The following is a 72,089-nucleotide window of genomic DNA, read 5'->3' on the forward strand; positions in this document are numbered from 1 at the left end:
ACCTTTATTCCTCATACAAGAGCACCTTCCTAAAATATGTACTTGAAGTTTATTTTGGTTTATAGACATAAGACTATATAATTTTAGATTAATTTATTGTAGAAAGATTCAATCTTCTAAATATTGGTTGGCTTAGTAGGTTTGACTAAATTATTACTGGTAGGTTGCGCAGTATGCATCTCTTCACCAATCTGGAGATTTATGAAACATCTAGGAAACTCTTCTGTACCGTATCAGCATGTTTTGCTCAATAAACCTGACAGGAATGAAGGGCTTACTTTATTTCACAGTTTCAAAGGTTCAGTTTTTAATGCATGGCTCCGTCTATACTAGGCCTTTGGTGAGGTCAACATTGTGGCAGGACCAGTGACTACTTACTTAAGGTGGATAAGTAGCAGAGACGTGGGAAAGGAATAGGTAAGACTTTAACAGTTCACCACCATTTGAATACTTCCTCTTTAAAGACCTCTATCTTCAATGTTCCATCACTTCTCAATCCCACCCACTGGAGATGAAGGAAATATTCAGCACACTGAGATGGAACAGACACTTTTATATTTAAATCATAGTAAAAAGCTAAGCCTGACCATATCCCCTTTCAAGAAATATTTTTAAATGAAAATAGTATTCAAAGATGCCTAAGGAAGACTCTTATTGTATCTGAATTAATAGTTCCAAGAAGAGAATTCCTTAGTGGTTAAAAAAAAAAAGATTTGATTACTTTAGTATATCTATACAAGTAAAGATCACAAAAAATATAAAATAGTATAGTAATAATATCAATATATTGTTAAAGCAGAAGAAATAACTGAGAATAGTATCATTCCTTTATAACATGCTTTTCAAGTGGAGGTTAATTCCTAAGTCTTTTAATGGTGTTTATTTCTGTTTAGTAAAATTTAAAAAAATCAATAGTTTGTTATTTTATGTTCTTTAATCTTTTCATATCTTACTTCATACATAAATACAAGAATACTAAAAGGTTAATTTAAATAATAGTAATAAAGTCTGCAGAAAATAAATGCTGCAGAAAATCACTTTTTATTTTTAAAAATCCACATCCCTCTCCCCTCATCCTCCCATCCCCATATTCTTCCCTTCCTCTTTACCTTGTTTTAATTTTTTGGTTTAAATAGGGTCTTGTATATGTCCTAGTCTATCCTAAGACTTGTAATATTTTACCTTCTGTCTTTGAAATGCTGTGGTTACAGGTTTGTGTTGGCATGACTAACCTGCTTGACTTATTTAGAGGCACAATTAAACATTTTCTATCTTATCTTTCCTAACCTTTTATGTATTTTTTATATTTGTAGTTGACAAAAATAAATTAAATTTAACCCTGTGAAACTGGCTTCCCTTTTAAAACATTCATTATGTTTATAATTCTGTCAGCATGACTCTGTATATGGGCTTGCCTGTGCAGGTGCTTACATGGCCTGGACATTGGATCATCTGCGGCTGGAGTGAGAGTCTGTCATGAGCCACTTTATGAAGTTTGGTCTTGTTCCCAAGAGCCATTTCTCCAGGCCTTAAATTGCTTGCTTTTAGGCCAGGAGAAAATAGTGTCTTTGTCCTGCCGAATCTGAAAGTTCTACTGATTGTACATTATTGCTAATTACTATGAAACTCTTGTGAGTCTTTCTTCAGAAGTCAAAAGTTGCAATTACCAGTCTTAAATGTGGCATGTCCATTACTATATCATCAGGAATGGTTATGACTGCACCTGTGTGTTCACACTCTCTCTCTCAAATAAAATCAGATGTTGTAAAGCAGAAACTCACAGATACGGATGGGGACAGGCAAACACATGCTAATTTTTAGAATGTCACTGTCGGTTTACTCAAAATATGTTAGCTGAAGGAAAGTTCTGAGTTACGGTTACATTATTCTCTAGGGTACTTTCATTAAGTTTGTAACATTCTTAGCATAAGGTATATAGTTTCAGTTCTAAAAATGGCCCCGGACAATTTTGAGTAACATCATTGATAATCACATCTATTTAATTCACTTTATTTTATACATGTGAGAACAAAAATTAAATATATCAGAAATATATGAAGTAAAAATGAATGAGAATTCTTTTCTTCATCTTTGTCTACAAAAGATAAGCCATTTCAGTTTTTTTTTGGATGAAATTACAGTATCATGTCAAGTATTTCATGTGGAAGTATTATATTTCACTTTTAAAAAGATTCTCTAGTTAATGTAAATAAAGTATAAAAATGTATTGAAAATATTTTTCAATTCATTTAACTTCAGTTATTGATTAAATAATTATAAATTAGAGATTTTGAAACATTACTAATCGGTATAGTTAAGTAATTTGCCATCAATCATTTGTCTCAAATATTACTTACTTTTATTTCATATTTTTCTTTGTATTTGGTATTTTGATTTTTAAAAGTAAAACGTGGAAACTTAACAGGTAGTCTTTTTTTTTATCTATTTTTTTTCTCCAGATTTTATTCCTCTCCTGGTCCACCATCTGAATCTTCCCCAACACATACCTAGTACCCAACCCCTGTCTTCATGATGATGATTCCCCCCTGTGCCTCCCACCACCCCACCAGACCTCTAAACTTCCTGGGGCCTCCAGTTTCTTGAAGGTTAGGTTCATCTTCTCTGACTGAACCCAAACCCATCAGTCCTCGACTGTATGTGTGTTGGGGGCCTCATATCAGCTGATTTATGCTGCCTGGTTGGTGGTCCAGTGTCTGAAAGATCTTGCGGGTCCAGGTTAATTGAGACTGCTGATCCTCCTCCAAGGTTGCTCTCCTCCTCAGCTTCTTGCAGCTTTTTGGTAATTCAACCATAGGGGTCAGCAGCTTCTGTCCCTTGGTTAGGTGTAAATGTTTGCAAGTGACTCTTTCAGCTGCTTGTTAGGTCTTACAGAGGGCAGTCATGATAGGTCCCTTTTCGTGAGCACGTCTCAGTAATAAATAGTGTCAGACTTTGGGGTCTCTACCCTTGAGCTGGATCCCACTTTGGGACTGTTGCTAGACCTCCTTTTCCTCAGATTCTTCTCCATTTGCATTCCTGGAATTCTTTCAGAGAGGAATAATTATTACGGGTCAGAGTTTTGACTGAGGGATGGCAAGCCCATCCATTGCTTGGTGCCCTGTCTTTCTGCTTGAGGTGCTTTCTACAAGTTCCCTCTCCCCACTATAGGCATTTCAACTAAGGACCCTCCCTTTACCTAACAGGTAGTTTTAAAGAAAATTTAAGACATATTTATAAAGTACAATGACAGAAAAAAAAACTGGCCAAATCTGTTTGTACTATCTAGAAAGGTGTTGACAGAAGAGTAAGGAGTTTCCTTGACAAGAGGCAAATAAGTAGAGATAGGTCACTTTTAGAATAGTGTCGGAACAGCCAGCCATTTTAAGATACACAAAGCTATACATTCCAGTGAGGAGCAACCTATAGCTCAATGTGGCTTTAGGGAAAAGAGAAACAGCTCATAAGAAACTATTCACATCATTTTATAAGCACTATGTGTAATCAATAGTAATATTATTCAAGAAAAAGAGCCAGGAATATTTCTTTCCACAATGAATTTATGTATATAGTAAAAAACAAAAATACCATTTCAAAACTGAATCAATCTCATACACTTTAAGCATTTTTCAGTTTTCTGTACTTCTTTGTGTACATTAGAGGACCCAGGCAAGGTCTATCTGTTTTCATGCGTTAGCTGTTGTGGCCTTGCTCAGCTATGTTTATGCAGCCATGATGGTGGGAATTTATGGGTGTACCTTCTGATATTTCTCAGAGATACTGTCTCACACCAAACTCTCTGATCCTTTGACTCTTAAAATCGTTCTGTCCCCTCTATTACAAAGATTTTTTTAAGTCTTGGGTGCAATGGTTGTTTTATACGTAAACAAATACATTGAGAGTGGGATCTACAGATTTGCATTCTGATTGATTGTGCTTCTTTGTAAAGGTCTCCTTCTGTTGCAAAGAGAAGTCTCTTTGAGGAGGGGTATTTAATATTTGCTTTTATTTCCTCACCCTTCCATGGGAGTAAATATATTAGCAGGTACTGGTTACAGACACTTGTACAGTACGAACAAGTACGGACACTTGTTCAGTGCAGTGGGCACTGACAAGTTGCTCATAGTCCAGTAAATAACAAAGTGTAGAAGTTCATCCAGTCTACTCGAATTATATTCAGTGGGAAATATACTCAAACACAAAAAAGGGGATGGAGAATGTCAGTTCTTTGGGATGAAGATATTTACCATCTTCTTCATGACGAGGCGTAATGGAGGAAAATGAATGAATGCAAGTGATTGAAATTAATTAAATACATATATGTGTGTGTAGAAAAATATTAAAGGATAAAATAAATATATTTATAAATAATTTTAGTAATTAGCTAATACTGACAAATTTCCTTCAAACTCCAGTATCAGATATATCAAATTTGCCAGTTTGGTTGAAGGAATCCATTTATGTTGGCATATAATTGGAATGTTTGTCAAACTACATAAACGATTTACCAGTCTTCATTTCTCCTTATACCTACAATCAATTTTAAATCCAGAGAACAAGAGGTAGTTTTGTATTTTCATGAACATCCAAATTGTCCTGCAATGTGCATGACTCTCTAGAGAGCGTGAAATAGGTCAAAGGTGTTGAGAGCCTCTGCTCACCTGTTTCTTTTCTTCATTTGTTGTTCCTTTGTTTGCCCAAGCTGCTATACTTTTGAGCAGCTGCAATATTGACTCTTTGTGATAGTTGATTTTGGCAAATGCATCAGGGGAAAATGGTTGACAGTTAGAGAATTCTGTGTTAGGATAATTCAAGAAAACCCTTTCCTTTGAATTATAATAATAATAAAATAACAAAAAAGAAAAAATAGAACATTAGAGAGGAGGTTTAACAGTGGCATTTCTCTGAGTGTGGGACTTTCAAAAACATCACATCAAATTCATTCTGTGTCTGTTAAGGATTCCTAGAGTGGTGATTTTATGTCTATGGTATTCAAAATTTTTCATCCATAATTGAGTTTTAGTACTATGAGAAAGGAATAAAAGCTTGCTAACTTAAAATGATATGAGCAGAAGTGACAGTTCTGAGTAAAAGCTTCCAATTATTTGGAAGCCTTTAATTTTATAATGTGACCTAAATTTCTGGAATTCTTTGAAATTTGGTTTGTTGTTCAGTTTTTGTTTGGATTTGTTGTTGTTGGTTTTTTTGTTGTTGTTGTTGTTTTGTTTTGTTTTTCATTCTTTTAGTATACTTGTGGTTTTTAATGCTGTAAAAAAAAATGTTTTTACATCCATGACCAGGGGTAGTATGCTGGGTTTACAGTGTCAAGTATCAATTATTGCTTGATGAGAAGAACTTATGTCCAATTCCACAACTGTTGATTATTCCCAAGATATAAGTGCCATTATTACACCATTGGGAAGATCTCACTGGGTTGATTATTGTGGTTTATATATTTCGTATCTTGGTAAGTCTATTGATTGCTTTCACCTTGAGTAGCCTTCATCACACATTTAGATACGATGAGAGCTATTTTTCATGGAGGTGACTTCCAGGTTAATCTGACCTTAATTCCTAAAAAGCCTGATCTGAGGTATGTAGTGTCTTCAGAAATGAGGCCTAATTAATTTCAATATTTTTGGCAGCAACAAAGGACAATGGCAATATCATATATTATTTGGGGACTATCGTGGACCCCATGATGAAGATCCAGAAGGAGATGGTCCATGCTTCCAACTGTGGTTCTTGTTTGATAGCCTATTTCTTGGAAGGAGAATTTTAATCATTAGTAACATAACTTCTCCTAAAAATCATACATATATGTAACCAAAAGGTATATTTTCTTAATTTTTGATTTTTTTAATATTTTGAAACCTATGAGGATGTGAGGAATATTTTAAATTCTAAGCCTATGGTTGTCCCTCTTGTCTCCACTGGCCTATGATCATCTCATAATGCCAAACCTAGCCATTTCAATTTTAATTATTACCATCTCACTAGTCCAAAATTCTTTTTAAAAAATCCAAAGATTCATCCTAGTCTCATTGCAATCTTCTACTTGAGGGTAATCATTAAAAATAGAAAAATAAAGTCTCTTATCTCTAATGCACAATTAGTTGGCACAGCACAGATACATACAAAAGAAGAAGAAGAGGAAAATTGGAAGGAATGTTTGGAACAAATCAAGAATTAAATATAGCAAGGAACCACAAAACACTACAGATCAGTGTTCATCATGCTCATTATTGGTGGAACCAAAGAGGTTCTAATGTAGACTTTCTCCTTTGGTCAGCAACCTGACCATGTAGGTATGCTCCCTTGAGTCAGCTGTTCTTAAACCCTTCAACATCATTTAGCAAGTTTCCTGACAGCTCCACACCTGAGGACTGTATTCCCAGTTTCATGAACATTGAACTCAGGAGCTCCATTCATGAAATCCAGGCCTGCTATATCCTGTCTAGCTTCAGGTATTTCTGGATTATGGTACAAATGTCCATGATCTTTAAACTAACACTAACACTAGCGGATAATGCCAAGTAATACTGTAAGGTCAAAGTTAGTTGAGTGACAGCTGCAGTGTACCTTTTGAATTATGGTGACTGAGCTGGGACCTTTTTTCTGTTGACCTTTTTTTTTTTTTTTTCTTAAGGAAGCCTTGAGGCAATCCTCTGTTGTTTAGTCTTCTTTTCAGTGAATTTAGCTTTTTATTTCCCAGAGCCTTTGATGATGGTAAATTGCCTTCAAGGCACATTTCTTATTATCTCAGTTCATAGAGGGAGGTTTCTATTTAATTATTCAAAAACTCTTTAGCAGTCACCTCTGTTTGTGCAGAGATTTTATATGCAGGCTCAAAGTTATTCATGTTCTTTTCCTTGCCAACCAACCCTCCCTCTTATTGCATCTTATTGTACCACATTTCACTCACTCACTATATATCTGACCATGAGCACTGAGAAAGAAGTATACCTAGCTGAGAATTTAGGCTAGCTGCAATTTTCTTCTAGTAAAATATATGGTCCATAACTTTTTAATTTAGCCTTCTCAAGTCTTTAGGACATGAGCACATTATAGAAAAATATGTTGCTATAACATAATATAAGTGATCTGTATTACAATTCGGGATAAGTTCTTTATTCCCTTCTGAAACTTCATGAGCATGGTCCTCATTGTCTGTATTTCTGTTCACATTCCTTTTGCCCTTTCTCCTGTTTGCATGCACACAAAATAGTGGTACAAGTTTCTAAGGGTTCTCTAGACCCAAATTCCAATCTCTGATCCTGGTTTGCTCAAACTCATTCTTTAAGACTCAAAACCAGAGGATCATATGTGTACAAGAACAAAAAGGACCCACTTCTTAGAACTCATTATATATATATATATATATATATATATATATATATATATATATACACACACACACACACAAAATGCTCTCCTCTTGCCATTCTGAAAAAAGTGTAACAAAGTAACAACAGAGATGTATCTTTTGTGTCATGGTTTGAGAAGTTGAGCAAGGCAGAACTGGTGGCTCTGCTTGCTACAACTTGTGAATGAGCAAGCAACAGAACATTCCCAATGACAGCACCAAGTTGTAACACGAGGCATCCTCCCAGAAATTAATATCATCTAGCTATGCTTGCCTTCTAACTATACCTTCCATGGCCTTCCAAACAACAGAACAAGCTGGGCACAATGTGGGGAACATTTTACATTTAAACTGTAATAAGAATATATAGATTTGATTAATGATAATTTGTAGATATGGCGCTAGAGTTTAATTACGGTTCAGAATGTTCTTATCAATTATTTTTGACATTTATGTATCAGGACAATCACCATGTTTGAAGGTGAAAGTGAATTGTTTCTTGTTTCCTTGTTCTTTGTTGGTTTGTTTGTTTTTATCAATAACTTGTGGTTCCACTAATCATAGCTTCAGACAAGCAAAAGAGAAAACATCTCAAATTTGAAAGTATTTTTATAGAGAAGATGAAGAATATGGTTTTATAACCCTATTCAAAGTATTTAAATATTCTATGTATCTTTTAGAAGTGAAGATTTTTTTGTTGTTGTTCTTTTTTTGAGACAGGGTTCTCTGTAAAGCCCTAGCTCTCCTGGAACTCCCTTTGTAGCCCAGGCTGGCCTTGAACTCAGAAATCCGCCTGCCTGTGCCTCCCAAGTGCTGGGATTAAAGGCATGCACCACCACGCCATGCTGTAGAGCTATAAGATTTACCAGAAATAGGAGGAAAATAATTATCATTACTAAAGTACATGGTAGGGAAAAAGATTTAATTTTAAAAACAAATTTATGACAATAGTGTCAATATGAATGTAACATACAAGGAAATTTACAGAAGAATGTTGTACTGTTGATTCTAAAGTTCAACTAAATTTTATTAACTATTTATCATGCTATTGATCATGTGGATGAAACTTTTGTATGTAAATGGACCCAGAAGATATAGTCCCTGTTATTAAGAAGTTAAAAATGCTATTTTTTTCTTAATGCACCAACAACATTCCATATTTTGTAAGATACATGAATTACAGTATTTTAATGAATAGTACCACATATATTGAGAAAATATGATCAAATCTTTTACTATGATATCTGGAATTGGAATGATTAGCAATAAGTATAAAAATTTTCTCTACTGCCACCCACTGGGACTACCTATTGACTTTCTCTAGTCCTACTTTAGGAATCTTTGCTTGCTTTTAAAACTTGCTCCGTGGCTGGAGAGATAGATGTCTCACCACTTGAATTATTGGCTCCTCTTCCACAGGTCCTGAACTTAATTCTCAGCCTTCATGTGGCAGTTCATAACTCTCTTTAATGAGATACAATGCACATAAAATGTCTTCTGGTGTGCAGACATACATGCAAACAAAACACCAATACAGATAAAATACATTAGTATATATTTAAAATCATCTTCATCATAATACCCCATGATATGTTTAGTTATTATTTTATAATTAGTGTCTTTACTAATGCATTCTGGAAGTTATCCATAAAGTTATATTTAAATTCAGTTGTGAATCCAGTCCTAGGAAACAGAAATCATTGTGTATATTTGTGTGAGTGTGTAAGTGTGTGTGTGTGTGTGTGTGTGTGTGTGTGTGTGTGTTTTAGGTCAACAGTTGATATAAGCTTAGGTTCACTCAATTTCCTTATAAAGATATCATATTAACATGTCCCAAGCCTTAGTATTTATATGAGAAAATATATCTTTTTATTGGTGTAAAGTAAAGGAATTTAGGAAATAATAGAAATGTGAAAGTTTGCAGTTCTTGTTTACTATGAATAAGCCATGTAAATCTTGGTATGTATGTCTCATTCAGTAAGATGCACAGAGACAAGATTTTTAGAAATAACAACTTTCCAATGTTAGAAATGGCCCTATATAAATTGAATTTTACTTTGTTTTCCTTTTGCCGTTAATGGTTCTGTTAATAGTGTAAAACACTGCTTGGAATTGTTAAGAAAACAGTGCAGAAGACACTTTGTTTTACATCAATATTTTGCTATATATGATTAAGTCATCTACTAATTATGATAGAACTAGCAAACACTCAAATTTACTTACAGATAAACCTATTTAAATATTTTTTTTCTAAAAAAGTTCAAAAGTGAAATTTTAAAGCATTAATGTTAAATTGCATCTTTGAACCAAGTTCCAGAATTATTTAAGAATTTCATATGATTTGGAGTATTAAGAAAAAATTGGGAAAACTTAAATAGTAATGAATAATATTTATTAATTGGTAGGAGTTTAGAGTAGTTATTAAAATATTTAATGAAAAATTATACTGTGGAGGTAGCGTTTAGGTTATATTAACATGCTTATAAGAATAGTTGAGGATTGGAATCTGTTAGTTATGGATTGGTGATATTTAATTAACCCCAATTGAGGGACTTAAAAATAAAATTAGCTGATTCTCAGTACTGACTCTGGACTTTATTTGCTTCTTCATTACCTGATTTGATGGAGGAAGTAAAGAATAAAAGTGTCTCCATTAGGAATATTATTTTTCAGCAATGCTCAAGGAAGGCTGGAGGGAAGCTAGAGGCAAGGATACAATTAGAGGCTCTCCATTACCTTAAAACTAGTGATGAATCTTAAATTAGAAAAATTTTTATGAAAATTGAAATCATGTATTTCTAATATTTTATATTACTTGGCAAAAATATTTTTTATTAGGCTGAAAACTGTTCAATTGGTTGTCTAGTGAAATGTAATAATTTACAATAGCTGTAAAACAAAATTTTGGTCAATGGGGATCATGTTGGTTCCAGTTTAATTCTGGTGAAGATTAAGGGTGCACTGGGTAATATTCAAACATGTTATCATACGAACTTGTATGTGTGGTACTAGAACATGTCTGTAGCACCTAGGTGTCTAAGAAGAGATGGACTACAAACAGTGGCATGACACTATTTGAACAGAACCAATTATGTAGTTATTCATTTAATACCAAAATGGTAAGGTGAATTTCATATATGTATACACCATTCATTTATATATGAAATACATATGTGTATACATATTATACATATATATATATAAGTCTTCATTTTTATCTGTCTCAGTATATCCAAACAAGAAAACAAGACAAACAAACAAACAAGTGAAAGACAAAGTTAAATATAATGAGCCATATTTTTTTCCTAAGGAATCCTAATCTCATCCTATTTTTGACAATTTGAATGTCATTTGACAGACCCCATTGCTATTAACATCACACATAGGGGTTCCTCAGACTAAAGTTTGTAGTAAATGAACATTTTGACATTTCATATCCTATCAAAAATAAGAATGAGTCACCAGTAGTATTTAAAAAAAAAAGCATGTCAAACTATTGCTGGAATAAAGCCTATCCACTGTCCTTTATCATGTATTTATCATGTACTATCATGTCCTTTATCATGTACTGCTATTACCAGTGGTGAGGATCCAAGTATTCACAGATTCTTGACCACTTACTAAAAGTATAAAATAAAGTTTTCTGAGTGTTGCATGGTAGAAATTTCAAAGCAAAGTGATTGCACGCATTAGAAAGACATGTACTGTGGATATTGACAGTGCACATTAATGAAATTACTCAAGAGCCCAAATTATTGTTTGCAGTTTCTTTTTCTAGGGCTCAGTGGAATAGTTTGTTCATTGAGAGTACAGTTTCTGTGGTTTTCTATATTGATTAAGCAAATTAAGCTATCTAGCCATTTGTCTACTGCAGATTTGCATTTTCAAAATCCATTTGATTTAAATCACATACATATACAATTCTGCATAGGCATGAAATAGTCAAAAGTGAACTCTCCCTAAAATGTCTACTTTGATGACATTTTATCCTATTGAAAATGCACCCAAAACTAGTTTAGAAAGGATTGGCCTTCCTACTTCCCTACTAAGACATAAGCAGAACACAGTTCAATGGAATGTGTCTAAGTTTAATGTTCATTATACAGAAGAGAAACACTATTCTATTGTTTAGTGTGAAGTGTACATGATGTTTCAGGGAGGTGGTAGTTCTTTGATCGTAACTTGCAGCACAGTGAATTGATCAGAGATGAGTTTGCTTGTACAATACATATAGGCAATGATCTCAGAATGTCAAGTACATTATTAGAAGAGGGAGTGTGCAGAGCCCGAATCACATGGAGTCTCAAAGTGCTAAGCTATTCCTTATGTTTATCTTCCTTACTGTGACAAATAAAAGCAGTAGGTATTTAGGACAAACAATTTATATAATACACACAGATGACATCTTATTGACTTCAACAAAGTAAATGAGCACTGTGCTTATTCTAAAATCATGTTGTTAATGCAAAGATAAAGCATACATTACATTACTATTTTCAACAATGATATGCATCTGGGTAAATATTTGGCACTATGAAAGTAATCCTCTATTTTAGAGAAGATGATAAAATAATGCCACAGCTATGCATCACAACTTTATTATTACATGGTTATACCTTTTTACTATTACATTTCAAGTTTACAAAAATGAACTGTCAACATTATATTGAATATAATTTCCCAGGTAATTGGAATTCTCTTCAAAATTCCCGTAATTGCTACCTTTACTCAAGCGTGTTCACTGAGGTAACATTTTCTCTCAGTCATTTTCATGTGCTGTTTTGTACAATGACAACATAGCAGCGACGAAGCCACAGGGAGTCATAAGACATAGGAAGAGCAAGGGAGGATAAAAATCTCACAGGAAATACTCTTAGGTAAATGTTAGTAGGAAAGGAAGTATGCAAGAAGTCATCTAATTATTGTGGTAGTATTCACAATAGCTGAAACATGGACTGACATGAAACATTTATCCAGAGATAAATCTTGTCTTTTGAAGGAATGAACTTGTATACATCATATCAAAAAAGCAAAGCAGATGTAGAAATACAAGTAGAAATAGTTTCTCACTTATGTGGGAAGAACAATCATTAAAATGCTAAAGAATTGACCATAAAGCAAAAGAAATACACTTACAGAAATGCAGTAAGTCACAGCTAGGCAAAAAACGAGGCAGGAAAGACAGTGGTATGGAAGATCAACTTGACCCTAGAATGCTGTGGTCCTAAATAGAAAGCTAATGGTATATTTCATATTTTTAAAAAAACGAGGATAACAGTTGGGATCATTAGAATATAGCTTACTTAAAGACAACTGCATCACCCAAAAGCTTAGCCCAGCATGAAAAAGTCTCAACAAAGTATCTATCTCTCCTTTGGATACAGTGCTTGGAGTCACTCTGGGATGTCCAGCATTTGACACACAGGCGTCCACTTTCATACAACACAGATTCTAATAAAATAAGGCCCTCCTGAATGTCTGGTATGATAATTGTTTGCCTTACTATCAAGAAGCATGGGAAAACACCAAAGTCTGCACATGCATGCCCACATGGACTTTGAGAGGTAGTGCTATGCAACTTAAAGTCTTTATGAGGTAGTCTAAAAGAAAAGCAACTCCTATTATCAGGAGCTGTGTTGGCTGTGTGTGTGCTAAATGCACCTATGATGGGAGAAAGCTCGTTTTTCTTGGCAAGGAGGAGAAAAATCACTGAATTAGCCTCCTTATTTCAAATAAGAAATCTGTCCCTGAGACACTGCAAGTCAGGAAAGTCACAAACACAGAAAGGATAAGGTCTTTGGCATAGACCTCCAGACTAGGATACCTCAAGTGAGTATAACAGAAAATAGTGAAATATCTAATAACACTTATTCCAATGGCACTTTAAGAAAACAAAAACAATTCATGTCCCTGGACCAAAGTAAACATTTTTTTAAAAAAATGTAAGATGTTATTTACTAGTTCCTGGTACATAGAAACTGTTTAATACAAAGTAACATGATCTAATTTAAAGTTAATAAAATACAAATGAATTTCTTAGTTAGTAAGAAAGGTGTGACTTAGATGAAGTATTGGAGATAAAGATAAATGGGCATATTACAGTTTTGTTTTACAGTAATTGCTAAGATTGCAAACTATGAGAAAAAGAGATAATGTGAGAATTACTCACTCTGAGTAATTCTGAACGATGCTAGTAATTACAATACAAAACTAGAAACTATTGGTGGATTTGGATTCCTTGTTACATTCATAAGAAACATTCTAGATATGCATTTGGAAGATTTAAGTTTGGGACAAAGGTTTTCTTTCCATTATTCAAGGTGATTATCTTGCTTTACATTGAAAATTAATTTTTTTAAATTGTTTCTGATGTCAAAGGATAACAGTAACATACCAAATCTATAAATAACTTATTAAATCATGAATCTGGTGTAGATTAAATAGAATTACAGCAAGCAATGTCTTGATGGCTTTGTTTGAGAGCATCTACCATAGATCAGTTTTAAAGAAGGAAACAATTCAGCAAATAAAGAGAAGAACAAGATAGGTGAAGAGGGGTCAATACTGCATCTTGTTATGATGGGATATATATATATATATATATATATATATATATATATATATATATATATATATATATATATATATATATATATCAGATGAGGAACAGCTACTCCTGGAGCTCATGGCTAAAACCTGACAGGACTAAGACTTTTCATTCATTTTTGGTGACATGCAAGTCATTTTAGACAATAAATATATAAATGGAATTATGAGCACATTCTTGATTACATTGCATTTTTTCTTAAGGCAGAGAATTAGAGTTTTCTATTTAAAATAAACAGAAGAATTTAGAAGTGAAGAGCTATAGATGATATTAAAACTAAAAGATGCACTAATTTATAGACAACACTTCTGATTTCTTAACAATTATCTCAGCCCTTTAAGTAAAGCCTACCTCTAGATAGATGTGTTTATTTGCATTAGGAGGAAATTATATGATGTACAGAGAGAAATTGAGGAAAACGAATATATTTACATGCTCTGCCAAAATTTAGTAGACAGAAATTATTAATCTGTCTTCATCTCTCCTATAACAGTTTTACAATTTATATGACAAATAGATCAGGAAATCTGCAATTTAGATAATTCTTGTACTGGAAGATGATGCTTTATCTAACATGTGGCTCTTACAATGGCCCTTTCTACTACTAGGGTCATATTTCTTAAAGAAATCAGTTTCTAGGGCTCAGGTCAACAAAATGTTTTTCTTTATATGTGAATGTTTCAACCATGGGGCTAATTGTTATGGGTCAGAGATTATGATTGATATGCTACTACTTCTATGCTTTTATGTTTTATATTCTCATGTTTTATGATAGGGTATGAATACAGATTAGTATAATAATAGGTTGAGTGTTGAAGTAGGCAAGTTTAAAGAGTAAAGAATGGTGATAACCTATTTAGGCCAACTTTTGTGCCCATAAGTCTCCTGAACTGGACCATTGGAAATGCATTGTTTCCACATGCAATGACACAAATATGGACTTTTCTCAAATGCTAAAGTTTTCTCCTGAGACAAAGACAAGTTACTAGAACTGTTATGTTATGAAAAGCTAAATAGCCAAGATTTGGTCATATCTTTCAGTGTCTGAATTTGACCTATGTTAAATCACCTAATATTAGTGAACCTTGATTTTCTAATTCACGATGATAACATGTCATGAGTTCTTATTGTAAGTGGAGACATAGGGCTTAATGCATATAATCTCATAAAGTGTTCATGTATTTGTTTCCATGTCATTACTAGGCCAAGTAGAGTCAGCAGTGCAACTTTGCCTATCAGGCACAAGCAATGGATTCAGAATCCAGACACATTAATACTATTGTAATTATCTATTTTGTATATTAACAACTTAAACTCAGAGAGATAAAGAACTAATTCAAAACCTAATTTGGAGTATCAAATTTATGTTTTGATACTGGGAATAGAATAATTTTAAAATATTTTTTTAATTTCTGGAAACGTTATACGTGTATACAATAAAACACAGTAGTTTCAATGCCTCCCCTTTCCTGCCTCCAACTTCCCCTGTATTCTCCACCCAAAATATCTGTCTTTCAATTCATATCTTCTAACTTATTTATTCCTTTCCCTTCCCTTTCTTCCCAAATTCCTTCCTTCATTCTTCTTTCTTTCTTTTTCTTTTTCCTTCCTTCCTTCCTTCCTTCCTTCCTTCCTTCCTTCCTTCCTTCCTTCCCTCCTTCCTTCCTTCCATCCTTTCTCTCTCTCTCTTCCTCCTTCCCTCCCTCCCTGTCTCCCTGTCTCCCTCCCTCCCTCCCTCCCTCTCTCCCTCCCTCCCTCCCTCCCTTCTTTTTCTTTCTTTCTTTCTTTCTTTCTTTCTTTCTTTCTTTCTTTCTTTCTTTCTTTCTTTCTTTCTTTCTTCCTTTCTTCCTTTCTTCCTTTCTTCCTTTCTTCCTTTCTTCCTTTCTTCTCTCTCTTTCTTTGTTTATGTCTGTCTGACTATCTGTCTGTCTCTGATCACCCATTACGTCCAATTAGAAATATCTAATAATGCACGAGTATGAGACTTCACCGAAGCATGAGAATCTTATAAGTTGAAATATCCTCTCTCCAAAACAATGATTTTGCTCTCCCAGCCACTATAAGCTACCAATAGCTCCTTAGTAAAGATGGATCCTGAAAAGCATTTCTACCCTCTATACCACAGTTGTCTTACTTAATCTTATAGATGTTTTGCAGGCAAAGTAAGCTTCTTGTCTCACCCAGAAGACAGAATTTCACAAAGTTCATACCCAACTTTTGGCACTTATACTTTTCCAAGTCCTTTTCTGAAATATTCTCCAAGCATTGACTGGCACCGTGAGGACTAAAAAAGGTTTGTTAACATAAGTGTGCCATTGAGGCCTAAGCACTAAGTCTCTTATTCATAGTATCTTGAACAATTATTCATGTTTGCATTGACTTTTCCCACCTGCAGTGGCATTCCTGAGTATCAATGAGATTTGATTTCATCAAAAAGATGAAAAGAAAAAGTATAACATGCCACCAAAACATTCCATTTGTTTATAGCATACACCTTGCTGATAACCTTACTAAAATATAGGTCTATGTACATACACATACACAAATAGAAGGAGGAGGGAGAAGAGGGGAATAAATAGATAAGGTGCCAGGGCACTTAGACTCTGTGCATTTTATTACCTTTGTTAAAACATTTTAGACCCTTGTCTTCAGTACAGGAACTTTTGAAGCTGTCACCAAGGTGAGGCTGGTACTTTAGCCTGCACTTGTTACCCTACTTCTTACACTAGGTTGCCTCATCTAGCTATGATAAAAGGGTTTGGGCCTTGGATTACTGTAACTTGTTATGCCATATTCAGTTAATATCATTGGGAGGCCTCCACCCTTCTCTAAATGGAAATGAATCTTGGCATTAAAGGACAGAGTTAATAGGACAAAATGGTAAGCTATACCTTGGGACAATATTTTGACCAACTCCACATCTGACAGAGGCCTAATAACCAAAATATATAAAAAACTAAAGAAACTAGACATTGACAAACCAAATAATCAAATTAAAACATGGGGTACAGAGTCATATCTTAAATGTTATACCAGATGTATAATACTCTGATTTTCTTTGTGAATTAACACTCATATCTGTCCTTTAAATTATTTTGGTATTTTCTCTCCTGTGAGTTATGATTCCCAAAATATAAGCTTCAGTACTATGAAGTTGTTTATTAAAAAATAAATTTTAATTTTAAATTTAAAATGTATGGGCTATAGTGTGATGATGAATATTGATATAATAATGCTATACACCATGCCATGGTCAAATCCAAGTATGGAATATTTACATATTCTAAGCTTCTAAGAACACTATTTGGGTTTTTTGTTTGTTTGTTTGTTTTTTGTTGTTGTTGTTGTTTTAGATAGGGTTTCTCTTTGTAGCCCTGGCTGTCCTGAAACTCATTCTGCAGACCAGACTGGCCTCGAACTCAGAAATTTGCCTGCCTTTCCCTCCCAAGTGCTGGGATTAAAGGTGTGTGTCACCACGCCCGGCTCTAAGAACACTATTAGCAATAGCCTTGTGTTTAGTTCTCAATGCAGTTGATATTCTATCATTTTTGTCTATTGTTCTCTCCATCTATCCTATTCATACTATCCTGACAAAACACTCATTATAATATATAAATGAGATGACCATATTTTCTGTGTTCATTTACTTAGCACAATGTTCTTAGCTTAATTTGGAGAGAATAATTCATAATGATTCAGAAGAGATCATTCTTGTTAGGCCTGAGCCAGCAGGAGTATGTTATTACTTAATACATTGTTATTTCTTTGGTGCATGACATTTTATTCTTCACATTATTGCTTAGTAAAATTAATCAAATACCTCATAAACTGGAAATCCAGTATTTGTGCTCTCATTGCCTATGAATGAATCAAATCATATGTTGATACAATATAGACAATTAGTATAATTAAGAGATTGAAATCTTCAAATCCATATTTTATTTCATTATCTTAATATTTTTACATTAAAATGCCTGCTGTAGTTCAGAATAATAACTCCATTTTGCAACATATGACCACTGAAGATATAATAGTAAAGTTAAGCTTACATATCTATATAGTCTATATAATATTAACTTTATCTAAAAATTTAAAAAGAAAAAAACATATTCAGAATCCATTGTTACTAAACCATAAAACAGTACCCTTTAAATATGGCAAAAGTTTTGAAACTGTCATATTTAAAATTATTTAGTTTTAAGTGTAACTACATATAATTATCCATATAATAAACTCTTCTTTGTAGGGATAATCTCTGGTGCACTATGTAAAAGTGCTTGCCTGTCAATAACGAGATGAATGGCCTATGAGCTGAGAATTCTGCCCTGGGCTTGAAGGAGATGGATGCATGAAATTGAGGTGAGGTAAATAGCCATGTGGCTGAACTCAGGTTAGGATAAATGGCTTTTATAAGTTATAGGTTAGCCAGGGAATGAGCCAAAGTTTGTGGCCTAGGCATATATTCATAAATAAAATTTCAGAGTCATTATTCAGGAACAAAGTGGCCTGGGTAAAAAGGAACCTGGCTACATTAATGTACCAAATATGGGGCATAAAATTCAAGCTTATGAAAGTCTGCAGAACAAGAAAGGCTCTTAGCTCTTCCACATTAAGAGTCAGTCAGCTGTCTTCTGGGTAGATAGGGAAACAGAAGCTGAGTACATTTCACAAGTAAGGCTCTTTTAAGTAGAGGCTGACACCATTGCATACACAAGCAAGATTTTGCTGAAAGGACCCAGATATAGCTGTCTCTTGTGAGACTATGCTGGGGCCTAGCAAACACAGAAGTGGATGCTCACAGTCAGCTATTGGATGGATGGATCACAGGGCCCACAATGGAGGAGCTAGAGAAAGTACCCAAGGAACTAAAGGGGTCTGCAACCCTATAGGTGGAACAACAATATGAACTAACCAGTACCCCGGAGCTCTTGTCTCTAGCTGCCTATGTATCAGAAGATGGCCTAGTCGGCCATCAGTGGAAAGAGAGGCCCATTGGTCGTGCAAACATTATATGCCTCAGTACAGGGGAACACCAGGGCCAAAAATGGGAGTGGGTGAGTGGGGGAGTGGGTGGGGGAGCATGTGGGGGACTTTTGGGATAGCATTGGAAATGTAAATGAAATAAATATCTAATTAAAAAAAGAAATAATAATAATAATAATAATAATAATAATAATAATAATAATAAAAACAAGGCAAAAAAAAAAGAGTAGAGGCTTGTGATCTAACTCAACTATCAGCTTTGAGATCTCTCTCAGGCTAGGCTTTAGTGCACCTCCCAGATGCAGCAGAATGACTGAGCAGCCTCAGCCCAAAAGAAACCAGTTTATTCCCATGAGAGAAGCCTGCAAAGGCTTGCTACAGAGCCACCTTCCTAGAGTGTGCAGAAGTCAGAGGGTAGGCCCAGCCTGGTATGGTAGGACATATAGGCCCACATGGAAACCTAAGACTGGAGCCAAAAACCTGCTAGACTGAGGTGACAGGGCAGAAGCCAACTACAGACAGGTACTGCCCTGAGGAGCCTACTGCTTCACCAAACAACTTCCTGGATTAGAGGTGGGGAGGGGATAGACATAGGGTGGGAAGCAGAAGCGAGACACAAACTGAGAGAACACAAGAAATCTGAGCCCAGACAAACTTTAGATCAGATAAAATGTATACAATTATCCTTTAATGGTAAAGTGTTTAAGAGACTGAATATAAAATTCATAGACCTATATAAGTATTTTGTAGTTAATAAATTTAAAGAAATAAAACTTGTAAAGATGAAAAGCACAATAATATAGAGCGTCTGACATTTTAATTGGCTTAAAGATAGAAACAAAAGAGAAAGAGATAAATGACCAAGTTAATATGGATACATTACTGATTATGACTATTAATAAGCTGGTAATCCTTATCTTGGTAATCAAAATGGCTTTCTCTGCCTTCTCAAAGAAAAGAGCTTTAGAGATGCAAGCAGAAAAATATGATAAATGAAGATGGAAATTAGAAGAAAAATTTAGAAATTTTCTAAATTAAATGAGAAAAAATACTAAGATAGAGACACAGGAAAAATAGATATAGGCCTTAAAATAAAATTTGAAAAAATTATAAATAAAATGAAGAAAGATATGAAGATAGAGACAGAATAATTAAGGTCAGAACCTACAGTACCACAATATAGTAATAAAAAAATAAACAATCCAAAGGTAGTTAGAAAACCAACTTTAGCTCTTCCAGTTACTGTACAAATTTATAAAGTACATAGAATGTTCCAGAAGATGGTGTGCACCCACAAAATTATAAAGAGTTTAGATAGCATGTCATGGAAAGTCTAGAATTAAAATTATTTTAGGATGTAATTTTTATAGAAAAATATAATCTCTAATGATTTTAAGAAAAATGAAAATATATATTTTATTGTGGTAGGAAAGGCCATTTCAAAGGACTTGTACAGATGTTCTGAGAAGTTTTTTTTTTTTTTTTTCCTAGAGATAGTCTGAAAAGAAGGCGTCAGGCTTCTGGAATATCCAGAAGATGTGGCAAAGGCCAACACTGGACTAATGAATATAGACCAAGTAAAGACAGACCAGGGAACCCATTGCCTGGAAACACTCAGGAATTATCAGGCCATCCTTTCAAATGGCATGAATAAAAACTGATATTACAGCTTAGTTATACAGCCTGGGATGATTTGTATGTGCTTGACCCAGAGAGTGGCACTATTAGAAGGTGTGGCCTTACTGCAATAGGGGTGTCACTGTGGGTGTGGGCTTTAAAACCCTCATCCTAGCTTCCTGGAAGCAAGTATTCTGCTAGCATCCTTCAGATGAAGATGGAGAATTCTCAACTCCTACTGTGCCATGCCTACCTGGATGCTGCCATGCTACTGCCTTACTCTGAACCTGTAAGCCAACCCCAATTAAATGGGCTAACATTAATGGGTAAAAAGGGCCATGAATATAATTCTTGGTATGACAAATGATGTCATATTATCTCTCAAAATATTAATAACATTGTGGCATATTTAAAAATTATTTTTCTGTATTTAAGAGGATACTTAACTATACACATATTATATAATGGTTTTACTTATTGAAAATTGAGTTGCTGAATCTTACAATTTCATTTAATCATACATTATTTTATATGCTTTCATAGTATATATTACTGTGGTATAACATAATGACTAACAGCAACTTTGTGAGAAAAGGGTTTATTTCATTTTTATGTCCACAACAACTCTTCATATAACAGTCCTGGCAGGAAATCAAATAAGGCAGGCTCTTGACAATAATTCTTCTGTTTCCTTATATGAGAGACATATCAAGTTGTGCAAATACACTGCTTAAGCTGAGCCCAGGATATTCCTTTCTTTCTTCTAACTATATCTAGGGCTAGGCCTGGAAACGTATAGCCTCCATACAATCTAGTCTTCCAAGCTGAGTGATTCAATCTAGGTTATCTCAGCTTCCGACTGAATTGCTCTGTTTTGTTTCATACTAACTTTGATAATATGATGTGATTATCTCATTGCTTCTCTTTCTCTGTATCACTCTGCTTTTACCTGTATCTATTTTGTTCTCTCAGTCTCTGTAAAACTGGCCTAATAAAACTACCACACACATACCACACCACCACACACTACCTTTTTCCCCAGCTTGGTGCTCTTGTGTAGCCTTTATTTCCTGTGCTGTTCTCCTGTGTGTTGGACATATCCTATCCTTAACTCGTTCAGTCAAATGTTTCTCTGATTCATTATTTTGTCTCCCATTAAGCAGATGTTACTTTCAGTCACTGCTGCTTTTTTTCACAACAAATCTTACTTTCATTGTTAAAAATTAAAGGTGTGTACTAAGTGTATATTTGTTTTCTTGCCAGATCACATCTTTGGGTGTGATCCCTTGTCAGAGCAACCATGTTGCTGGATAAAAATTTCTCTACAGAGGTAAGAGTTAATATAGAGACCACGGCAGTTTATTACTTGCTGGCTTGCTATCCATAGATTGCACAGTTGGGTTTCTAGTAGCACTCAAGACCACCAGCCCAGAGATATACCACTAAAAATAGGCTGCGAAATCCTGCATAAATTATAAGCCAACAAAATGCTTGTAGACTTGGCTACAGGCTAATTCTATGTAAGTGTTTTCTTTATTAAAATTCCTTCTTCTTAGATAGTTCCTATCTTCTGTTGTCAAGTTGCCATGAAAACTATCCCACACATGTGAGAACAGTTCAAATAATAGAATTTGTATTTAAAGAAATCACATTCCAACATTAATCTGCGTTACAGGAAGAATTTCAAATCTTAATCATGGCAACTCTTGTTACCCCATAAGTTTTACTGTTTGGATGTATTCATGACTCATTTCTACCTTTTGGGTATGTTCACTACTTCTCAGTCTTTGTCCTGTATTCTCCATGGTGACTTATTCTTCCTGAGTTCTCACTGATCCTTGTATTTCGTTTTATGTTATACAACACACATATTTATTACTTCATTTGATCTTTATATTTAATTTAAACATAACAACTTTAGATTATAAAAGCTTGAATTTTGCCAAATAAACATTATATGAAACATTTTACATCGACTAAATGGATGCAATTCTTTTACTATGACGTCAGTATAGGCTTTCATGTGAAGAGCATATTTAATAGTGCTTGTTTGGGGTGATTGAATTGATTCAGTATATGTATTACCTTTAAAAAATCTGTATAAAAGATATTTCTGTCATATTGTGGGGATCAAAGTTAGCACAGAGAAGTTGTTCCTGTTTCTCAATTCAAGCTGTATATGCTTGAGAGATAATCTCTGACTTTATGTCTAAGTAAAATTATAATACATGTAGAAAGGAACAGTCATTGAATAAAAGTGCCTTGTTTAGTAAAATTATCCATTACTACAACACAATTTCATTAGAATGATCTTTGATATCAAAAACAAGTGTTTATTTCAGAACTCTTTTCTGAAGTATTTATTTTTCATGAATACCCTACAGGAAGAAAGGCATTTTAGCTAGTGTCAAAAAAAAAAAATCAAAACTAGAAAATCAAAAACATGTTTACAGATTTAGATAGCTTAAAAGTTTTTAATTTACCCATTATAAATTATAATTTTAACTTCATTTTAATAGGAAGGCTCTTACTTAAATACCAGAGGAAAAGGAAAAAGGACACCTTGGAGGCAAGGTTCAACTTAAGAAAAAGATTTATTAGTCAGTAAGATAATCAAGGATGTAGTTATTTTTTTAAACTATCATTTAATAATGATGGAGACTTGGGATGCCTATGGAATATAGTAATTCATGCAATTAAAAATATATTTCTAGACAGCCGGCCACCTTCCTGGTGAGAGCACGGGGGTCTGCCCGGCCTGAGAGGTTTGTGGCACAGGCGCAAGCGGGAGCCTTCTTGGCTCCGGGACTCCGCGGAGGGCAGGCTGCACGGGTGACCGGGTGGAATACAGAGTGCCAGCCATTTCTGGGACGGGCGAGAGTCGCAGAGCTTCTGGGGCGGCGACATCTTCGACTCCAGACAACTGGCCACCTTCCTGGCCAAAGCAACACAGCTTCTGGGAAAGATCCTGTTTTGGGCCTTCACCTTCAGCCAGGAGGAGGTCCAAACACCAGATAACTGTACGCCTTCCCTGAAAGAGGAGAGCTTGCCTACAGAGACTGTTCTGACCACTGAAAATCAGAGAAGAGAGCTTGTCTCCCACGCCTGCTGATAGAGGGTAACAAAATCAACAGAGGAACAATCTCTTAACAAAGACAACTATAACAACTAACTCCAGAGATTGCCAGATGACGAAAGGTAAACGTAAGAATCCTACTAACAGAAGCCAGGACCACTCACCATCATCAGAACCCAGAACGCCCACTTCGCCCAATCCAGGACACCCTAACACACCTGAAAAGGTAGACCTGGATTTAAAAGCATATCTCATGATGATGGTAGAGGACATAAAGAAGGAATTCAATAACTCACTTAAAGAAATACAGGAGAACGCTGCTAAAGAGTTACAAGTCCTTAAAGAAAAACAGGAAAACACTGCTAAAGAGTTACAAGTCCTTAAAGAAAAACAGGAAAACACAACCAAACAGGTAGAAGTCCTTATAGAAAAACAGGAAAACACATCCAAACAGGTGATGGAAATGAACAAAACCATACTAGACCTAAAAAGGGAAGTAGACACAATAAAGAAAACCCAAAGTGAGGCGACGCTGGAGATAGAAACCCTAGGAAAGAAATCTGGAACCATAGATGCCAGCATCAGCAACAGAATACAAGAGATGGAAGAGAGAATCTCAGGTGCAGAAGACTCCATAGAGAACATCGGCACAACAATCAAAGAAAATGGAAAATGCAAAAAGATCCTAACTCAAAACATCCAGGAAATCCAGGACACAATGAGAAGACCAAACCTACGGATAATAGGAGTGGATGAGAATGAAGATTTTCAACTCAAAGGACCAGCGAACATCTTCAACAAAATTATTGAAGAAAACTTCCCAAATCTAAAGAAAGAGATGCCCATGAACATACAAGAAGCCTACAGAACTCCAAATAGACTGGACCAGAAAAGAAATTCCTCCCGACACATAATAATCAGAACACCAAATGCACTAAATAAAGATAGAATACTAAAAGCAGTAAGGTAAAAAGGTCAAGTAACATATAAAGGCAAGCCTATCAGAATTACACCAGATTTTTCACCAGAGACTATGAAAGCCAGAAGAGCCTGGACAGATGTTATACAGACACTAAGAGAACACAAATGCCAGCCCAGGCTACTATACCCAGCCAAACTCTCAATTACCATAGATGGAGAAACCAAAGTATTCCACGACAAAACTAAATTCACCCATTATCTCTCCACGAATCCAGCCCTTCAAAGCATAATAACAGAAAAAAAACCAATACAAGGACGGGAACCACGCCCTAGAAAAAACAAGAAGATAATCCCTCAACAAACCTAAAAGAAGACAGCCACAAGAACAGAATGCCAACTTTAACAACAAAAATAACAGGAAGCAACAATTACCTTTCCTTAATATCTCTTAATATCAATGGACTCAATTCCCCAATAAAAAGACATAGACTAACAGACTGGCTACACAAACAGGACCCAACATTCTGCTGCTTACAGGAAACCCATCTCAGGGAAAAAGACAGACACTACCTCAGAATGAAAGGCTGGAAAACAATTTTCCAAGCAAATGGTCTGAAGAAACAGGCTGTAGTAGCCATTCTAATATCGGATAAAATCGACTTCCAACCCAAAGTTATCAAAAAAGACAAGGAGGGACACTTCATACTCATCAAAGGTAAAGTCCTCCAAGAGGAACTCTCAATTCTGAATATCTACGCTCCAAATGCAAGGGCAGCCACACTCATTAAAGACACTTTAGTAAAGCTCAAAGCACACATTGCACCTCACACAATAATAGTGGGAGACCTCAACACACCACTTTCATCAATGGACAGATCGTGGAAACAGAAACTAAACAGGGACACAATGAAACTAACAGAAGTTATGAAACAAATGGACCTGACAGATATCTACAGAATATTTAATCCTAAAACAAAAGGATATACCTTCTTCTCAGCACCTCACGGGACCTTCTCCAAAACTGACCATATAATTGGTCACAAAATAGGCCTCAACAGATACAAAAATATTGAAATTGTCCCATGTATCCTATCAGACCACCATGGCCTAAGACTGATCTTCAATAACAACATTAAGAATGGAAAGCCAACATTCACGTGGAAACTGAACAACACTCTTCTCAATGATACCTTGGTCAAGGAAGGAATAAAGAAAGAAATTAAAGACTTTTTAGAGTTTAATGAAAATGAAGCCACAACGTACCCAAACCTTTGGGACACAATGAAAGCATTTCTAAGAGGGAAACTCATAGCTCTGAGTACCTCCAAGAAGAAACGGGAGAGAGCACATACTAGCAGCTTGACAACACATCTAAAAGCTCTAGAAAAAAAGGAAGCAAATTCACCCAAGAGGAGTAGACGGCAGGAAATAATCAAACTCAGGGGTGAAATTAACCAAGTGGAAACAAGAAGAACTATTCAAAGAATTAACCAAACGAGGAGTTGGTTCTTTGAGAAAATCAACAAGATAGATAAACCCTTAGCTAGACTCACTAGAGGGCAAAGGGACAAAATCCTAATCAACAAAATCAGAAATGAAAAGGGAGACATAACAACAGATCCTGAAGAAATCCAAAACACCATCAGATCCTTCTACAAAAGCTTATACTCAACAAAACTGGAAAACCTGGACAAAATGGACAAATTTCTGGACAGATACCAGGTACCAAAGTTGAATCAGGATCAAGTTGACCGTCTAAACAGTCCCATATCCCCTAAAGAAATAGAAGCAGTTATTAATAGTCTCCCAGCCAAAAAAAGCCCAGGACCAGATGGGTTTAGTGCAGAGTTCTATCAGACCTTCAAAGAAGATCTAATTCCAGTTCTGCACAAACTATTTCACAAGATAGAAGTAGAAGGTATTCTACCCAACTCATTTTATGAAGCCACTATTACTCTGATACCTAAACCACAGAAAGATCCAACAAAGATAGAGAACTTCAGACCAATTTCTCTTATGAATATCGATGCAAAAATCCTTAATAAATTTTTCGCTAACCGAATCCAAGAACACATTAAAGAAATCATCCATCCTGACCAAGTAGGTTTTATTCCAGGGATGCAGGGATGGTTTAATATACGAAAATCCATCAATGTAATCCATTATATAAAAAAACTCAACGACAAAAACCACATGATCATCTCGTTAGATGCAGAAAAAGCATTTGACAAGATCCAACACCCATTCATGATAAATGTTTTGGAAAGATCAGGAATTCAAGGCCCATACCTAAACATAATAAAAGCAATCTACAGCAAACCAGTAGCCAACATCAAAGTAAATGGAGAGAAGCTGGAAGCAATCCCACTAAAATCAGGGACTAGACAAGGCTGCCCACTTTCTCCCTACCTTTTCAACATAGTACTTGAAGTATTAGCCAGAGCAATTCGACAACAAAAGGAGATCAAGGGGATACAAATTGGAAAAGAGGAAGTCAAAATATCACTTTTTGCAGATGATATGATAGTATATATAAGTGACCCTAAAAATTCCACCAGAGAACTCCTAAACCTGATAAACAGCTTTGGTGAAGTAGCTGGATCTAAAATTAACTCAAACAAGTCAATGGCCTTTCTCTACACAAAGAATAAACAGACTGAGAAAGAAATTAGGGAAACAACACCCTTCTCAATAGTCACAAATAATATAAAATATCTCGGTGTGACTCTAACTAAGGAAGTAAAAGATCTGTATGATAAAAACTTCAAGTCTCTGAAGAAAGAAATTAAAGAAGATCTCAGAAGATGGAAAGATCTCCCATGCTCATTGATTGGCAGGATCAACATTGTAAAAATGGCTATCTTGCCAAAAGCAATCTACAGATTCAATGCAATCCCCATCAAAATTCCAACTCAATTCTTCAACGAATTAGAAGGAGCAATTTGCAAATTCATCTGGAATAACAGAAAACCTAGGATAGCAAAAACTCTTCTCAAGGATAAAAGAACCTCTGGTGGAATCACCATGCCTGACCTACAGGGCAATTGTGATAAAAACTGCATGGTACTGGTATAGAGACAGACAAGTAGACCAATGGAATAGAATTGAAGACCCAGAAATGAACCCACACACCTATGGTCACTTGATCTTCGACAAGGGAGCTAAAACCATCCAGTGGAAGAAAGACAGCATTTTCAACAATTGGTGCTGGCACAACTGGTTGTTATCATGTAGAAGAATGCGAATCGATCCATACTTATCTCCTTGTACTAAGGTCAAATCTAAGTGGATCAAGGAACTTCACATAAAACCAGAGACACTGAAACTTATAGAGGAGAAAGTGGGGAAAAGCCTTGAAGATATGGGTACAGGGGAAAAATTCCTGAACAGAACAGCAATGGCTTGCTCTGTAAGATCGAGAATTGACAAATGGGACCTAATGAAACTCCAAAGTTTCTGCAAGGCAAAAGACACCGTCAATAAGACAAAAAGACCACCAACAGATTGGGAAAGGATCTTTACCTATCCTAAATCAGATAGGGGACTAATATCCAACATATATAAAGAACTCAAGAAGGTGGACTTCAGAAAATCAAATAACCCCATTAAAAAATGGGGCTCAGAACTGAACAAAGAATTCTCACCTGAGGAATACCGAATGGCAGAGAAGCACCTGAAAAAATGCTCAACATCCTTAATCATCAGGGAAATGCAAATCAAAACAACCCTGAGATTCCACCTCACACCAGTCAGAATGGCTAAGATCAAAAATTCAGGTGACAGCAGATGCTGGCGTGGATGTGGAGAAAGAGGAACACTCCTCCATTGTTGGTGGGATTGCAGGCTTGTACAACCACTATGGAAATCAGTCTGGCGGTTCCTCAGAAAACTGGATATAGTACTACCGGAGGTTCCAGCAATACCTCTCCTGGGCATATATCCAGAAGATGCCCCAACTGGTAAGAAGGACACATGCTCCACTATGTTCATAGCAGCCTTATTTATAATAGCCAGAAGCTGGAAGGAACCCAGATACCCCTCAACAGAGGAATGGACACAGAAAATGTGGTACATCTACACAATGGAGTACTACTCAGCTATTAAAAAGAATGAATTTATGAAATTCCTAGCCAAATGGATGGACCTGGAGGGCATCATCCTGAGTGAGGTAACACATTCACAAAGGAACTCACACAATATGTACTCACTGATAAGTGGATATTAGCCCAAAACCTAAGATACCCAAGATATAAGATACAATTTCCTAAACACATGAAACTCAAGAAAAATGAAGACTGAAGTGTGAACACTATGCCCCTCCTTAGAAGTGGGAACAAAACACCCTTGGAAGGAGTTACAGAGACAAAGTTTGGAGCTGAGATAAAAGGATGGACCATGTAGACACTACCATATCCGGGGATCCATCCCATAATCAGCTTCCAAATGCTGACACCATTGCATACACTAGCAATATTATGCTGAAAGGACCCTTATATAGCTGTCTCTTGTGAGACTATGCAGGCGCCTAGCAAACACATAAGTGGATGCTCACAGTCAGCTATTGGATGGATCACATGGCCCCCAATGAAGGAGCTAGAGAAAGTACCAAAGAAGCTAAAGGGATCTGCAACCCTATAGGTGGAACAACATTATGAACTAACCAGTACCCTGGAGCTCTTGACTCTAGCTGCATATGCATCAAAAGATGGCCTAGTCGGCCATCACTGGAAAGAGAGGCCCATTGGACACGCAAACTTTATATGCCCCAGTACAGGGGAACGCCAGGGCCATAAAAGGGGAGTGGGTGGGTAGGGGAGAGGGGGTGGGTGGCTATGGGGGACTTTTGGTATAGCATTGCAAATGTAAATGAGCGAAATACCTAATAAAAAATGGAAAAAAAATATATTTCTACTTGAAATATTATACTTTGAATATTAGTATACAATCTTCTTTTGGTAGGAACACTGTGTTTAAGCTAGGGAATTAAAATAAACTAGCTCTATCATGAATCTCTTTTAGGCTCAGAGTCAAGATTTTTGTTGTAATGTCATACATGTGAAAAAATTAACTATGTCATTGAAAAATAGAAAATTGAAAACTATTTGACTGCTTTTTACTAATAAACTTAATATTAGTGCTGATGGAGCTTTTTATTACATGAACTTTAATTAACTTTATTATATAAAACTCATAACTTGCTTTTTCCTTAATTGAATTATGCTAGTTATAGATTAATTTATCAAACTGATTTTCATAGGCAAATTAAATTAGTGAACTTTAAATTGCTTAACAATTAAATATGATATCCAAAAACTTTAAAATGGCTTAAATGGATTTTACAATTTAACTTAATTAGAATTATCTTTCCAGTGTCACAAATGTTGTATAACAATTTAATGTAAATGAACTCTATAAAATGCACATTAAGTTATTTCATTTAAGTTCATTTACTTAATGTAAAATAATTTTTAACTGATTTACCATTCACTATGTGTTTTAAGTAAAGCCTTTGGCTATTTACAACAATCATATTGAACATATTATCTATATTTATATTATTTTAACTTTATATGTAAATATATTTACAAATATACACTACATAGTTTTATATAAAGTATGTCCTAAATAAAATTAATGTAAGTATCTATTATATTGTATGAACATACAGTATAGTTTTTCAGAGAGTAGATAACAATTTTTTAAGGTTTTTGAAGTCTTGAATTATAAATTAAGTATAAAAAATAAAATTTCAGTTAGCTTTTTGAAGAGAATTCATAGTTATTTCAATTTAGATATAACCAAATCATTTTTATTAGATATTTTCTTTATTTACATTTCAAATTTTATCCCCTTTCCTAGTATCCCCTCCGAAAATCCCCTATCTCCTCCCCTCTCTCCCTGTTCCCCAACCCACCCACTCCCATTCCTGGTCCTGGCATTCCCCTATACTGGGACACAGAGCCTTCACAGGCCCAAGGGCCTCTCCTCCCATTGATGACCCGACTAGGCCATCCTCTGCTACAAATATAGCTAGAGCCACAAGTTCCACCACATGTTTTCTTTGATTGGTGGTATAGTTCCCAGGAGCTCTGTGGATATTGGCTAGTTCATATTGATGTTCCTCCTATGGGGCTTCAGACCCCTTCATTTCCCTGAGTACTTTCTCTGGCTCCTTCATTGGGGACTTTGTGCTCTGTCCAATGGATGACTGAGCATCCACTTCTGTATTTGCCAGGCACTGGCAGAGCCTAGCAGGAGACAGCTATATCAGGCTCCTGTCAGCAGGCTCTTATAACTATATCATTGATTTAGACTTTTGAAACTTTTGTTTTGCAATCTAAGGATGAAAAACTCAAAGCTACGGTATAGAAGTAGTAGAATAAATATTTGGCAAATGAAAGCAGATATCTTTGACAAAATGAAGAAAATTTAATAATTCTAATTAGTTTTCACAATTTTATGGTAATTAATTCTTTTGTTTTATTTGTTTTGAGATAAGGCCTTATTGTATACCCTTGGCTAACTATGGGAACTTTTTAAATTGGACTAAGTGCATTTTTTTCTTTATTATGTGGATACAAGCCTATTGGTACCAAGGAGTGAAACTTGATCATTTAAACAAAAATGTCCTATCCAAATACACTTAAATATTTAAAAATGTGATCCATAGAGAGTATTACTATTTGGCAAAGATTAGAACGTGTAGCCTTGTTGACATTTGTTTGGCCTTGCTGGAAGAAGTATGTCTTCTGGAGGTTATATTTGGAGTTCCAAAACCCCAAGGAAGGCCCAGTGACTTTCTTCCTGCTGCCTGTGGATCCAGATGTAGAACTCTCAACTTCCCTGGGACCATGTCTGCCAGCATGCCACCATACTGCTGACATGATGACAATGGAGTAAATCTCTGAGTTTATAAGCAAGGTTCAATTAAATGCTTTCCTGTGTAATAGTTTCCATGGTTCTCGTACCTCTTAAGAGAAATACAACACAGAAAGACACACATGAAGTTCATGGGGGCCATGCTGTAGAGCTATAAGAGGAGTTAAAAGGTTAACTGAAATGGATGTTATTACACTCAATTGTGTAAAACACGTGAAATTCTTCACAGTATAGAAAGTAAGAATTGATATTTGTTAAATATCTAAATTAATGTTAATTATTTTTATAGTCTCAGTTCATTTAGATCACCTTCATCTATATGGAAGCTTCTATTGGATTTGAATAATACCACTAAAGTGACCCTTAATATTAACTGTCTCTCCCTGTGTTCTTCCCTTGCCCTCCTCTTCCCATTTCCCCTCCTTGATGTTCTTGATCCAGTTCCTCTGATCTAACCATAACTATTTAATATTTATCTTTCTTAACAAAATGTCACTATACCCTCCACTTCCTTATTTTTTCTCTTTTTTTTCCCAGTATGATGATATATTTTATGGATTTTTTTTCATTTTTCGTTTTACACTCTAATCACAGTCCTCACTTCTGAACTCCCCACAGTCCCTTCCTGCACCCATAATCCACTTCTCCTTTGTGAGGGTTGAGACCACTCTTGCTATCCCTGACTGTGGCATAGGCCAGACAAGGCATCCCAGTTAGGGGAACAAATTCCACAGACAGACTACAGCTTTTGGGACAGCACTTGCTCCATTTGTTTATGACTCCTCGTATGAAGACCAAACTGAACATCAGATACATGTGTGCAGGAGCCTAGGTACAAAGAGTGTATATTCTTTGGTTGGTGGTTCAGTCTTCAAGAGCCTGCAAGGATTTAGGAGAGTTGACTCTGTTGGTTTTCCTATGGAGTTCCTATCCCCCTCAGGGACCTCAATCCTTCCTTTTACTCCCATAAGAATCTCTGAGCTAGAGCAGAGACTGAAGGAAAGGCCATACAGAATTGCTTCTGTATAAAGGAAATACATGGAAAAAGAGACAGAAGGAAAGGCCACCAAGAGACTGCCCCATATGGGGATCCATCCCATATGCAGCTTCCAAACCCAGTCACTATTGCTAATGCAAAGAAGAACTTGCTGACAAGAGCTTGATATATCTGTCTCCTAAAGTCTCTGACAGAGCCTGACCAGTACAGATGTGGATACTTGCAGCTACCCATTGGTCTGAGCATCGAGACTCAAATGGAGGGGATGGGGGAGAACTGAAGGAGTTGAAGGGTTTTGTAATCCCATAGGAAGAACAATATCAACCAACTACACCTCACAGAACTTCCAGGGACTAAATAACCAACCAAAGAATACACATGGAAGGACCCATGGCTCCAGCTGCATATGTAGCAGAGGATGGCCTTATTGAGTAGCAATTTGAGAGGGCCCTTGGTCTTGTGAATGCTTGATTCCCCAGGGTAGGGGGATCATAGGGTGGTGAGGTAGAAGTGGGTGGTTGCATTGGGGACCACCCTCATAGAGTCTGGGATAGGGAATGGAATAGGGAAGTTGCAGAGGAAAAACCAGGAAAGGGGATAATAATTGAAATATAAATAATTAAAATAACAAAGAAGAAAAAGAAAAAAAGAATATCTGAGCTCCACCTACTGTTTGGCTGTGGGTTTCTCCACCTGTCTCAGTCACCTTCTGGTTGGAGCCCCTCAGAGCAGATTTTTGCTAGGGTCCTATCTGAAAGCATAACAGTGTAGTGTCAGAGATTGGTGCTTGCTGATGGGATGGGTCTCAAGTTGAGCTGGTTAGCCATTCCCCCATTCTCTGCTCCATTCTTTGTAATTGGAATATAAATATTAAGAATTGAAGTTACCACATGGAGAAACCAAAGCTGTAGGCAAAAACCCAAGAATGTGTATCACTGTTTAATCTCTTCAGTGAAATAAGTAGTCCTGGTGACAGGCAATCTCTTGGTTTAGAGGAATGGTCCTTAAGAAGTGTTGGAAACTAACTTTGGATCTGTTCTTAGCTGTTGTTTTGCATCATGGGCTTCATGAGAAAAACATGTTGCATTTATTTTGTCTTTATTAAAAGACTACTAGTCACCGGTTACTCTGGTCATAGTAACTGTTATATCAACCCACTTTGATCTTCTTTTTAAGATTAAATTTACATTCACAAGTCAAAACAGTAAGCTGTCTTTTAGAAAAATTTTGAAGGATAAAAATAAATGAAGGAAAAAGGTGATCTGTGTAGGTAGAATTGTCTACACAGAATTTTAGTTGTATTGCCTTGAGAGATTTTAGTTTGTGGTCAAGGTCTGTATATTATCCAAAATTTTATTAAGAATTGTTTTCTAATTGGTTATAACATTTTTTCAATTAATGGTTTCAAAACAAATTGTTAATACAACTGTATAAAGTGAACAGAATTTTCTTCACTTGTATTTCTGTTATTGAGCAAGTTTATCAAAATAAATTGTCTACTAAAGAAAATAAAAAAAAAAAAAAAGAATTGAAGTTACACCTTGGTGGATTTTCCACTTCATGAGTATGAAGTGTCTTTTCCCACCTCTTTTGATTACTTTTAGTTGAAAAATCTATTTTATTAGCTACCAGTATGGCCATTCTAGCTTGTTTCTTGGATTTATTTGCTTACAAAATTCCCTTTCCAGCCCTTTACTCTGGGTTAGTGTCTATCTTTGTTGATGAAGTGTGTTTCTTAAAGGCAGTAGAATAATGGATCCTATTTACACATTCACTCTGTTAACCTTTGTCTTTTCATTGGTGAACTGATTGCATTGATGTTGAAAGATATTAATGACCAATGATTGTTAGTTCCTATTATTTTCATGTTGGTGTGTGTGTGTGTGTGTGTGTGTGTGTGTGTGTGTGTGTGCATGCGTGCAAGCATTTATTTTCCTTTGGTTTTTCTATGAGGTGATTAATTATTTTTTATATTTATTTTTTTGGGGGTGTACTGTTTTGGCATTTTCATTCTAGTATTCTCTGCATGGTTGGATTAGGAAAAAGATATTGTTTCAATTTGGTGCTGAGAATAGTAGTCTAGGATGATATTTGTCTTACCTTTTGGTCTGAAAAACAACTTTCCAGGCAGGCCGTTCTGAATTTTATAGTCTCTGTTGAGAAGTAAGGTCTCACTCAGATGCATCTGCCTTTATATGTTTCTTAGCCTTTTTTAGCTTTTAATACTCTTTCATTATTCTGTACATTTAGTGTTCTGATTAATTATGTAGCAAGAGGATTTTCTTTTCTGGTTCAATCTATTTGGTGTTTTATAAGCTTCTTGAAATTTATTGCTATCTCTTTATTTAGATTAGGGAAGTTTTATTCTATGATTTTGTTGAAGATATTTTCTGGGCCTCTGAACTGTGAATCTTCTCCCTCTTTTATTCCTATTATTCTTATGTTTGACCTTTCATAGTGTCCCAAATATCCTGGATATTTTGTTTTAGAAAATTTTAAATTTAACATTTTCTTTTGCCAATGTATCAATTTCTTCTATTATATCTTCTACACCTCAGATTTTTCTTCCATCTCTTGTATATCTATTGGTGATGATTAAGTCTGTAGCTCATGTTCTCTTTCCTGTTTTTTTTTTCCATCTCCAGTGTTACATTTGTTTGTGTTTTCCTAGTACTTCTATTTAAATTTTCAGGTGTTGAACAGTTTTATTTATCTTCTTCACCTATTTGAGTATATTATCCTGCATTTCTTTATATTTATTTGTTTCCTCATTAAAGGTCTCTATGATCCTCATATGATAAGATTTAAAGTCATAGTTTTGCACTTCAGGTATGTGAGGATATCCAGGGCTTGCTGCAAAAGGAGAGCTGGGTTTTAAAGTGTCATTGTTGCGAGCATTCCAGCGGCTCACATGGATGGGGTACACCTGAGAGGCAGGCCGGTGCTGAAAGGAAGGGAAACCAGGCAACGAGAAAGAAATGGAACCAAGACAGTATTCTGATCAAGGCTCAAATGTTTAATGGCGGACAAGCTGTATAAAGGAGGGGGGGGGGTCCATTCCCGCCAATTCATCCTTGGAGCCCAGCTGCAGGTGACCACGTGCAGGATATGGTGTAGTCTCCAGGAATAGTTAGGACAACTCCCAAGCAGGTAGGAGCAGCGACAGTGGCTGAACAATAGAGTGATCTAGGGAGGCAGACTCCACCCTAGGTAATCTCCTAAGTGTCAGCAAAGTCAAAGTCTGGTTTAGTGAGCTTCAGGTTGAGGGGTGGGGTGGGGTGGGGAGAGGTTACATGTCATAATGTATTGAATTTTGTTGATGGTGTTCGTTTATTTGCCTTTAGCCATATGATTGTGTCTGGTTGCCCCTAGTAGTAGCAGACCTGTAAAACTGGTTGTCCAAGGTGGTAGCTGGCCTGGAGAGAGGCAGGCAGAACTGTGGCCCAGGGAGTAGAGTATGGATTTGTGATTGTATGTAGAGCTGTGCATCAGAAGATGGAGCAAGGAAAGGATGGGACAGACCTCATGGCTGCTTGTCTTGCTGGAGGCAGATTGGGGAATATCTTACCTGATTATCCCAGGTGATAGCAAGTGTCCTGGGAGCAGGCAGATTTTGGGGCCAGGGAGTAAAGTGCAGATCTGTGATTGTAGGGAATGGTGTGGATTGGAAGATGGAACACAGAAATGATATGGTAGACCTACCTTTTCCCTAGTTCTAACCTTTGTGAGTCTATGGAGTAGACAAGAATCATTGTTAGCTTAACAACTCATAGTCACATATAAGTGAATACATATCATATTTACATTTCTGGGACGGAGATACCACACTCAGGATGATTTTGTTCCAGTTCCATCTATTTACTTGCCAATTTTATGATGTCTGTCTTTATCTATCTATCTATCTATCTATCTATCTATCTATCTATCTATCTATCTATCTTTGTTTATTTTTATTTATTTTTATTTTTTAATTTTTTTAATTAGGTATTTTCCTCAGTTACATTTCCAATACTATCCCAAAAGTCCCCCATACTCTCCCCCCCCCCCACTCCCCTACCCACTCACTCCCACTTTTTGGCCCTGGCGTTCCCCTGTACTGGGGCATATAAAGTTTGCAAGTCCAATGGGCTTCTAACTCCAGTGATGGCCCACTAGGCCATCTTTTGACACATACACAGCTAGAGTCAAGAGCTCCAGGATACTGGTTAGTTCTTAATGTTGTTCCACCTATAGGGTTGAAGATCCCTTTAGCTCCTTGGGTAATTTCTCTAGCTCCTCCATTGGGGGCACTGTGATCCATCCAATAGCTGACTGTGAGCATCCACTTATGTGTTTGCTAGGCGCCTGCATAGTCTCACAAGAGACAGCTAAATAAGGGTCCTTTCAGCATAATATTGCTAGTGTATGCAATGGTGTCAGCATTTGGAAGCTGATTATGGGATGGATCCCCGGATATGGTAGTGTCTACATGGTCCATCCTTTTATCTCAGCTCCAAACTTTGTCTCTGTAACTCCTTCCAAGGGTGTTTTGTTCCCACTTCTAAGGAGGGGCATAGTGTTCACACTTCAGTCTTCATTTTTCTTGAGTTTCATGTGTTTAGGAAATTGTATCTTATATCTTGGGTATCTTAGGTTTTGGGCTAATATCCACTTATCAGTGAGTACATATTGTGTGAGTTCCTTTGTGAATGTGTTACCTCACTCAGGATGATGCCCTCCAGGTCCATCCATTTGGCTAGGAATTTCATAAATTCATTCTTTTTAATAGCTGAGTAGTACTCCATTGTGTAGATGTACCACATTTTCTGTGTCCATTCCTCTGTTGAGGGGCATCTGGGTTCCTTCCAGCTTCTGGCTATTATAAATAAGGCTGCTATGAACATAGTGGAGCATGTGTCCTTCTTACCAGTTGGGGCATCTTCTGGATATATGCCCAGGAGAGGTATTGCTGGAACCTCCGGTAGTACTATATCCAGTTTTCTGAGGAACCGCCAGACTGATTTCCATAGTGGTTGTACAAGCCTGCAATCCCACCAACAATGGAGGAGTGTTCCTCTTTCTCCACATCCACGCCAGCATCTGCTGTCACCTGAATTTTTGATCTTAGCCATTCTGACTGGTATGAGATGGAATCTCAGGGTTATTTTGATTTGCATTTCCCTGATGATTAAGGATGCTGAACATTTTTTTCAGATGTTTCTCAGCCATTCTGTATTCCTCAGGTGAAAATTCTTTGTTTAGCTCTGAGCCCCATTTTTAATGGGGTTATTTGATTTTCAGGAGTCCACTTTCTTGAGTTCTTTATATATATTGGATATTAGTCCCCCTCAGATTTCGGATTGGTAAAAATCCTTTTCCAATCTGTTGGTGGATATTTGTCTTATTGATGACTGTGACTTTTGCCTTACAGAAGCTTTGCACTTTCAAAAGGTCCCATTTGTCAATTCTAGATCTTACAACACAAGCCATTGCTGCTCTATTCAGGAATTTTTCCGCTGTGCCAATATCTTTGAGGCTTTTCCCCACTTTCTCGCCAATATGTTTCAGAGTCTCTAGTTTTATGTGGAGCTCCTTGATCCACTTAGATTTGACCTTAGTACAAGGAGATAGGAACGGATCAATTCATATTCTTCTACATGAAAACCACCAGTTGTGCCAGCACAAAAATGCTGTCTTTTTCCTGCTGGATGGTTTTAGCTCCCTTGTCGAAGATCAATTGGCCATAGGTGTGTGGGTTCATTTCTGGGTCTTCAATTCTATTCCATTGGTCTACTTGTCTGTCACTATACCAGTACCATGCCGTTTTTATCACAATTGCTCTGTAGTAAAGCTTTAAGTCAGGCATGATGATTCCACCAGAGGTTCTTTTATCCTTGAGAGGAGTTTTTGCTATCCTAGGTTTTTTTGTTATTCCAGATGAATCTGCTGATTGCCCTTTCTAATTCGTTGAAGAATTGAGTTGGAATTTTGATGGGGATTGCATTGAATCTGTAGATTGCTTTTGGCAAGATAGCCATTTTTACAATGTTGATCCTGCCAATCCATGAGCATGGGAGATCTTTCCATCTTCTGAGATCTTCTTTAATTTCTTTCTTCAGAGACTTGAAGTTCTTATCATACAGATCTTTCACTTCCTTAGTTAGAGTTATGCCCAGGTATTTTATATTATTTGTGACTATTGAGAAGGATGTCGTTTCCCTAATTTCATTCTCAGCCTGTTTATTCTTTGTGTAGAGAAAGGACATTGACTTGTTTGAGTTAATTTTATATCCAGCTACTTGATTGAAGCTGTTTATCAGGATTAGGAGTCCTCTGGTGGAATTTTTAGGGTCACTTATATATACTATCATATCATCTGCAAAAAGTGATATTTTGACTTCTTCTTTTCCAATTTGTATCCCCTTGATCTCCTTTTGTTGTCGAATTGCTCTGGCTATGACTTCAAGTACAATGTTGAAGAGGTAGGAAGAAAGTGGGCAGCCTTGTCTAATCCCTGATTTTAGTGGGATTGCTTCCAACTTCTCACCATTTACTTTGATGTTGGCTACTTGTTTGCTGTAGATTGCTTTTATCATGTTTAGGTATGGGCTTTGAATTCCTGATTTTTCCAAGTCTTTTATCATGAATGGGTGTTGCATTTTGTCGAATGTTTTCTCCACATCTAACGAGATGATCATGTGGTTTTTGTCTTTCTGTTTGTTTATATAATGGATTACGTTGATGGATTTCCATATATTAAACCATCCCTGCATCCCTGGAATAAAACCTATTTGGTCAGGATGGATGATTATTTTGATGTGTTCTTGGATTTGGTTAGTGAGAATTTTATTGATTATTTTTGAATCAATATTCATAAGGGAAATTGGTCTGAAGTTCTCTATCTTTGTTGGATCTTTCTGTGGGTTAGGTATCAGAGTAATTGTGGCTTCATAGAATGAGTTGGGTAGAGGACCTTCTAAATCTATTTTGTGGAATAGTTTGTGCAGAACTGGAATTAGATCTTCTTTGAAGGTCTGATAGGATTCTGCACTAAACCCATCTGGTCCTGAGCTTTTTTTGGTTGGGAGACTACTAATTACTGCTTCTATTTCTTTAGGGGATACGGGAGAGTTTAGATAGTCAACTTGATCCTGGTTTAACTTTGGTATCTGGTATCTATCTAGAAATTTGTTCCTTTCATCCAGGTTTTCCAGTTTTGTTGAGTATAGCCTTTTGTAGAAGGATCTGATGGTGTTTTGGATTTCTTCAGGATCTGTTGTTATGTCTCCCTTTTCATTTCTGATTTTGTTATTTAGGATGCTCTCCCTGTGCCCTCTAGTGTGTCTGGCTAAGGTTGTATATATCTTGTTGATTTTCTCAAAGAACCAGCTGCTTGTTTGGTTGATTCTTTGATTAGTTCTTCTTGTTTCCACTTCATTGATTTCGCCCCTGAGTTTGATTATTTCCTGCTGTCTACTCCTCTTGGGTGAATTTGCTTCCTTTTGTTCTAGAGCTTTTAGGTGTGTTGTCAAGCTGCTAGTGTGTGCTCTCTCTAGTTTCTCTTTGGAGGCACTCAGAGCTATGAGTTTTCCTCTTAGAATTACTTTCTTTGTGTCTTATAAGTTTGGGTATGTTGTGGCTTCATTTTCCTTAAACTCTAAAAAGTCTTTAATTTCTTTCTTTATTCCTTCCTTGACCAAGGTATCATTGAAATGTGTGTTTTTCAGTTTCCACGTGAAGGTTGGGTTTCTATTATTTATTTTGTTATTGAAGATCAGCCTTAGTCCATGGTGATCTGATAGGATGCATAGGACAATGTCAATATTTTTTGTATCTGTTGAAGCCTGTTTTGTGACCTATTATATCTGTTCATTGATGAAAGTGGTGTGTTGAAATCTCCCACTATTATTGTTTGAGGTGCAATATGTGCTTTGAATTTTACTAAAGTTTTTTTTTTAATGAATGTGGCTGCCCTTGCATTTGGTGCATAGATATTCAGAACTGAGAGTTCCCCTTGGAGGATTTTACCTTTGATGAGTATGAAGTCTCCCTCCTTGTCTTTTTTGATAACTTTGGGTTGGAAGTTGATTTTATTCGATATTAGAATGGCTACTGAAGCTTGTTTCTTCAGACCATTTGCTTGGAAATTTGTTTTCCATCCTTTCACTCTGAGGTAGTATCTGTCTTTTTCCCTGAGATGGGTTTCCTGTAAGCTGCAGAATTTTGGGTCCTGTTTGTGTAGCCAGTCTGTTAGTCCATGTCTTTTTATTTGGGAATTGAATCCATTGATATTAAGAGATATTAAGGAAAAGTAATTGTTGCTTCCTTTTTTTTTTTTTTTTTTTTTTTTTTTTTTGCTTTTAGAGTTGGTATTCTGTTCTTGTTGCTGTCTTCTTTTTGGTTTGTTAAGGGATTAATTTCTTGCTTTTTCTAGGGTGTGTTTTCCGTTCTCGTATTGTTTTTTCTCTTATTATCCTTTGAAGGGCTGGATTCGTGAAAAGATAATGTGTGAATTTGGTTTTGTCGTGGGATACTTTGATTTCTCCATCTATGGTAATTGAGAGTTTGGCTGGGTATAGTAGCCTGTGCTGGCATTTGTGTTCTCTTAGTGTCTGTATAACATCTGTCCAGTTACCTACTATTATCAGTAGGTTTGGTCTTCTCATTGTGTCCTGGATTTCCTGGATGTTTTGAGTTAGGATCTTTTTGCATTTTGTATTTTCTTTGATTGTTGTGTCAATGTTCTCTATGGAATCTTCTGCACCAGAGTTTCTCTCTTCCATCTCTTGTATTCTGTTGCTGATGCTTGATTCTATGGTTCCAGATTTCTTTCCTAGGTTTTCTATCTCCAGCGTTGCCTCACTTTGGGTTTTCTTTATTGTGTCTACTTCCCTCTTTAGGTCTTGGATGGTTTTATTCAATTCCATCACCTGTTTGGTCATGTTATCCTACAATTCTTTAAGGGATTTTTGTGTTTCCTCTTTAAGGTCTTCTACCTGTTTAGCAGTGTTCTCCTGTATTTCTTTAAGTGAGTTATTAAAGTACTTCTTGATGTCCTCTACCATCATGAGATATGCTTTTAAATCAGGGACTATCTTTTCGGGTATGTTGGGGTGCCCAAGCCTGGGTGGGGTGTTAGTGATGCGTTCTGATGATGGTGAGTGGTCTTGGTTTCTGTTAGTAAGATTCTCATGTTTTCCATTTGCCATCTGGCAATTTCTGGAGTTAGTTGTTGTAGTTGTCTCTGGTTAGATCTTGTTCCTCAGGTGTTTATGTTAGCCTCTATCCACAGACCTGGGAGACTAGCTCTCTGAGTTTCAGTGTTCAGAGTACTCTCTGCAGGCAAGCTCTCCTCTTGCAGGGAAGGTGACCAGATATCTGGTGTTCGAACCTGCCTCCTGGCAGAAGTTGTGATCCACTCACAGAGGTCTTAAGATCCCGTGGAGGATCCTGTGTATACCTTGCAGGTGTCCGCAGACTCCTCCGCCCAAGGTGCCCCGATGCTGGCATGGACCAGAAGGGACTTGTGCCCCTGATCAGGCTGGGTTTTCTGCTTCCCTAATTAATGAAGTCTCAGGTCCCACGCGATTGTATTGGATCAGCAGCTGTGTTCCACTCACTGGAGGTCTTAAGTTCCCATGGGGGGTCTTGTAGGTAGCCTACAGGTGTCAGCAGACTCAGTGTCCAATCTACCCCATTGCTGGTGGGTACCGGAAGGGCGATGTCTTTATTTATAAAGGTAGAGTAACATACCATTGTGTAAATGTACCACATATTACCAAATCCATTCTTCGGCTGAGGCCCATCTATGTTGTTTCCTTGACTATTTTAGACAATTATGACTAGAGCAGCAAGTAACATGACTGAAAAATGTCTGTGTGTTAGAATGAAGGGTCTTTTGAATATATGCTTGAAAGTATGGTAGTGTGATCTTGGAGTAGATAAATTTTCATCTTCCTGAAGACCTCCTATACTGATTTCCATAGGCACTGTACAAATGTGCATTCCACCAAGCAATGGATGGATGTTTCCCTTTTACTACTTCTCTGCCAGCATGGGCTAATATTTGTTTCGCTGATCTTAACCATTCTTATGAGTGTAAGATAAAATATCAAAATGTAACTATAACACCCTTATCTCTGCAAAACTTCTAAATATAATTAAAAGAAAACTGACAAAAGAATTTAGATATGCAGCATAAATAACAAATGGTATTTACTATATATTTTCTCTAATGTGTTAGCTAGATTCTCGTTCTATTTTAATTAAAAAAGTATTTTTAAATGTCATGAATTTTACAAAGGTTTCTGCTTAGAAAGAAATAACTACATGTGAATGTAAATAAATAAAAATGAAAGTTTATGACTTTTCCTAGGTACAGTAACAAATAAAGCTTAATGTACATAAAATGAAAAACATAGTAAGAGATAGAGATATGTAGGGGAGTCCAGAGTAAATGTCCCCAGATGGAGTTGGTCCATGTGAGGGTAGGGTGAAAGAGTGAGGAAGCATTCATCAAGAGAGGTAGCCTCAGCAACGAGTCTGACGAAGAAGGTGAAAGGCCAGATCATCAAAGTGACTGGATTATATAGGGATGGGAACCTGGAGTAAGGGCAGCCTGTCCTCTGAGTCATTGTGCTGGAAAAGTTTTGGGTTTGGGGTGGAGCATGTCACACCTACCATGTAACAGATAGGGACTGAAGAATGCTGGGAGCACCTGATGACCAGGTCTGCTTTGATATATAAATGGGCACCCCAGATAGCAATATTTTCCTGAGTTCATATTCTAACAACATGGTGAAAATAAAAGTGAATGGTCACTCCCAAGGTGTTCACTTAAAATCAGTGACAACCTTCTCACTGCTTTTTTGGGTGAATAATATAGCTGTGCTTTTATGTTGAACTATATACCTAATAGTCAATCTTCAGTTTGTGGATTAAAAAACATCCCTTCAGGAAAACTCTATTGTTTTATTTCACAGTTACTATGCTACACTAGTCAAATGTAAATATATAATAATTTAATGGTCTTTTTAATACAAGAAAAGAAATGAAGGAAGATGTAATCAAGCTAACATAGTATAATATCAAGTATAAAAGACAGTTTTGCAGAAGTGTCATACTTCTTAGATACCTAATTGTTTTCAAAATCATAAAAAACAATTCCTTTGGAAAATTTGTATATGATATTACTGAGCTGATTAAACTTAAATAACTTCAAATATATTTTAATTAATGAACATACTGTGCTCAATATTAATAAAACAAATGAAAGCTCACACTGATGATTATGTGAAAGAAGGGGAGTCCTCATCCATCGCCAGTGAAAGTGTAAACATTACAGACACTATGTGAGTCTTTAGAAAGATAAGAATCGATTTACTTCAAGATCAGCTATACCACTCTTCAGAATATACCCAAGAGCATTTCTCCCAAACACAAGACACTTGCTTAACCATGTTACCTGATACTGTATTCATAGCTGAGAATCAGTGATGCATACTTTAGTGACAGCCTTTGTGAGGCAGATGCAGGCAGATGTCTAAATTTCAGACCATTCTGATCTAAGGAGGGAGTTCCAGGACAACTGGTGCTATTTAGAGAAACCCTGTGTCAAACACACACACACACACACACACACACACACACACACCACCACCACCACCACCAACACCACCACCACCACCAACAACAACAATAACAACAATGATTAGAATATTCAGAAGTAATAAATAGCCAAGATGACCATCAATATATGAAAAGATTAAAATGATGTGATACATTTACACAGTAGAATATTATTCAGCCTTTGAAAAATGAAATCATAAAATTTGCACATACATTGATGGAGCTAAGAAAGATTTCCAAGTGAGATTCTCAGATTCAGTAAGACATATATGGTATGTGTTCACTTTATGTTGATGCTAGCTGTTAAGTTGAGAACAAATAAACTACAGTTGGTATATTTACTAAGATTATGTATAGAGTAAGTGATTGAGAATATAGAGGGGGGGAGAAGGAAGAAAAGGATCAAATGGAATGGGAGTGGCAAGAGGCTGTGAGTGAGGGTATATGGAGAAGAACAGCTAAAACTAAGGACTATTGTGAGGTCATATGGAAAACTAATACAATAGAAGCTTCCCACAGTATATACAAAGGAAAGCAATCTAAATTTTGTTGTCAAGTAATGGGAAAGATGAAGTCCTAATTGGACATCACTTGTCACCAGATGAAGCACTCCTGTTGGGACTAGGTTACTTATTGTTGAACTGCTGTCCAGATTGCCCAATAAGAACAACCACCCTAGGCTATTGTCAAGGATATGGATTTTTTTCTTTTTAAACTCTCTCTAAGGCCCTCCTGCTGAAGACAATGCCTCTACAACTCATTGATTATGAACATATTGAGCACGTGCCTAGCCAGAGCCTTCATACCTATTCTTGTTACTGGTAGATATGCTTCTTGCTACAAAAGAAGAAAAGTAGATGCCAACTCAACTACAAACTCTGATCTACAAAAGTGACATGTCTGCAAGTTGATCTAATGCAATGTTGGCACAAAGCTTGTGGGATATCTGATTGGATTTAAGGCCCAACCTATGAGTGGGAGCTCATCTCTGACACTGCTCAGGGGACCCAGTACCTGAGACTCATAAGACCCAGGAGCCTAGGGTAAATCCTAATATTACTTTTCTAAACAAACAAAGCAAAACAAAACTTAAAATACAATATGCTTCCTGCCAAATAAAAAACAATGAAGGAATAAAATTATGCCTAATGGCATTCTGCTATACTCAGATCATATTTTATTTACCCATCATCAAAGAAATTTCTTCCCATAGCAGATGTGAACAAATACATACCCCCAGACATTTTGCACAGTGAGAGACCTTGGTACTCAAATCACAACTCTAGGGGCTCAAGATCAAAGAATTGTAAGAAAGAAGAGGAAAAATAGTGACATCCAGAGGTGATGAAGGACACCAAGGAAATTAAGCATACTATACATAGCAGGACTTACATGCATATGAACTGACAGACTGAAGGCATGTACAGGGCTTGCACAGATCTATGCCAGATGGAGGTGTAGACCTGAGAGAAGTGAACCCATGCCCCCATTCCTTACCCACAAGCTATGTCCAAATGATAATGCCTTACCATGAAAATCCAATTCTCCAATGGAGTCTCAATGAGGATATAAAACACTTCCTCCTCCTGCTCCTCCTCCTCCTCCTCCTCCTCCTCTTCTTCTTCCTTCTCCTCCTCATCCTCTTCCTCCTCCTCCTTATTCTTTTTCTTTTTTTATATACTCCAGATTTTATTCCCCTCCCTGTCCACTCTCCGACAGTATCACACCACATAACTCCTTCCAGTCTCCCATCTCCACGAAGATATCCCTGCCCTCCACCCCCCCCACTCTCCACCCCATCAGACCTCTAAATGCCCTTGGGCCTCAAGTCTCTTGAGGGTTAGGTGCATCTTCTCTGACTGAACACAGACTTGGCAACCTCTGCTGCATATGCGTTGGGGGGCTCATATTAGCTGGTGTATACTGCCTGATTGGTAAACTGTCTCTGAGAGGTCTAGCTTAATTAAAACTCCTGGGCCTCATAAATGGTTGCCCTCCTCCTTAGCTTCTTTGAGCACTTCCCTAATTCAACCACAGGGGCCAGAAGCTTTTGTCCATTGGATGAGTGCAGATATCTGCATCTGACTCTTTCAAAGCAGTCATGATGAGTTCCTTTTCTGTAATCGCTCCATAGCCTCAATAATAGTGACAGGTCTTAGGACCTCCCCATGAGCTGGATCCCACTTTGGGCCTGTCACTGGATCTTCTTTTCCTCAGGCTCCTCTACATTTCCATCCCTGCAGTTCTTTCAGACAGAAAGAATTTTTAAATAGAGTTTTAACTATGGGATGGCAACCCAATCCCTCACTAGATGCCATGTCTTTCTGCTGGAGGCAGGCTCTATAAGTTCCCTTTCTCCACTATAGGACATTTCATCTAAGGTCCCTCCCTTTGAGTCCTAAGAGTTTCCCTGGTCTCTGTTACAATCTGGAGAGTCCCTCTAACCCCCTAACTGCTGAGGTTGCCTGTTTCCATTTTATTTTCTACTGGCCCTCAGGGCTTCAGTCCTTTCCCCCCACCCAATACCCATGATCTGTCATGTTTCCCTCTCATTGCCTATCCCCTTTCCATCCCAGGCCCCTCCCTCCCCACCTTCCCTCCTTCCCTCCCAAGTGGGACTGAGGCATCCTCACTTGGGTACTTCAGCTTGTTAACCTTTTTGAGTTCTGTGGATTTTACCTTGGGTATTCTGTATTTTTTTTTGGGGGGGGGAGGGAGGAGTAATATCCACTTATTAAATAGTATATACTATGCATGTCCTTTTGGGTCTGAGTTATCTCATTCAGGATGATATTTTCTTGTTTCATCAATTTGCCTGCAAAATTCAGGATGTCCTCATTCTTAATAGCTAAGTAGTATTACATTGTGAAATGAACCACATTTTCTGTTTCCATTCTTCTGTAGTGGGACATCTGTATTGTTTCCAGCTTCTGGCTATCACAAATAAGACATCTATGAACATAATGGAACAGCTGCCCCTGTGGCATTTTGAGGCATCTTTTGGATATATACCCAAGAGTGGTATTGCTGGGTCTTCTGAGCAAAAGTAATAAGATAGTGATTAAAAATAGTAAAAAAGTGACAAAAGTGCCTGGTATGGGTGGGGACAGAGACAGACAGATTGATCAATGGAATAGAACTGAAGATCCAGAAATAAAACCAGAGACATACACACACACACACTTGATTTTTAACAAAGAAGCCAAAAAAAATATACAATGGAATAAAAAATATCTTCAATAAATGGTGCTAGTCTAATTGTCTGGCTATATATAGATAAATGAAAATAGAACTGTATTTGTCACTTTGTATAAAACTCAAGTTCAAGTGGAACTCAACATAAAACAAGATACACTGAATCTAATAGAAGAGAAAGTGGGAAAGAGCCGTGAACTCATTGGTACAGGGGAAATTTCCTAAATAGAAATCCAATGGCTTATAGTCTAAGGTTAGGAATTGATAAATGAGACCTCATGAAACTGGAAAACTTCTGTAAGGCAAAGGACATAGTAAAGAAGACAAATCAACAGCCAACAGTTTGGGAAAAGAAAAACAAAAACAAAAACAAAAACTTCACTAACCCCACGTACAATATAGAGCTAATATTCAAGATATATAAAGAACTCAAGAAACTAACCACAAAAAATATCAAACAACCCAATCAAAAAATGGGATATAGAGTTAAACCAAGAATTCACCACAGAGGAATCTTGAATAGTGAGAAGCATGTGTTCAAAATCCTTAGTAATCAGACAAATGCAAATCAAGAGGACACTGAGATTCCACCTCACACCAGTCAGAATGGCTAAGATCAAAGGCTCAGGTGATAACATATGTTGGAGAGGATGTGGAAAAAGAGAAATACTCCTCCACTGCTGGTGGGAATGCAATCAGGTACAACCATTCTGAAAATCAATCTGGAGGTTCCTCAGAAAATTGGAAATAGATCTACCTGAAGACCCAGCAAACCACTCTTAAGGGTAGGCTACATGCTGCAAAGAAACTAGCCAATAAAAAAAGAACTCAATGGTAACTTTAAAGGTTCTTGTCTCATAATATTTTCTCAGTGATTTTATTATCCCATTATATGCCTTATAGTCCCCTTGTGTATATTTCACTGTTTCCTATTTTGTGTTCTTAGAGGATTTTTTGATTGTATAAATTTGTGTTCCTGTAACTATATGTTTCTTATGCTTTTTGTTTGGCTTGTTTTCTTCTTTGTTTGTTTGGCCCTGTTCTTATTTGCTTGTTTTTGGTTTTTGTTTTGGTTTACAATATGATTTAAGTGCCTCTTTTTGTTTTGGTTTTGGTTTTGGTTTAGATAAACACAAAAGTTATGGATCTGGATAGGAGGTGAGTACAGTGGAATCTTAAAGGAGTTTTGGAAGGGGATAAAATAACCAGGATATATTTTAAGAAAAAAAATCTATGTTCAAAAAAAGAAAAAAAATAAGTACAAAGAACTTACAATAGATAGCTAGTTAGATGGATAGATAGATAGATAGATAGATAGATAGATAGGAGAGCAAAATGAAATAAGAAACTCAATCTATAATATAAATAGTGAATTTGATGAAGTGATAGAATTGCTCTAAATGTTTACTGAATAAATATACTCTCATATTGTGATAAATATGTTCATAGATACTGGAAATTCTCTGTAACTATCAATTTCTGTGGATTCAATCGGCTGTGTAATTATTGGTAGTGTCAATGAAGAATATAATTACTTATATAATAATCATCATTGTATGTGCAGGAGCAACAAGGAGCAACCCGAATCCAGAAGAACGAATGGACAGAAATCTACCTGTGTATTAGGTTTATAAGACAAAGATTAAACATTAGAGGTAAAGGAGGTAAGTAAGATGGGGGATTTGTGACAGGAGAGTTGGAAGGATAATACATTGGAAACGTAAATAAATAAAATAAACAATTAATTAAAAAAAGAAAATAGGTAATGGCTGGAGGCAAGCATATGAACAAAAGCAACAGAAACCAAGGTTATTTGGCATCATCAGAACCAAACCCTCTCACCAAAGCAAGTCCTGGATTTACCATCATACCAGAAAAGCAAGATATGGATATAAAGTCACTTCTCATGATCATGATGGAGGACTATGAGAAGGGAATGAATAAATTCCTTAAAGAAATATAGGAAAACACATCCAAACAGGTGAAAGAATTGAAGAAAACCATTCAGGATCTAAAAATGGAAGTAGGGCCAATAAAGAAATCACAAAGAAAGGCATCTCTGGAAATAGAAAAACTAAGAAAGAAGTCAGGAATCATAGATGCAAGCATAAAAAACAGAATATAAGAGATAGAAAAAGAGAATTGCAGGTGCAAAAGATAACATAGAAAACATTGACACAACAATCAAAGAAAATTGGAAATGCAAAAGATCCTAACTCAAAACATCCAGGAAATCCAGGACACAATGAGAAGACCAAACCTAAAGATAATAAGGGATAGACAAGAGGAAGATTTCCAACTTAAAGGGCCAGTAAATATCTTCAACAAAATTATAACCTAAAGATAGAGATGCCCAGGAACATAAAAGAACCCTACAGAATAGTTTGGACCAGAAAAGAAATTCCTCTTGTCACATAATAATCAAAATAGCAAATGCACAAAACAAAGAAAGAATATTAAAAGTACTAAGGTAAAAAAGTCAGGTAACATATGAAAACAGACCTATCAGAAGTATACCTGACTTCTCCACAGAGACTATGAAAGCCTAGGCAGATGTCATACAGACCCAAACTGAGCACCAATGCCAGCCTCGTTACTAACCCAACAGAACTCTCAATTATCAAAGAGAGACAAACCAAGGTATCCCATGACAAAACCAAATTTACACATTATCTTTCCACAAACCCAGCCCTTCAAAGGATACGAAAGGGAAAACTCCAACACAAGGAGGGAAACTATGCTCTAGAAAAAGCAAGAAAGTAATCCTTCAACAAACCTAAAAAATAGCAACATGAACAAAATTTTAAGTCTAACAACAAAAATAACAGGAAAAAAATGACTTTTCCTTAATATCTCTTAACATCAATTGGCTCAATTCCCTAAATGAAACAAACACAGACTAAAAGACTGGTTAAACAAACAGGACTCAATATTTTGCTACATACTGGAAACCCACGTCAGTGATAAAGACCAACACTACCTCAGAGGAAAAGGCTGGAAAACAATTTTCCAAGCAAATGGTTCCAAGAAACAAGCTGGAGTAGCCATAATAATATCAAATAAAATCAATGTTCAACCTAAAGTTAGTAAAAAAGATAAGGAAAGATACATCATACTCATCAAAGGTAAAATTTACCAAGATAAACTTTCAATTCAGAACATTTATGCTCCAAGTGCTGCAAGGGTATCAACATTCATTAAAGAAACTTTAGTAAAGCTCAAAACACATACTGCACCACACACAACAATAGTGAGAGACTTCAACACCCCACTCTTATCAATGGACAGGTGCTGGAAACAGAAACAGAGACACAGCGAAACTAACAGAAGATGGATTTAACTGATATCTGTAGAAATTTTATCCTAAAACAAAAGGATATACCTTTTTCTCAGCACTGCATGGCACCTTCTCTAAAATTGACCGTATAATTGGTCACAAAACAGGTCTCAAAAAATACAAAAGTTTTGAAATAATCCCATGTTTCCTATCAGATAACCAGGAACTAAGGCTAATCTTCAATAACAACATAAATAATAGAAGTCCACATATATGTGGAAGCTGAACAACATTGTACTCAATGATAACTTGGTCAAGGAAGAAATACAGAAAGAAAATAAAGACCTTTTAGAGTTTAATAAAAATGAAGCCACAACATATCCAAACTTATGGAACACAATGAAAGCAGTCCTAAGAAGAAAATTCATAGCTCTGAGTGCCTCCAAAAAGAAACTGGAGAGAGCACACACTAGCAGCTTGACAGCACACTTAAAAGCTCTAGAACAAAAGGAAGCAAATTCACCCAAGAGGAGTAGACAGCAGGAAATAATAAAACTCAAGGCTGAAATCAACCAAGTGGAAACAAAAAGAACTATACAAAGAATCAACAAAAACAGGAGCTGTTTTTTGAGAAAATCAACAAGATAGACAAACCCTTACACAGAATAACTAGAGGGCACAAGAACAGTATTCTAATAAACAAAATCAAAAATGAAAGGGCGATATAACAACAGAATCTGAGGAAATCCAAAAAAATCATCAGATCCTACAACAAAAGCCTTTACTCAAAATAAATAGAAAACCTGGATGAAATGGACAAATTTCTAGACAGACACAAGGTACCAAAGTTAAATCAGGATCAGATTAATGATATAAACAGTCCCATATCACCTAAAGAAATAGAACGCTTCATTAATAGTCTCACAACCAAAAACAGAAAAAAAAAAAAAAAACAAAAAACAAAAAACAAAAAACAAAACCTCAGGACCTGATTTGTTTAATGCAAAGTTCTATTAGACCTTCAAAAAGGATCTAATTCCAATTCCTCAAACTATTCCACAAAATAGAAACAGAATGTACTCTACCCAATTCCTTCTTGAAGCCACAATTACTCTGATACCTAAACCATACAAAGACCCAACAAAGAAAGAGGAATTCATACCAGTTTCCCTTATGAATATTGATACAAAAATACTCAATAAAATTCTCGCAAACCAAATCCAAGAACACATCAAAACAGTCATCCTTTTTGATCAAGTGGAATTCATCCCAGGGATGCAGGGATGGTTCAATATATGGATATCCATCAATATAATCCATTACATAAACAAACTCAAAGACAACAACCACATGATCATCTCATTAGAAGCTGAGAAAGCATTTGATAAAATCCAACACCTATTGTGATAAAAGCCTTGGAAAAACCAGGAACTCAAGGCCCATACCTAATTATATAAAAGCAATATAGAGCAAACCAGTAGCCAATATTAAACTAAATGGAGAGAAACTTGAATCAATCCCACTAAAATCAAGGACTAAACAAGGCCGCCTATTCTCTCTCCCTACCTATTCATTATAATACTCAAAGTCCTACCCAGAGCAACTTGACAACAAAAGGAGATCAAAGGAATACAAATTAGAAAGGAAAAGTCAAAATATGACTATTTGCAGATGATATGCTAGCATACTTAAGTGACCCCTGAAATTCCACAAGAGAACTACTAAACCTGATAAACAACTTCAGAGAAGTAGTTAGATACAAAATTATCTCAATCAGTGGCCTTTCTCTACACAAAGGATAAACAAGATGACAAAAAATTAGGGAAACAGCACCCTTGACAACAGTCACTAATAATATAAACTATCTTGGTATGACTCAAACTAAGGAAGTGAAAGATCTGTGTGATAAGAACTTCAAGTCTCTGAAGGAAGATATTGAAGAAAATCTCAGAAGGTTGAAAGATCTCCCATGCTCATGGATTTACAGGATTAATATAGTAAAAATAGCTATTGTACCGAACAATCTGCAGATTCAATGCAATCCCCATCAAAATTCCAACTCAATCTTGCACAGAGTTAGAAAGGGCAATTTTCAAATTCATCTGGAATAACAAAAAACCTATGATAGCAGAAACTATTCTCAACAATAGAAGAACCTCTGGTGAAATCACCATGCCTGACCTCAAGCTGTACTACAGAGCATTTGTGATAAAATCTACATAGTACTGGTACAGTGACAGACAGGTAGATCAATGGAATAGAATTGAAGACCCAGAAATGAACCCACACACCTATGTTCACTTGATCTTTGAGAAAGGTGCTAAAATCATGCAGTGGAAAAAAGATAGCATTTTCAACCAATGGTGCTGGCTCAACTCTTGGTTATCATGTAGAAGAATGTGAATTGATCCTTTTTATTTCCTGTACAAAGTTCAAGTCTAAGTGGATCAAGGCACTCCACATAAAACCAGAGATACTGAAAAGTATAGAGGAGAATGTGGGGAAAAGCCTCAAAGTTATGAACACAGGGGAAAAATTCTTGAACAGAACAGCAATAGCTTGTGCTATAAGAGCAAGTATAGACAAATGGGATCTCATAAAATTGCAAAACTTCTGTAAGGCAAAGGACACTGTCAATAAGGCAAAATGGTAATCAACAGATTGAGAAAAGATCTTTACCAATCCTAAGTCTGGTAGGGGACTAATATAAAATATATACAAAGAACTCAAGAAGTTGGGTTCCACTCAAAGCAGTGGTGTTCACGCCTTTGATCTCAGCACTTGGGAGGCAGAGGTAGGTGGATTTCTGCGTTTGAGGCCAGCCTGGTCTACAGAGTGAGTCCAGGACAGCCAGGGCTACAGAGAGAAACCCTGTCTCGATAAACAAACAAACAAAAAACAAGAACAAAAAACAAGCAAGCAAACAAACAAACAAAAAGTTGGACTCCAACAAAAACAACCCTTTTAAAAAAAAGAATACAGAGCTAAACAAAGTATTCTCAACTGAGGAACACCGAGTGGCTGAGAAGGACTTAAAAAAATGTTCAACATACTTTGTCATCAGGGAAATGCAAATCAAAACAACCCTGAGTTTCCACCTCACACCACTCAGAATGTCTAAGATCAAAAACTCAGGTGACAAAAGATGCTGTCGAGAATGTGGAGAAAGAGAAACACTCCTCCATTGATGGTGGGATCGCAAGCTGGTACAACTACACTGGAAATCAATTTTGTGGTTCCTCAGAAAATTGGACATATTTTACTGAAAGATCCAGCAATACCACTCCTGGGAATATACCTCAAAGATGCTCCAATTTGTAATAAGGACACATGCTCCACTTTGTTCATAACAGCCTTATGTATAATAGTCAGAAGCTGGAAAGAAGCCAGATGTTCCTCAACAAAGGAATGGATACAGAAAATGTGGTACATTTACACAATGGAGTACTAATCAGCTATTAAAAACAATGAATTCATGAAATTCTTAGGCAACTGGATGGAACTAGAAAATATCCTTAATGAGGTAATCCAATCACAAAAGAACACACATTGATATGAACCCATTGATAAGTGGATATTAGCCCAGAAGTTCAAATAGCAAAGATACAATTCACAGACCACATGAAGCTCAAGAAGAAGGAAGACCACAATGTGGATATTTCAAGCCTTCTTAGTAAGGGGATCAAAATACTCATGGGTAGATATACAGAGACAAAGTTTGGAAAACAAATTGAAGGAAAAGCCATCCATTGACTGTCCCACCAGAGCATCCATCCCATATACAGTTATCAAACCCAGATACTATTGTGGATGACAACAAGTGCTTGCTGATAGGAGCTTGATATAGCTGTCTCCTGAGAGGCCCTGCCAGAATCTGACAAATACAGAGGTGTATGCTCACAGCCATCCATTCCACTGAGTACAGGGTCCTCAATGGAGAAGCTAGAGAAAGGACCCAAGGAGCTGAAGGGGTTTGCAACCCCACAGAAGGAACAACAATATGAACCAAGCAGTACCCCCAGACTCCCAGGGACTAAACTACCAACCAAGAGTACACTTGGAGGGACTCAAGGCTCCAGCCACATATGTAACTGAGGATGGCCTCATGGGACATCAGTGAGAGGAAAGGCCCTTGGTCTTGTGAAGGCTTGATGCCCCAGTAGAGTCAGAAAGATGGACCAGTGGTTAAGAGAACTTTTTCTTTTATATATATATATATATATATATATATATATATATATATATATATATATATATTATTACATATTTTCCTCAATTACATTTCCAATGCTATCCCAAAAGTCCCCCATACCCTCCCCCCCACTTCCCTACCCACCCATTCCCATTTTTTTGGCCCTGGCGTTCCCCTGTACTGGGGCATATACAGTTTGCGTGTCCAATGGGCCTCTCTTTCCAGTGATGGCCAACTAGGCCATCTTTTGATACATATGCAGCTAGAGTCAAGAGCTCCGGGGTACTGGTTAGTTCATAATGTTGTTCCACCTATAGGGTTGCAGATCCCTTTAGCTCCTTGGGTACTTTCTCTAGCTCCTCCATTGGGAGCCCTGTGATCCATCCAATAGCTGACTGTGAGCATCCACGTCTGTGTTTGCTAGGCCCCGGCATAGTCTCACAAGAGACAGCTACATCTGGGTCCTTTCAACAAAATCTTGCTAGTGTATGCAATGGTGTCAGCGTTTGGAAGCTGATTATGGGGTGGATCCCTGGATATGGCAGTCTCTAGATGGTCCATCCTTTCGTCTCAGCTCCAAACTTTGTCTCTGTAACTCCTTCCATGGGTGTTTTGTTCCCAATTCTAAGGAGGGGCATAGTGTCCACATTTCAGTCTTCATTCTTCTTGATTTTCATGTGTTTAGCAAATTGTATCTTATATCTTGGGTAAGAGAACTTTTTCTTATAGATAACTTACACACACACATACACACACACACACACACAAACACTTGTTTTGATGACTTGAAAATGCACGCTGTTTATGTCTACTGCAGTTAGGAACTCAGAGATCAGACACATACACTTAATAACAAATGACAGTTTTGGTAAATACTTAGAATATGAAGTTCCCAACAAAACCAAAATATACATGAAAATGCTCTGCAATTCATACTTTGCTACAAGTGCATGTTAGTCATCAATAATGGTTTTGTATTTATTATACACAAGCACAAGTGTTTGTCCATCTTTTTCAGACATAGATATACAGAAATTTTAAAATTCCACATAGTCAGAGAATATATGAATTATCTATAACTCATCTTAGAAATCCTCAATTACCGTTTAGCACATTTTAATTTCCATCAATTATGCACATTTCATATTAAGATATTTTTATGTTAGTTTATCATAATTTGAAATTTAAATGAATATATATATATATATATATAATGTATATAAAATGAATAATTTGATAAAGACATTGGCACCTTTTGAGTAGAGTTAAAATAACTGTCAAATATTTTTATGAAATATGTAACACAAAATGACTTACTTGTGCTTTGCTCACACTACATTATTTGCCTATGGATGCATAAATTTGCTATTTGAAATGCTCTGAAACATACATACAAGTATGCAAAATTTAGTATACATATGGCTATCTATGAAAATTAATCATGAAATATAACAATCTTCCGTGAAATAAAAAGGTTTATGTCTTATCAGCTGTGTTCTATAATTTTTACGTTAGTCATCTTAAGAAATAATCTAGCTCTTATGGTCAATGTTGTTCTTAAATCTACATTTATGAAACCATTGTGCTGGAGATTTTTCTATAAAGGATAATTTTTAGAAAAAAATTGTATTTTTAAGATTAACATATGATTTGTCAACAAACTCAATCTATGGCTAATAATGTCATATATTGAAATTTGACGTGAAATTTCTCCTTTGCATTCTAAAGCTGTTTGCACCACCTTCATTTTGAAATAACCTCCTCCTAGCTAATTTCTTGTATCATACTTTAAAATAAAAAATCTGTAACAGATTAACTTTTTGCATATAGTATTTCAGGAATTGTATCCTAATAGTATCTGTGTTTTAGTTGCCATCATATCACCTTTGGACAGGAGCACCGAATAAGACATTTTATCACTCATCCAAGCCTCAATCCACTCAGAGAACACATGGCAGGCACTCCCTTACAAAGTTGCAAATGTTTCCCAAATTAATTCACTCAATTTTTCCACGTTGTGGGGGATTTGATAATTTGATTCTACTTTCTTTTTTATTCACATTTTATGGAGAAATACAAAAAACCTACTTTTTAAAAATACAGTAAAAATGTAAAAAGTAACAAGGATAACAATAAATAAATGTAAGCAAAAGAAAACCATATTCACATTTGTTTACTTGCTATGTGAGCTCACAAGCCTCAGTAGAAGCTGGTTTAAGGAGAACCAGCCCCATGGGCATTGCCTACCCGGTTACCCAAATGCAAAACTTCTAAACTGAACCATGCCTGCATCATCAGCCTATCAGTCCTGGCAGGGAAATAACCAACCAGTAACACAAAGTCTTTCTGAGGACCTCAATCCTAGGGATGTCTCAGGGCCTACCATAGTCCAGTTTGTCTGAAGACATGTAGAGACTAAAGAACATACACACTGTGTTAACTTCCATTTTCTCATTTCTCAAACCCACCAGATGCTTATGCAAGTAAAGCATAAATTTCAAAAGAAAAAAAAACATAATAACAATGAAACATAAAGAAAGACATGAGAAAGTAAAACCTATACTTTACAATAAAAATAGAAGCTTTAAAATTAGAACAAAATATATAACTATAAAGGAAAATGAATAGATACATTGACAAATAAAAATAAATAAAATAAATAAATCATATTCATCGAAAGAATGAATTAACATATATAAATATGAAGTTAGTAGAAAAATGAGGAGAATCCAATAAAATTTCTGTGAAAAATTCGTATTAAAAATTCCTCAATATGGCCTATGAATCTAGCAGAAATGAATTTAAAATGCTAGAATTGGCTCTAGAAATGAGAATACTCAAGCAGGATATTGGCATGAAATACTTGGCTTGATCGCTTCAACTGTGCAGAAACACAAGACAAGCTCCATTCTGAGAAATCACTGGTTAGCAGAGCTGTGAAGGGAATGTGACTCAAATAGAGAAATACTTCAGAAGACAAATTGAAACTCTAAGGTGCTTTATCAAAAACTGGCATAGATCGTCTATTTGGAAGTTTTTGGCCACTATCTATTCATATTAAATATATTAATCATTTTTTGAATATAAATTTGTATTTTCCAGAACATACTCATCATAAATGCATATTTAACCAACACATGCACATGCCAATTTTCCTGAATTAACACATATTTGTTTTGGATATCAAAGAAGAGACTGAAATGTTTACCAGGAGAAACTAACAGTGTTCATGTTTGCAACATAATTGTGTTAAAATTAATTGCTTCCCCTCAATGGAGGAACACAGACCAAATTCAGTCTCAACTAATCTGGATTCCAGAGATCTCTCAGACACTGAGCCACCAACCAGACATCATACACTAGCTGATATGAGGCCTCTGACACATATATAGCAGAAGACTGCCAGGTCTGGGTTCAGTGAGAGAAAACACACATAAACCTTGAGAGACTTGAAGCCCCAGGGAGTGGGGAGGTCTGATGCATTAGGGGTTGGGGGTGGGAGAACATTCTCTTGGAGATGGAGAGGAGGAATGGGATGAGGAAATTTTGGAGGGTGGACCAGGAAGTAGATAACGACTGGACTGTAAAAAAAGGATAATTTAGGTGAAAAAAAAAGGGAGAATTGAATAAAAAGTCAATGTCGTGTATTATGTGATAAAATTCAATTAAGATTATATCGAGATATGGGGTCATATGTTATTAATATAAATGAATACTATGTACCAATAAAGTGAAAGATAAAGGCAGGGGAAATTAACATAGTTTTGAAAACACTCAGATTCTTTGAAGTTTTACATGAAGTTATACATGATTATTGCTTATTACATGATATTTTCATATTTGTATATAGTATGATACTTTTTTCAGTCTAAATTATCTCCACAAAGATTCCTTATTTCTTTACATTGAAATATTCAATGTCCTTTTTTTCTGGCCTTTAAAGAAAGCAAACAGATCATTTTCATTATCAGTTGTCATCCAGCCATACAATAGAGGTCCAGAAATTATTGCTCCTATCCATCTGTAACTTAACATCCATTAATTAACCTTTTGCTAGCCTTGCCACCTCTTCTGCTCTCCTAGCCTCTGGTTAACCCCACCCTGCTCTCAACTTGTAAGGAATTAACATTTGAGACTCTCCTTGTGAGATGAGTTAGTATATAACCTCTCTGCTTGGCTTACTTCATTTTTGTAATTCATTATAGTTCCATTTTTTTATTTGTACAAATGTCAAGATTCTTTTATTTCTATGGTTGAATAGCATTCCATGGTAGATATATGCAAAACTTCTTTATTCGTACAATGGTTATTAGACGCTCATAATTTCCAGTTTTAAGTTTTGTAAATAGTACAACAAACCATGAAAAAATGTAGATATCTTTTTCTCTTATAACTTTATTTCCTATGTGTACCCAGTACTTCTAGAATTGTTATATGGTAATTTATTGTTATTTCAGGAACTCCCATTATTTTAACACATTGATATAGTAAATGGCATTTTTACGAGCAGTGTGGAGATGTCTTTCTCTCAATACTTTCTGTCATTTAACTTTTGACAAAAACTATGCTAGGTGGAGTGAAATGACTACTATTGTCATTGTGATGTTCTTTTTCCCTAGTTATAAGGATAGCAATTATTTTCTCTTGTTGATTACTTTTTTCTTCCTTTGAGAAATACTAAGTATATATATTGGTCATGAGTATCAATATATCTTTATATTTCACTATATATATATATTACATGGTATATAGTTTAAAACGATTTCTCAAATTCTAGATGTTGGTTCTTCACTCACTTATAATATTCATTCTCTCTCTCTCTCTCTCTCTCTCTCTCTCTCTCTCTCTCTCTCTCTCTCTCTCTCTCTGTGTGTGTGTGTAAACATTTTGGTTTGACGCAACTCTGTTTGTCAGGTCTTACTCTGATTTCTCAGGTAGAAGTCATAGCTTCCTATTTTCTTGAGTTTTCTCTTGGATCTCACCCACAAAGCAACTAACAAAACAAACAAAAAATTAATATAAGCTCTGGATATGGACTCTATCCCTCTCTATTTTTGGGGATTTTGTTTGCTGGACTATTTGAAACAGGGTCTCCATGTGTATTTAGGCTAGCCTCAAACTCATAGTACTCCTGAATATTTCTAATGATGGACAGACATGCTGTGTTTACCACCATGCTTCATTTTTTTCACTGTTTTATCCCCATCTTCACAATTGGCTATGTTTGAAACATGAATATAATTGCTCTTTATAATATTTCACCTTGTAGCCTTCATAATGAAAACCTGAATGGGCTCATTAATAATATTTACTATACCACATAACACTTTTTTAATCATATTTAATTAATTAATTAATTTTATTAGGTATTTTCTTTATTTACATTTCCAATGCTATCCAAAAAGTCTACCCATACCCTCCCCCCCACTCCCCTTCCCCCCACTACCACATCTTGGCCCTGGCATTCCCCTGTACTGAGGCATCTAAAGTTTGCAAGACCGATGGGTCTCTCCTTCCAATGATGGCCGACTAGGCCATCTTCTTATACATATGCAACTAGAAACATGAGCTCAGGGGGAGGGGTGCCGAGGGGGTACTGGTTAGTTCATATTGTTGTTCCACCTATAGGGTTGCAGATCCCTTTAGCTCCTTGGGTACTTTCTCTAGCTCCTCCATTGGGGGCCCTGTGATCCATTCAATAGCTGACTGTGAGCATCCACTTCTGTGTTTGCTAGGCCCCGGCATAGCCTCACAAGAGACAGCTCTATCTGGATCCTTTCAGCAAAATCTTTCTAGTGTGTGCAATGGTGTCAGCGTTTGGAGGCTGATCATGGGATGGATCTCTGGATATGGCAATCACTAGATGGTCCATCCTTTCGTCACACTTCCAAATTTTGTCTCTGTAACTCCTTCCATGGGTGTTTTGTTCCCAATTCTAAGAAGTGGCAAGGTGTCCACAATTTGGTCTTCATGCTTCTTGAGTTTCGTGTGTTTTGCAGATTGTATCTTGTATCTTGGACATTCTAGGTTTCTGGGTTAATATCCAATTATCAGTGAGTACATATCATTTGAGTTCTTTTGTGATTGGGTTACCTCACTCAGGAAGATGCCCTTCAGGTCCATCCATTTGCCTAGGAATTTCATAAGTTCATTCTTTTTAATAGCTGAATAGTACTCCATTGTGTAAATGCACCACATTTTCTGTATCCATTCCTCTGTTGAGGGAAATCTGGGTTCTTTCCAGCTTCTGGCTATTATAAATAAGGCTGCTATGAACATAGTGGAGCATGTGTCCTTATTACCATTTGGAACATCTTCTGGATATATGCCTAGGAGAGGTATTGCTGGATCCTCCGGTAGTACTATGTCCAATTTTCTGAGGAACCGCCAGACTGATTTCCAGAGTGGTTGTACAAGCTTGCAATCCCACCAACAATGGAGGAGTGTTCCTCTTTATCCACATCCTCGCCAGCATCTGCTGTCACCTGAATTTTTGATCTTAGCCATTCTGACTGGAGTGAGGTGGAATTTCAGGGTTGCTTTGATTTGCATTTCCCTGATGCTGAACATTTTTCAGGTGCTTCTCAGCCATTCGGGATTCCTCAGGTGACAGTGAAACTTATAGAGGAGAAAGTGGGGAAAAGCCTCGAAGATATGGGCACAGGGGAAACATTCCTGAATAGAACAGCCATGGCTTGTGCTGTAAGATCGAGAATAGACAAATTGGACCTCATAAAATTGCAAAGCTTCTGTAAGGCAAAAGACACCATCAATAAGACAAAAAGGCCACCAACAGATTGGGAAAGGATCTTTACATATCCTAAATCAGATAGGGGACTAATATCCAAAATCTATAATGAACTCAAGAAGGTGGACTCCAGAAAATCAAATAACCCCATTAAAAATGGGGCTCAGAGCTAAAGAGAGAACTCTTAAAACATGTGTGCAGATGCTGTTTCAAGCAAGTTACACATTCTTCAGTTTTTCTTTTGCTTATTATTATTTCTTTTGGGTCTATAATTTGCTTTAGCATTTGACAAAATTCAGAAATGGTGGTGATAAAATTCTGTCAGGATTTGTTTTCTAATAATATATATTACTACCTTTCATGTCTAAAGTATTGTTCTACTTTGTACAATTTTATTGGTTGACTGTTTGATGTTTTTCACCTACAATGATTGAAATCACTTCCTATTCTTACCTGTACTGCTTCTGCTAAGAAGCATACAGACTCAGCTAACTTCTTTTTTTTTTCTTGCCAGAATATTCTGCTACGTTCTGAATCTTACTTGTTTTGGCCCTTACTCTTACTCTGTCCCCTTTGCTCACAATTTTTAGTAGATCCTATCAGATATGCACAGAATGAGCACAAAATTTAAGAGGTTAAAAGCATAAATCTTACCTCCAGGCTTCTTTCACCAACTGATAATAGTGAATACTGAGGATCCGTTTCCTGTATCTCAGAACAAATATTGAATAGACACATGTAGTGAAGGCAAAACAACAGATGTTTTTATAAGAAATATTTCTCAGCAAGGGGACTCTGACCATTGTAGAGAAAAGGTTTTGAAGTTCAAATGTAGCCATACACAAAGGTTTGGGATTCTATAGATAATTTTTATAGTGCTTGTTGTTTTAATGCATGCTGCTATCAGTCAGCCCTTCTCTGGAGTTTTTCAGCCTTCCTCTTGGCCAATAGTTTTCTTTCATATGATAATTTCACAACTTTTACCTGTGGATTTGTAGGCATCACTAAGACTGTCTTTGCTTACTCCTAGAGTATACTGTTTAACTATTATCCCTGGTATCCATCCTGTTAGGATTTTTATAATTGACTTCTTTCTGATAATGTAAGGGGATCTTTTCATTTCAGCAAGTCTATCATCATATCCTGCTAAGTCAGTTGGCTTTGTAAGACAAGTTCACATATCATAGGTATGAGTAGACAGGCAAATTTATTTAGCATATGGCAGAAAACTTTGATTAAAGTTGGCTAAATGGGGAGATCCTAGGGTACCAGTTCAGTCCTTAAAGTACTTTCTTCACAAGCAAGATCAACCACAAAACACATGGACAAAAAGCAAGAGGGCGGTGAAGCATCCTGGGAAGATGAAGACAAGATAATTTTGGAGTGTTACTAGCTATCCAACCTAGACACATTTTGAGCTCCAGGTCAATAAGAGATCCTGTTTCAAAACAAACAAACAAACAAACAAACAAACAAGCAAGCAAGCAAAAAAATCCATAAAATAAAAAACAAGAAGTACAGCCTTTCTGAGGAACATCACCCAAGGCTGATCTCTGACCAACACACCCAATTGTACACAGGTGCATGTTTACCTAGACACACTTACACATAAACACAGCACCCCTCCCATACACACACCTGCTTTATTAGGAAAAGAATTACTTTTGATTATTTTATATACCTAATTGCTCACAAGTGAAGATAGGGAACAATGACTAAGCCAGCCTTCAATAAACATAATATTTCATGAATTGCTGTAAAAACATATTTAAAAAATTCAGAGAACAGCACTTTCACAAATCATGACTTTTATAGGGTATAACTGAAAAATGACTGATGTTATGCTTATTTTATGTTATAATACACAAAATTTCAAGTACCTTTTGAGACAAATGATGACATAGTTGGTCAGTAAAGGTTTATTGCTAATATATTGAAGATTATGGAAAAAGGAGCTCATACACAGGCATATCTGAAATTGCCTAGGAAGGGCTTGGGTTCTGCTTGAAATTTCCACAATGGTGGACTCACAGTCAAGGAAAATGAGCATCATATGAGAAGACTGAGCACCTATAGTTGTGTGCACAAACATGAGGTAGAAGAAGGGCTATCAAGTGCTAAGCAGTTACACAGTACCTCCAGTAGATTTCAAGTCAGCATCATTCCAGGAATACCTATGACTTCTATTTGATAAAACTCTCTTTTGCTAAAGGTGCCTAAGGGACATTTCTGAAGAATGTAATAAGATGCGAATTGGAAGAATTCTATTACCAACAGAAATATCAGCCCCGGGCCATGTGGCAATTAAGTGCTTAAGCCTGAAAAAAGAAAAGATGCTTAATTTTATATATTTCTTCTGAAAGTATTTAAAAACTAAAATGGAAATATCAAAGTGAGTGCTATTTGGTAATGTAGACATTAATATTATCACATGTTGTTCTTACTGGTGTCAGTTAAAGCCTTACCCCTCTGTGGGTGACTGTACCAAATGGTTTGACTCAGCCTTTTTTTTTTAACTACTTGACTCATGAAATCATTATTTCAAATTGTCTAACATTTAGAAGAGTAGGAAAAGAAAGAAAGCTAAATTGCAAATATTTAGCATTTAAGTTAAGGCAATTAAAATATCTCCTTTATTTCATGTGGTACAATCATAGCATTTGATACTGTTACATTGATAAATAAATAATTGTAAATACAACACATATTGGTAAAACTTTGGGACTAATTCCTTTTACTGAAAGAAATTTAATGAAATGTAAATGTAAAGTAGTTTGAAATTGCATCTTAGTCCAGTCAGAATTGCTAAGATCCAAAAATGAATGATGAGAAATACTGGTATGTACCCTGAAAGAGGTAATACATACTTAGTGCTAGTGGGAGTGCCACTGCAGCTACTGTGGAAGTCAGTGAGGACATTTCTATAAAGCTGAATACACATTATCCAGTTACACCATTCTTGGATCTATTCCCAAAGCATTATGTATGACTACAGAGATAGATGTTCATTGTGTTCACTGCTGCCCTATTTATAATATCTAGAGATAGAAACATACTAGCTGTTCATCCTCACAGGCATAGATGATGAAAATGGGTATGTGATACATGTAATATCACTTTAAGAAATATGAAATGACAAAATATGCAGGTAAAGTGAAGCTGGAATCACTTATCATTAGTGAGGACCAGAAAGTCAAATAACATGTGTGTTCTCTTATTTGTGAGTATAAGCTTTAAACATTCAGATGTGTTTGCTTCATCTGATTTTTTTTAAATAAGAAAAAAATGAAGTTTTTAACTTTCACAAGAAAAATGCATGACTTGTCCTTACAAGTTAAGAAGATTTTTATTATTTAAAAAGATAAGTTAAATTTGCTTTTATGAAAGATACTGTTCATAAAAAGTTGTTCATATTTCTTTTTAAGATATGACCTTTCATGACACTCTCTCCATTGTCAATAAAATTTCCCAAATGTTTTGTGGTACAAAAATTGACCCTTTTATAGGCTTAGTATTTCATTTGAAGCAACAGAGAATTATATTGATTCTTGAGTTAGATAGGCTCTAAATATGTTTATTTTCATGTACAAAAGGAGAGATGAACTAGAAATAAAGAAATGACTATAACACACATATCCATGCTCATACATATCATATATAATAGTATATTATGTACTATAATACATCTATATGCATTATATATACATAAATACAATACACACACACACACACACATATATATATGGAGAGAGAGAGAGAGGTCAATTAGAGCTGTCAGTATGAGAGCAGTATCTATAGGACTGATTACTATAAATGATCAAATTCATAGTAAAGTAAACAGGACACAATATTAAGAATGCGGTTTTCATTTGTGGCTAAATTAAAATTCAACAAATTTAAAATTTAAATTTCTCCATTATTGCTGCCATATTTCAAAGTTTTAAAAATAATACAGAAACAAATAAATAAGCAAATGAGAAAATAATAACAATGTTTAAAACACTGTGTCATAGAAGCACACACACATATAAGCTGTACTTTAACTATTCTGGATCCTGTTTTGGCCACTGCTGATATAAAATCTGTATAATATCAAAATCATTGTTTCATAGGAAAGGAAAAGCTAAATATAGGCATATGATAAAAATCAATCTTGATGAGTTGGCCGACTCAAGCTACTCTATTCTAATGATATAATCATAAGGAGAGAAAGAGAGACTACCATATGCACACATACACACTCTGATATAATTTTTTCTCTGTTGCCAGTCCTTCCTCAACACTTCTTCCTCTTAACAGATATGGCACAAAATATTTAGTAATACTGTTGGTAATATTGGTTCTGTTCACAATGTATTGCTGGGGTCAAATTCACAAACATTTTCATGTTTACTAGATTAAAAACAAGGCAAAAACAAAATTACACAAAAAAGAAAATTTTATCTGAGCCAAATTTGGAGAAAAAAACCATTTGTGTTTAAATTGATGAATACAGGCTTATCTGAAGAAGTTCTTCCATTTGTATGCACAGAACATTGGATTGTGTACAGAGTCATAGGCATAAAATATAGAAAATACATGATATCCTCTGGGTTCTGTTAAAATGCATGCAGGTAGTTCTGGTGTTACATGCTACAAATATTGCTGAATCCTTCCACTCTGCATAAAATCACACAAATAATTTAATGTTCAGAGAAATGCAAATCAAAACAACCCTGAGATTCCATCTCCCACCAGTCAGAATGGCTAAGATCAAAAATTCAGGTGACAGCAGATGCTGGCGAGGATGTGGAGAAAGAGGAACACTCCTCTATTGTTGGTGGGATTGCAAGCTTGTACAACCACTCTGGAAATCATTCTGGCAGTTCCTCAGAAAATTGGACATAGTACTACCGGAGGATCCCGCAATACCTCTCCTGGGCATATATCCAGAAGATGTCCCAACCGGTAAGAAGGACACATGCTCCACTATGTTCATAGCAGCCTTATTTATAATAGCCAGAAGCTGGAAAGAACCCAGATGCCCCTCAACAGAGGAATGGATACAAAAAAATGTGGTACATTTACACAATGGAGTACTACTCAGCTATTAAAAAGAATGAATTCATGAAATTCCTAGGCAAATGGTTGGACCTGGAGGGCATCATCCTGAGTGAGGTAACCCAATCACAAAAGAACTCAAATGAAATGTACTCACTGATAAGTGGATATTAGCCCAGAAACTTAGTATACCCGAAATATAAGATACAATTTGCAAAACACATGAAACTGAAGAACAACGAAGACCAAAGTGTGGACACTTTGCCCCTTCTTAGAATTGGAAACAATCACCCATGGAAGGAGTTACAGAGACAAAGTTTGGAGCTGAGACAAAAGAATGGTCCATCTAGAGACTGCCATATCCAGGAATCCATCCCATAATTAGCCTCCAAGTGATGACACCATTGCATACACTAGCAAGCCTTTGTTGCAAGGACGGTAATATAGCTGTCCCTTGTGAGACTAGGCCGGGGCCTAGCAAACACAGAAGTGGATGCTCACAGTCAACTATTGGATGGATCACAAGGCCCCCAATGGAGGAGCTAGAGAAAGTATCCAAGGAGCTAAAGAGATCTGCAACCCTATCGGAGGAACAACATTATGAACTAACCAGTACCCCAGAGCTCTTGACTCTAGCTGCATATGTATCAAAAGATGACCTAGTTGGCCGTCACTGGAACGAGAGGCCCATTGGTCAGGCAAACGTTATATGCCCCAGTACAGGGGAATGCCAGGGCCAAAAAATGGGAATGGGTGGGTACGGGAGTGGGGGAGGGGGACTTTTGGGATAGCATTGGAAATGTAATTGAAGAAAATATGTAAAAAAAAAAAAGTTATCAAAGCCAGAAAAAAAAATTAGTAGAAATGTTTTCATACAATTAATTAAACAAGTGATATATATATATATATATAAAGAAAACTTTAAGAAACTCAATCCTTTTTGTCATTTACCCTTAAAAATGCCAGCACATTCCTAAACTTGAGATACATAGGCAAGTAGATTTCTATGAATTCAAATTCAGCTTGGTCATCAGAATGATTTCCAGAACTGGTGGGGCTATGCAAAGAGAAATCTTGTCTCAAAAATAAAAGCCAATCATTAAAAAAATAATAATAAAATTATTTTAAAAAAATTAAAAGCCAACACCCTCTTAGGCACCAAGAAAAGAACTGAAGTATTTATGAACATATCCGTGCTACAGCTCTTGCTGCCCTGATTGTCTGGATATCTTTGCAAAGTAAATGAAAATGGTAAGTGGATATTATCCCAGAAACTTAGTATAGTGAGATATAAGGTACAATTTGCAAAACACATGAAACTGAAGAAGAATGAAGACCAAAGTGTAGATACTTTGCCCCTTCTTAGAATTGGAAACAATCACCCATGGAAGGAGTTACAAAGTCTGGAGTTGAGACAAAAGGATGGACCATCTAGAGACTGCCATATCCAGGGATCCATCCCATAATTAGCCTCCAAACGATGACACCATTGCATACACTAGCAAGTGTTTGTTGCAAGGACCGTGATATAGTTGTCTCTTGTGAGACTAGGCCTGGGCCTAGCAAACACAGAAGTGGATGCTCACAGTCAACTATTGGATGGATCACAGGGCCCCCAATGGAGGAGCTAGAGAAAGTATCCAAGGAGCTAAAGAGATCTGCAACCCTGTAGGTGCAACAACATAATGAACTAAGCAGTACCCCGGAGCTCTTGACTCTAGCTGCATATGTATCAAAAGATGGCCTAGTCGGCCATCACTGGAAAGAGAGGCCCATTGGACAGGCAAACTTTATATGCCCCAGTACAGGGGAATGCCAGGGCCAAAAAATGGGAATGGGTGGGTAGGGGAGTGGGGGGGTGTGTGGGGGACTTTTGGGATAGCATTGGAAATGTAATTGAGGAAAATACGTAATAATAATAAAAAAAGAAGTGAAAATGAAAATGAGACAAAGTAGAGAAGGAAAGATAGGGTGAGTTAACACAAAGGTTATGATAAAGAAGTCACAATTGGGACAGAGGGAGTGACCTGCGGGGAGACGGGGAAAGTGGACTGGGAAACTGAGTTGGGAGGAGAGGAGAACCTGAACTGGTACTGGGTGAGGAAAAAGAACTGAAAACCTGAGGGCCAGCAGGAAGAATAGAAACAGGCAACATCGGGAGATAGGAGTTTGGGGTCCCTCCAGAATGCACCAAAGACCTGGGAGTTGAGAGACTCTCAGGGCTCAAAAGGAGAGACCTTAGATGAAATGTGCAAGAGTAGGGAGTGAGAATTCCATCTCGGGGATTTGCCATCCCACAGTCAAAACTCTGACCCATAATTGTTCCTGTCTGAAAGGACTGCAGGGATGGAAATGGAAAGATACTAAGAAAAAGAAGGTCGAGCCACAGGCACAAAATGTGATCCAACTCAAAGGGAGGTCCCATGCTTGACACTATTACTAAAGCTATGGAGCACTCACTGAAAGGGATCTATCGTGACTGACCTCCGAAAGACCCAACAAGCAGCAGAAACAATCAGATACAGATATTTGAACCCAACCAATGGACAGAAGCTTCTGACCCCTATTGTATTAGGGAAGGCTGAAAGAAAATGAGAAGAGTGACCCTGTAAGAGGACCAGCAGTCTCAAATAATCTGGAACCCCAAGATCTCTCAAAACTTGACCAAAAACAAGACAGCATACACTAGCTGATATGAAGCCCCCCAATACACATATAGTAGAGGACTGCTAGGTCTGTATTCATTCAGAGACGATGCACCTGATGCACCTAACCCTCAAGAGACTGGAAGCCCCAGGGAGTTTAGAGGTCAGGTGGGGAGGGTTTGGGGGATGGGAACATCCACGTTGAGATGAGGGTGAGGTTGGGAGGTGGTATGGGATGGGGAACATTCGGAGGGTGGACAGGGCAGGGGGAGGTGAAACACAATAAATAGATAGATAGATAGATAGATAGATAGATAGATAGATAGATAGATAGATAGATAGATAGGGAAATATTCAGATAAGAAAAGTGGAAACACGAAGAAGCCTGAAAGGAAACACGCCTTATATTATTGGTGAAGAATGCTACTAGTTAATTATGGTTAATTAGCAGAAGAGATGTTGTTGTTGTTGTTCTTTTTAATATATAAATGATCTAGCTTTAGTCATTAGTTGTCATGGTTATCTGCATTACCTTAAATTAGGAGTGTGTTTGTGTATGTGTGTATTTTGTGTGTGTGTGTGGGGGGGGGAGGGTGTTGCAACAGATCTGTATTTTTCAGTATCCATTTACCATCCATAGCAGAAAACTGTACAATACAAGCACAAAATTTATGTTTTTCTGGCTGTTGAAATATGAACAGTGAATATGCCCAACAATCTAACAATTACATATAAAAAATTGCGGTTTCAAAAGTGTCACAGCAGGACTAAGAGCTTATTTTCCCCAATGAGGTGACAGGCAGCAGCAAAGACTCTTTTTTATTTAATTGATGACAAATTGTGAAATGTTTTGATGTATGAAATATTAGTTCATCATATTCCTTAACAGCTTTCCATTATGGGTATTGTGAGGGCTATTCTTGGTTGTCAACTTGACTGCAACTGAAATTAACTAAAGCACAAATGGCTGGGTACACTATGACCAAGGCAACTCTTTAAATGTGGGGAATGCCACGGTCAGGGAGTGGGAGTAGGTGGGTTGGTGAGCAGGGGGAGTGGAGAGGAGATAGTGGGAGGAGGTTTTCAAAGGGGAAACCGGGAAAAAGGATAGCTTTTGAAATTTAAATAAAGAAAATATCTAATAAAAAAGAAAGAAAGCATTCACACTTTGGTCTTCCTTTTTTTTTTTTTTTTTTTTTTTTGAAAAGTGGAGATAATACTGAATGAGCACCCAGCAATACCACCCCAGGTCATATACCCAAAAGATTTTTCTAACATATAACAAGGACACATGCTCCATTATGTTCATAGCAGCCATATTTATAATAGCCAGAAGCTGTTAAGAACCCAGATGTCCTTCAGCAGAGGAATGGATACAGAAAATGTAGTACATTTACACAATGGAGTACTACTCAGCTATTAAAACAATGAATTCATGAAATTCTTAGGCAAATGGATGGAACTAGAAAATATCATCCTGAATGTGGTAACCCAATCACAAATTAACACACATGCTATGCACACAATGATATGTGGATATTAACCTCCAAACTCCGAGTAACCAAGATATAGTCCACAGACCACATGTCCAGTTTTTTTGAGGTAGCTCCAGAGTGATTTCCAGAGTGGTTGTACCAGCTTGCAATCCCATCAACAATCTCCACATTTGCACCAGCATCTGCTTTAACCGAGTTTAGAAGACAGAACAAAATACTCACAGGAGGAAATACAGAAACAAACTGTGGGGCAGAGATGGAAGGAAAGGCTGTCCAGAGACTGCCCCACCTGAGGATCCATCCCATATACAGTCACCAAACATAGACACTATTGTGGTCCTTTTGGATCTTTGGACTGTAGTATCCTTATCCTGTACTTTATGGCTAATCTATACTTTTAAGTAAATACATACTATGCATATCCTTTTTGGGCTGGGTTACCTCACTCAGGAAGATATTTTCTAGTTGCATCCATTTGCTTGCCAAATTCATGATGTCATTGCTTTTAATAGTGGAGTAGTATTCCGTTACATAAATGAACCACATTATCTTTATCCATTTTTCATTTGAGGGATGTCTAGGTTCTTTCCAGTTTATGGTTATTATTAATAAAGCTGCGATGAATAGGATACCTAAATTTCTCAGAAACTAGAAAATATTATCCTGAGTGAGGTAACCCAGACCCCAATGGACATGCATGATATATACGCACTGATAAGTGGAGATAAGCCATAAAATATAGGATACCCAGGCTACACTTTACAGACTCAAAGAAGCTAAACAAGAAGGAAGGCACAAGTGAGGATGCTCAAATCTCACTTAGAAAGGAGGAATAAAATAATCATGGGAGTCAGACGGAGTGAGGGACCTGGGTGAGAGAGGAAGGGGAAGGTAAAAATGGGGAACAGGAATAGGTGCAAGGGAGACAGGAAAGAAGACCAGAGGGCCAGGACAATGAATGGAAATATGTAGCCGCATGGGGTGGATGGCTGAGGATACTAGAAAGTTCCAGTGACTTGGGATGTGGGAGGCTCCCAGAACCTTAGTTGAAATGTCCAATAGTGAGGATATAGAAGTTGAAGAGTCCATCTCCAATAGTTAAACAGAGCCCTAGTGGAGGGATGGGAACCCCAACCCATCTCAAAATTTTCCACCCAAAATTGTTTCTATTTAAAAGAAGTGGAGAGACAAAAATGAAGCAGAAATTGAAGGAATGACCAGTGGCCAGGCCAAATTGGGATCCATCCTGTGAGAGGGCACCAAACCTAGACACTATTAGTGGTTCTATGTTTTACTCGCAGACAGGAGCCTAATATGACTGTCCTGTTAGAGGCTCTATCAGCAGCTGACTGAGACAGATGCAGATACTCACAGACAAGCATTGGATTGAAGTAGGGGATGCCGATGGAAAAGTTAGGGGAAGGATATACTAAATCTAATAGAAGA

Source organism: Mus musculus, chromosome 12, assembly GCF_000001635.26.
Source record: "Mus musculus strain C57BL/6J chromosome 12, GRCm38.p6 C57BL/6J".
Lineage (NCBI taxonomy): Eukaryota > Metazoa > Chordata > Mammalia > Rodentia > Muridae > Mus > Mus musculus.